Here is a 65,000-nt window from a genome sequence, read left to right as displayed (position 1 = left end):
TCTTCCGCCAGCAAGGCCACCTCATATTCACGTTATTCAAATTAATAAGATTATTCACCAAATGTGAATAAACTTGTGAAAAAAAATAAAACATACTAAATTAGAAAGGCACAGACCTATGTGTACATTTTTCACTGAATGGTTAGTTCCGGTTGACGCTCCTGAAGTAGAATGCCTCATATCTGAAATGTATTATTATTATTATTATTATTATTATTATTATTATTATTAATTGTTTTAACTATTATCATCATTATTATTATTAGTAGTAGTATTATTCACATCAATATGCTGTGACAATGACAGCGAGACGTTGTTGATCATTTTTGTCGTTTGTTTTCACTTGAAAAAAAAACCTTGCCGCCGTTTGAAATTACTTAAGAATGCACTAGGAGCCACAGCAACTGCGGACGGCTACTCCAGTCACACAATCTGTGCTACATTATTTTTTACTTATCCTTAATTGTAGTTTGCAATGAACATTCTATAGAAAGCCTGTCATCATTAGTCTTCTTGGTCTTCTTGAGATAGATCGTGACTATTTCTAGAATTAGCTATTGTTTGCAGCTGACGTCACGCTGGATATGTTTGTTGGCAAGTTAGGACAGATGCGTTTCAGTTGCAAACCAAGAGTAATGTTTATCGTTTAACTATCGTTCCCAACCATCACCGTCACTATCCGGTGGACCAAGGTCACAAAGCCTGCGTCTACAATTTTCACGCCTCCACCAGTTTCCTCTAAGCTTATGCTTGTCATCAAACCACATGTCCCTACTGTGGAACATATCTCTTACTTTCTTCTTAAAGGAGCGGTAAGGCCAGGATTCATCAATCTCGAAAAATCGCAAGTTCAAAAACTTTAGCAGTGTTTGATATAACCAGTCCCACTGAGCGACATAGTGTGCAAAGTACAGGACTGGAATAAAAACATAATCTTTATATATACCCATCTCATTGTAATATATATGTTTGCACTCTCTCTGCGGCCACACGAATCTACACCTATTGCATCTTATATTCAACAAATCATACACATCGTCTTCGTTTATTAGCAAATAATGGCACATTCTAACAAAATGTATACAGTCAAACCTCTTTAATACGGACACCAAAGGGACAGAACCAATTGTCCGCTTTACGGAGGTGTCCGTATTATAGAGGTAGGGAATGTATGATTTTTGGCATTTCTGGGACCAAACGAACTGTCCGTAATAGAGAGGTGTCCGTATTATAGAGGTCTCCGTAAGGAGAGGTTAGACTGTAACTTCAAATGTTGGTTTATATATGTTTTTTCTTCCTAACAAAATAAAAAGGTTCCGTTTCCTCTTCTGGAAAGTTAAAAGGTTTGGACCATCTGGTCCTTAAATCTGGATCTAAAAAATATCGGATCAGTCCAGATTTTTCCGCCTACCGGGCCACTTAGTGGGAGGTTAGTGTGACCCGAATTGACTTACCTAAATGAATTACTTCTCGATTCATATTCGTTACGCGGAAATATTTTCTTTCTGTAACCAAGAAACTATAATGCCCGCAAACCTTCCCACAAAAAGAAAATATTTCTGGAATGGATATAAAATGGAAAAAGCCTTTTTTTGTGATTTGTTATAATATGGTAAAGATTTTTCGCGAGTCAAGTGACGGAAACTGGTCAAAACTGTCCAGTAAACATTTTGGCCATCAGCAGTAAAAAGGCCGTGAAACAGCCACACAATCTGCAGACGGCTACTCCGTCACACAAAATGTCGAGGTTACTTTGAAAGAAAATACTTATCTTTGAAGAAACTTAATTAACTGATATTGTCTGAGACTAAGGAACGGCTTGGAAACTAAAATTTGATAGCATTTTGTTTTGAATAAGGGTATGGGCATGATTTTCAGTTGAACATGCCTACCGAGCGTAAAAATCGCATCCAGTCTGAGGATTAATGAGAGAGGGAAAATTTTATATATTTAGGCATGACAAAATTCAAGGGAACATTGGTACTTAGAAATAACATCTAATAGGCATGGAAAAAATGGGTTCATGCCCTCGCAGCCCAAAATTGACCTTAAAAAAATTGACCCAGCTAAACTTAGGTCCCCTATCTCTCACCGGGTTAATAATTCATTCCCAGTTTTAGCTCCTCTGGTTTGGCATGCCGGGTATGCCGATGGTGAAGCCAGTTGGTTTGGCATGCCCGACATGCCAGGCAAGAAATTGGCATGCCCAGCAAGACTGATTTTGATGTTCGCTTCAGCATCATATCCTGAGAATCACATATAATCGCCAAATATATCTTAGGGAGCTTGAAGTTACAGGTTTCATGCCTGGCAATAAATGCAGATTATAACAAAAAAAGTCATGTTTGTCACAATGTGTGTCACGGGATCGACTGGCAAAACTGAAGACAGAAGCCTGGATTTATAAATAAAAAGCACAACAAAACAACATTATTCATACATAAAATAGAATACTTAACTTGCAATCAAAGATTAATCCTTTTATTTCAAACCGATAGTGACATTTCTGGGTCCACATTTAAATTTGATCGCAGAAAAGCGTCTTAAACAATAAGATAACAAATCTTCTCAGTATAAACTTATCCATGCTTAAGTTTTATCGTGTCGGAATGTTTCCCGGTCAACAGCATTAAAAGACTGGTGAAAATGAAGCTTACCAGGTCGTTCAAGTCAGTACGAGAGTACGACGTTAATACTGCAAAGACGTTCTGATTTGGTGAATTTGGACTGCCTTCTCAGAGAGATTTTGCTTAGTTTTTCAGTGCGCTCCTTGTCGGCTATGCGAATCTCGCAAACTGTTTTACTCCTTGCTGACGATAGTCCTTTGAGCAACGTCATCTGCGTCATCCGAAGATACCCCGAGCACGCACGAAATCGGCCGAATTTCCGCAGAAGTTTTTTCGCGGATGACGAGGAATCTAGTTTGTTGTAGCGTGGCAGTTGTGGCGTCACGATGTCGTCATGTCTCTTCGCACTTGTTTGTTTTTTTTTTTCTGCGGTGCATGGTTGAGATGTTGGTGAATGCTGGTCAAGAAATGGATTCTGCGAGAGACTGTAAGTACAAATTTAGTATTAATTTGGTAAAGAAAAAGCCTGAATATCGAACAAATCCCGTGAATTATCCTTTTGGCATTCAGTTTATCTTGCTGTTGAGCATGCCTAAGAACTCCGGCATAAGTGGTTGTCAACTTGTTCACTTCGGATTGTTTCTGTTTGTATGTCTTGTAATCTTCTTCTGCTGCTAAGAAGACTAGAGAAAACTTCAAAAATAAGAAACCAAAGCTAAAAAAAGTCAGTTCTAATTTTATATCTCGAGTATAATTATTTTTGGCACCTACGGTCATATTTTTCCACTGTACTGGTAAAGTTACTTATTTTTGCTGCATAGTTTGACTGTTGTTTGAAAGACAATCAAACGGATATTACAGTCACTTTTGGAGACAAAATAAAATATCCGTAAATCAAATGCCAAAATCAGATTTGGATTTCGCTTTAAAAAAATGAACATGCTGCGCGTGTCAATGCAAAGTTGTAAACAACTCAATATAAGCAGTCTGTGAATGTGCGTTTAGGTCCACAAAACTAATTTTTCTTTTGGACATCTCATCCAAGCAAAGACTTAAGGCTTACATTGCTTGTCTACGAGTGTACTACGAAATGCTTTGCTTCAGTAAGCCTCTGAGAGGCGATTCTGGTAAATTTATAGGACGCTAAAATGCAAATAATTCTAAGCTTAAACAACCTGGCTGGGTCCGACTTTTGAATTACAAAATGTTCAGGTTTGCCGGCTCTACTTTAAATGAACATGGTTTTTGAAATGATTTTGTAATATTTTAACCCGAAAATTATGATTGGGTTATAAAGCTTTTAAAACGGACGAAAACTAAGCTAATAAACATGTTCAATGTAAAAAACTAAGATTTAGTCGCTTTTTCAACTTTACTTTGTGGGCCGAAAAATTTACCTTTACGCAAAAACAAAAGCAAATAATGAGGCTTTTATTGGACATATTTTCTGAGAATTTTATCTGATCAATTTAATGTCACTAGCATTGTTTTCGTATAGGAATTTTCCTAATTAAATGAGCTTTTAATTTAATAATTTTGATACTCTATAAACTTCTCATTTGATAGCCTCACTTTTTTATACACCGATTGAGAAACAAATTCGCTCTCGTTAAATCCTGTTTTATGACCTATTTATTAGAACTCTAGGTAACATACGAAATGATGTAACCGGACAGGCTTTAACCTTTGGTCCTAATTTATTTTTTCTTCGCAACCCCTAATCAGTTGACGGGCCGTGAAAGAATATCGCCACAAAAAGATGCGAAAAAGTTTTCGCTGAGTTTCCTTTACATATTCCGGCTTTATATGGGTCTACACCCCAATTGCCTGCTTAAAAATGAAACTGTTGTTCAATTAAGTGTCAGTTAAACTCGGTATAATCTTGACTTGCAAATCCAAATGCAAAGGTTTATTTCGTAGTAGAAAAGCGTGTAAACATCATCGAACAGCGCAATGTAAATTGGCTAATGTGAAACCACGTTTCTTTCAGTTTATTTACCATGTATTTATCTCAATTGCACACTCTTGTGAAATTAGCCCCAGACAATTAGTTGCGACCTTTAACAGACTCAACAAGCCAGTATGAAAATATGTTAAGAGAAGCTGAGCTCTACATGTTCTACTTCTTTTTTTCATATTGCCCTTGCATGTGTTAAGATTCCATTTCTTTTTTGTTACAGGTAACTTCCAGACATGACGAGGAGATAATTACTTTTCTAGAGAGCAATCCTTTAATACCGTCAGTTATTACTGACTTACTCTGAATTAAAAACGAAGAACACAGATACTGGTAATGACAAAAAAACATTAATCCCTGGCAAGCCTACAAAACAAGAAAGAGGAACTCAGACTCCTTATCAAAATGTGAAACAAGATAAAAAGAGCTTTTCTAAAGTAGGGAAAATTGCGTTCGAGAGATTTGTAATTACAACGTTATATTCAAGCACATTGCATTGTCAAACATCATAATTTACTGAATAATGAACAGTGATTTTGGGGCTTAGCTCAGTTTTTAATGAACTTTGAAAGATATTCTATAACCTTGTATTTTTAAAAGCTTTCATGGAACATAGATGCATTTTATTATACAATGAAAATAGTCTCTGTCTCTCTTTTTACTGATTTCAGTCAATTCCATTTTATTCGCAAATGGGAATCCTATTGAAGACTCATTAAATGGGGTGAGGAGTTTTTACAATCCCCCAACAGGTCATCTCCACGATGACGCTGTTTTATTACTTCGGCAGAATCCCTCAGGGTTTTACTTTCTTGTGAAAATTAGAGCTTTTGTTATTTAAACTTCGCTGGGACAACCAAATCTATGAAAATGAAAGGAATAGCAATGACGTCATCGTGTAACCGTACGTCAAAAGATAAGCACTGTGATCTGTTTATTTTTTCTTTTTTAGCCAGGCTTAAAATATCTGTAGATTCAAGGAATTATAACCTGTGCGTCGAAACATGCCAGAGACCGATTTTCGCATGCCCGGCATCACCCACATTATGGCACGCCCGGCATTCCAGGGAATTTAGCATGCCGCGCATGTCAGAAAATTTGGCATGCCCGGCATGCCGGGGATTTTGCTGGGTATGAATTACTTATTACTAGAACCTAGGCTTCTCGCGGCCTGGGTGAGAAGGTCACAGAACCTCAAATTATGCTTACAGGGCATGCGAAATTCTGTTGCATGCCAATTTCAATGAAAAACCACTCTGGGGCCACCCCCTCTATTACCAGTGAGCAAATCATTGACTATAGGCATGGGAAAAATCCTTGCATGCTAACCAACATTGAAAACGTAGCAGAAATGTGCTCAATTGCTGAGTCATACCCTAGGGGAGGCTTTAAAATACAGAATTTCCTGACATGGATGAGGGAATTTTCCGTAAACAGCATGTGATCATGCCGGCTAGGACGTATTGCCTCCGTATTGTCCCTTTTTACAGCTAGCTAGGCTCATTTTTAGGTTCCATGGCCTGAAATGACGAAAAATTCATGCCCTAAATGTAAAAAGTCCAAAAACGTCCTCGAAATTTTAGTTTCCAAGCCGTTTAAGGGGAGGAAGGAGAAAAAGTAAAAAAGACCGAGATTTTTATTTATTCATGCTTCATTTACATTGAAATTGCTGACAACTTGAACTGAATCTAAGAAATATCGTATTAGTCCGGACGTTTTCGCAAACCGGGCCACTTCTGGGAGGTTAGTGTGACCCGAATCGACTTACCTAAACGAATTTTTCATATTCAAACTCTTTCACTCCTAGAAGAAGTAATGGGGATTATTTGACACTCTAACATTTAAATCTGTGGACAAAATCCTATGGTACGTGTTACCAATGCACTTGAAAACTCTTTGATAAAACTTTTTACTACTATTGTTCACTTCTAAGGATTTTACAAAGAAATTTGATTTTCGTCTTGAGAAATTTTTCTTTAGCCACCTTTAGGGGTGAGAGGGTTAAGCGTGAATAGTTTGTTCTAACATTTTCAACAGCCACACAAACTGCAGACGGCTACTCCATCATACAAAATGTTGAGGCTTATTTGAAAGAAAATTCTTACTTTTGAACAAACTTAATTAAGTGTTATTGTTTGAGACTGAGCTGAGAGAGAAAACGGAAAAGAAAAAAAGACGGAGATCAGCGTTTCACCTCCACCTTTTTACCATGTAAAAAAAAAGGTTAGCAGCGGTGGTATTTTCAGAGGTTGGCAGCGTTTTTCCTTCCAGCCTGTAACTGGGGCCCTACACTAGCACAGAGCTTTTGGATTTGGACAGACTTTGTATAATAATCTTTATCATGTAAAACCCCCAGTGTGTTTTATTAGGTGGCCCCGTTGTATGTTTATACACTTATTTAGTCATTTCTAGTCATCCCAGTCATTCCTAGTAAAGACAAAGATGGTGTGGCCACATTCTGAAAACCTTGGTCAAAATGAAATTTTGCAATATTTTTTACGGCATTTACAACATCGTCAAACCTTGCAGGCTTAATGAGGTGATAAAGTTGGGAAACAAGATTGGAATCTTTTTTACAAAGTTGCAGCAACAGTCGAGCAAGGTCTCTCATTTTTTGCGTAACAAGGCTGTTTTGTTTTTCTCCATACTTCTCTACTTACAAACCAACTGAGGAAGTTGGCTTGAAGTTCTCGCCTTGACCCAAATACACCAAATACGAAACTACTTTCCCCAAAAGAATCATGTTCTACTATCAAACTTTTTTTCTTCTTCAAACATGTTGTTTATTAGACTGTTCTTAGCAAATACCTGGGAAAAAAATCGGGGTTCACCGTGCTTGTTTCCTCAAAAACTGCTGTGAAAGGTGGACATGGTTTTGAGATCGCAGTCAGGATGGATAATTTGCGCGGCGGGGACTGGGGCGAGAGACAAAATAACGCCCATCGTGTTCGAAGTACGCACTCGAGATCAAGCTTGTTTTCGGTTGTTTTTACGTGTTTGATATCGCCAACACAGAAATTCAAACTTGAAAAGATTACATTAAATACCGAGGAATGAGGTAAGTCAAGATTTGATGAGATTTTGGGGTTATGAATCTTTATTTCGGACCATTTTGTAGCGCCGGCGTTCTGTTTAATTCCAGTTAGCTAGGGTTCGATTTTTTTGCTTTTGCACAATAATGCTTGACAAAGTAACATGAAGAAAAGACTATTGATTCCTATTCTTCGTATGTTCGCTTGTTTGGTTTCTATACACAGCAAAATGTGAATTCAGCAGCAAACTTTGTGTTTACATCAAAGACTGGTCTCCCTCGCGTGGTTCTGGTGATACGGTGGGTCTTATTTGTTCCAGAAATATTCGTCTCTCCACTCTCGGAGTTTGAACAACATATGTACAGTAGCGATCCCAGGCCAGATACTGGCTCGTTAATGCAGTTGGAGAGCCGTAGAGCGGTCCCACAGGCTTCACAGCCCCCATAATCCAAAGCCTCAGCCAGGAAATTTTAATAATTCCACAACTCGACGGCCGCGAAGTGATAAACCACTGCAGACTTCGGGATCACGCACATTTCTTTCATTTCCTTGTTTTTCGATAGCAAGGCAGGAAGCTTTTATCCGATCTGTGGCATTATTATTGCGCATAAAAGCTTTGCGTCTGCAAAAGCGGCCCTTGTTTGTTCTTTTCGCGCTAGTGGGAAGAACCGCCGCCATCTTGGATGTCGCAATGTTATGCGCAGTAGAGGGTGCGCAGTGCAAAACAAGGGAATCACCTTAAATTGTAGGATCAAAATTTAACTTCTCATTTCCTCTAGAAGTGGTGGGCAGAAGTTTTTAAAGTGTCAGTTAAATTGATCTTGTGTGATCACGTCCTTAATTATCGCAACCACTCTGTATTACAAAGTATTTATATTATGAGAAATTTGATGCTGAACACTTCTAGAGCCTAAAGGCTCTAATCTGAAAGGACACAGGACACATAAATAACTCTTACATTGTTACATTACATACACAACATTGTTGGCGCAACAATGTTGGGAGTTGTTGCGTCCGTTTGCACGCAGCCTGAGTGTTTCAGTTAATGAGGAAGAAAGCAAACTATTTATACAACCTTTCAATACTGTTTAGGTTCCGTTTAAGTGAACTGAAAATTGAAAGTGTATTTTATTTTGTTATCCAGGTTTTTGGTTTTAACTTGCGACAGCGTAAATCGTTCCTGAATGCGGTGATGAGGTATGGTCTGCCTTCTCCTGAAGGGTCTCGTCGATCACAATGCGGTGAGATGTATGCCTTACGAGAACTTCTTTTCTAAAAGAAGGCCTTTTCCAGGTCATTTGTTTTTACATACGTGGTAGTAATAATGAAAGGTTAGTAAGTGTGGGCGAGGTCGAAGGTCAAAGCATCTTTGCTCTGACGCTGTAAGCTTTGCGTTCTATGCATTCAAATGGGCCGTTTATTCTCAGTGGAAGTCCAAACGAATGCTGGCTACATACGTGTTGGGCATGCGTAATATCAACCTGGAGATAAGGATTGCGGGGCTCCCCTGGTAGCCCGCAATAGTATTATCATTGTTATACTACTACATGAGATTTTCCGGAATTTGATTGGCTTAGGGCAGTGGTATTTCAGCTTAATTTAAAATGCCTACATGTGAAAATTACAAACCTTTTGCGGGTAGTAGTATAAACAATTAAATGCATGATTTGAAGTGATATTCGGCATAAATACCCCTCGTGATATTTCAAAATTGTCTCAAATTTCACTCGCCCAACGGCTCGTGAAATTTGGTATAACAATCGTGGTAGTTATGCCAAATATCACTACAAATCATGCTATTACCTATACAAACTTGTTTAATAGATTTGACCTTGAAATTTTGAGAGAATTCATTTCCGTCTGACTTCTGTTACTTTATTCCGTTCTAGGTTCGCACGAGACCTCCGGGGGAAATCCGAGAAAGCCTTCCAGTAAGTAATTGATATAGTGGAGTTTACGTGTAAACATTTTCCTCATCATGATGTTTGAGGAAAATTTCCACATAATTCAACAAACTTGTCATTTGAGCGAGGTTTTGGGCCATACCCTATTGGTTTCCTAAGAAGCATTTTGCTGTATTGGAATTGATTAGCTGAAGTAGCGTTTAGGAAGGCTCTCGGAAGATATCTTTTTCCTCGAGAAGTAGCCATGATGATATCTGTCACCCACCTGCATCACTCTGTGCTTTTCCGCATTTCCTCTATTTTCCTCCGTAATGTTGAAACACACTATATGACTACTTGTTGCTAGAACACCTGCCTCCATGCTGGTTATATTTCATCACATATCAAATACAGTACTGCGAACAGAGTTGAAAATAACGACACGTTGTGGAGTATTTTTGATGAAGTTAGAAAAGTTTGATGTTGTGAAAAAACATTTTAACGTAACGAGATGTAAATTGTTTTTGACCTACAGAGCATATGTAGCTATGTTTCTGCGCCACTTGTGTGAGCCTGGGACAGACAACAAGGAAATGTTTAATGATGGAGTACCTCGTGAAAGGCCTACTCTGGGACCTTAACTCGCCGCGAGATTGTGCGAGCTAATGCGAGTTTAGGCGAGTTAAGGCGAGATAAGGAAAAATTGAGCTCACCTATTAGTTGCGAGTTTGTGCGAGTTTGTGCGAGTTAAGGCGAGTTAAGGGAAAATGATCCATCTTATGTTGAGGTTATAAGGCTTAAAACTTATAATATGCTTTAGTAACATACATATCAAGATGCCTTGGAATCTTTGTATGTCTTATATAATTATATATAGTAGGCTCCATGTTGTCCAATTACGAAAAAATTAAACCAAAAATTTCAGATGAGCTCCAAAGTTGAATGAAGCCAAATCTTGTTTAAATTAATAAACTGAAATATTTTCCTAATTGGACAAGCTTAAGTATGGATATGCTAGTGATATGGAGTCCTGTTCTTTATTAATTATGTAGCATTTAGACTCCAAACTAGACCATTTGATGGCTGTATCATAATAATAATCATTGTCATCATCATCATATATCATTTATTAAAGCTATATAATTATTTGGCAGAGTAATAAATTACCAGTAGTGAGGAAAAAAAATGAAAACAAAACAATCATGAATTGATAAAAAAAAATGTAGCTGTAGTATAAGCACAGGTAGGATATTTAATTTAATTTAATTTAATTTATTTTTTTAAATCAATAACACTATGTTTTAATAGGCAGGTGAGCATAATAGGTATCACATGACATGTCATCAATTGTTATCACTAACTCCAGAATTGAAAAAAAAAAAAAGTTTTTGCAGTCTGTGTCAATGTTCTTCAAAGAACTAGTATAAAAATCCGGGGAAGCTGACGAATTACAACTCAACTGAGGAAATTTTTATGCCACAATCAATTTTACTGAAATGAAATGAAATTTCTTTCTCCTTGAAAATTACGACTTATCTTTAAGTCTTCCATTTGATCCATTCTCTCCATGTCACTGATGGTTTCCCTTGGAGTCCAGCTCAATTGTTTGTTTTCACTGCCAGAAATAATTGCCTTTTCGTTTCCTCGGATAATCTATTCTAATTTCTTGCAAATGAAGGCTGATGCCTTTTCGCAAAGACAGCAGTTCCCATATTTTAGAAAATCCCTCCTTAAACTTGGACAATCCTGTGAGAGACACCTTGATTTCTACAAAAGAAAGGAGGATCAAGTTAACTTGATAGTAAACTCTTGATCATTCTTAGCCTAGCAAAATAGCAAAAAAAAAATGACCATATTTTCTGTTTTGGCTTACTTATTTTTTACAAAATGTCAGAAAGTGTTAATAGTTGTGCAGAGGACTATACCTTATTTAACTTGATTAACAAGAAAACACTCTCTACTATCGGCTTTGTCTTCCAAACTCTTAAGAGTTGTCACTGATGAATCTTTCCTGACTTTCCCGCTTCGCATTTTTGCAAAATGATCACCGGCTCAGGCGTTTTGTGCGTGTTTTTATGTCACGTACGCCACATTGAAGCTTCCAACCTAAAACTTGCCAGTGGACTGGGATCAACAAGGCTTTTATAGAGTTAACGTTGCAAGGGTAAAAGGCTTTAGCTTAGCTTACCTGCATGTGATACATTTTGAAACTTCTCGATTTAACATCAAAAGTTTTGCACGAGTTCTCCTTCTTTTCTTCAGAAGTTTTCCCGTCCATCTTGAAAATTACCCAGAAAGCATTTCGAGGACAATAGGCTGAGCGAGAGGGCCCTGGGAAGACACGAGTTACCAGTATCTTCTGGGTAATTTCAAAGATGGCGAACGAAGTTGGCTATCGATGCAAAATATTGTACCTTTAGCAATCCTTTATTCAGTTAAGGGCTAAGTGTAACAAGTCTTCTGAATCATGCATGGGTTATGGTTGCCAGTCTGAATACAATGTAGGCCATACAGGATGTCACGTTGAACCAATGTACAGATCTTCTATTACGAGGTAAATATTTATAAGAATTATTTATAAGAAATATGGACTGCAATCAGTATGTGGACTATTTAAAGGATTCTCGATTATGGCTACATCCTAGCCTTTCATTGATGATTGTCAGCTGGAATCCTCATTAAGCTTCATCAGATTATAAGATGATACGTAAGCTACTACTCTTCATATGTCATAAACAGCTTGGATGCATTATATTTGCAAAGTAATTAAACTTTCCATTACAAGTAAACTTTTTTTGTAAATCATTAGCCAGCTTAAAACTAAAAATTTGATATTCTGGTGTTATGTTTTTGTATTTCACTCTAAATTCGAGATTTCTTATTTAAGCCAAAAATTAGAAACAAATCATAGGAGAATATTTTTTTCTTCAATTGAGAGATTCAAAGCAATCTTGAAATTAGAGTGTTTCTTTATCTTGCGTAGAAGTGTAAGACTAAAACTTAAACTATTTTGTGAAAACGTTTTCGTGGATTCACTGTTAGTGCTTTTAGTTAATGTCACTTACTTTGTGGACCAAAACACAAACAGTGAATGTGGGATTTGTTAGACCCTGTGACCCCATGCCTCTGGAATTTCTGCCATGCTTAGCATTGAAGCCTTTTCATTAGGCAACGAGTTAGTGCATGTTCAGGCTGTTCCTGGTAGTTCCATTGACAGTCCAGTTGTGACTCCAAGGCATGACAATGTTAAGTAAGAAAAAACCTCATCGAATCTTTAGTGGTGAAATACCCTTACCACAGAGGCTATTGGAAATTCCAGAAGGATGGGATTGGTCAATTACATATTTTTTTAAAGGTAAAAACCCTGTTTTCCTTAAAAATCACTATCTGTTAAACTTTTGAAATTTGTGTTCTTTGGCGTCTTCCCTTTATGGAGTAATTGTGAAATTACACTGAGAGTAGTATGAGATATTAAAATTGGTATCCACTTGGCAGTGGCGAGATTGGGCGAGTTTGTGCGAGATAATGCGAGTTTAGGCGAGTTAAGGCGAGATAAGGAAATTTGAACATAATCTCAAGTTGCGAGTTAAGGCGAGTTAAGGTCCCAGAGTAGGCCTTCGTGAAGGACTTCAAAGAACTCAAGTGCTGACCCGGTATCATGAGCCTCATAAGAAAGAAGGTGGGCGGGTTTACCATAAGAAATCGTGAAAACCAAGTCTAAATGTGTTAGTATTAACGCTTTAAACCCTAAGATCAAAATTTGAATTCTCATTTGTTGCCGCTATTCATTTCCTACAGAAGAAGTGGGGAGAAGTTGGTAAAGTATGAAGCAAATTCATTTTGTGTGTTCATGTCCGTAATTCTCATGACCACTCTGTTTAAAAAACGCATTGATATTACAGGGAGAAATTTGATGCTGATCACTCTTAGGGCTTAAAGGGTTAAGCTTCTGGAGTTATTAGGGCTTAAAGGGTTAAGCTTCTGGAGTTAATTCTAAAAGTGGCGTGAAAGCCGGCAAGAAGTATTTTCTTTTGGCACTGTTCATTTTACTAAACAGGGTTCTTTCAACGTTATGAGGTGGTGAAACCAAAGGCTGAACTCCGAGGTGGAGTGGGGTGGGGAGGGGGCGAGGAGGCACTTCCTGGATAGGCTAATGGGTATGTGTGAGTAGCCTGCGGACCGCAGACGTATTTCCGGTCGTCGCCTCTCTCTCTCCGTTATTTTTCGGAGGGAGAGAAGCGACGATCGGAAATACGTCTGCCGTTCGCAGGTTAATGTGTGAGGGGCCTAAAACGACTAGCTAGTGACGATGATTGTCGTGGGTATTGGCCTTACGTTCAGGTTGAAGAGTTTGCTCATATAAATGGATGGGAAGCTTGTCCTGATGAAGAACCTTCAACAGAAAAACCTTCAAGTAAAACCTCCTCACGTGTCTCCACACCAGTAACAGAGATTGTCGACAGCAAAAAGGTTGAACAGGAGCCAGTTAAAAAGGAAGAAAAAGAGGCAACACCTGAGAAGAAGGAAGACGAACAACAGAAATCTGAACCAATGAAAACTGACAAAGACGAAGGAGGTACGGATCAATTGACTGACAGGCTATTTTCTCGGTGGGAGTACTCCTTATAATGGCCTGATTTAGCAACAGAAAGGGAACGTCAGTTGAGGACGGCGCGCGCAGATCGAACAACTGGCTTGACCAATGACAGAGCGGCAAATTGGGCACTGGAAGTCGAGATTAGTCCTTTCTGCGAGCTTTCCCGTCGTCAAATGACTTTCCCGCTCTGTTGCCTAATCAGCCTAATGGCCTATACAAGCAGGCTCCACCCGAAAGGGATACCTTTTTCAGGCTTCAGTTATAAGAAAGGGTAGGGATTTTACTTGTTGAAGTATATGAAAGGTTAGGGAAATTTTTCATTTCGGTCTGTGAAAGAAGTTGCGGTATTTACCGTAATGTGATCATGTTGTAAAACTTCCAACATGTTTTTAACTGAAAGGGAGTAATTGAAGTTCATTCGGTGTTTAGTTTGAATCTAACTTGTTCTTTTACAGCTGGCATCATTTGTGTCGAGTAACGTATCGCCTCCATGTTTCTCAGTGACTTACCGTTAATTATTAACTGAGAAAGACCTAAGATTATTAGACACTATATTAACATTAATAAAGGGATTTTTCTCTCTTCATTGAAGAAACGATTATCTTTCGCAAAATAGTATAGTGCAACAGCATTTTTGACGGAAATATTCTTTCCATGGGGTACCCAACCAAGTAGGAAAAAGACGGAAGTTCCGGGGGCAGGAATGTCAAGCACTCCAGGGTGGATGGGCGTTCTAAAGCAAAAACTACACTATCAACGCCAATACACTACATCCACTGGTTGGCTAATCGGTTATGCAAAATATTTTAATGAATGAGTTAATGGTATGAGAACGTGTAATTTTATAGAACCCCTCGTGTCCCGTTTGCAGCTAAAGAGAAGGCTAATGAGGAAGATAATGATAGTGCTAAACAGGAAAAAGGTGAGGAAGCTAAACCTGCTGTAGATAGTGAAGAAAACAAGAAGGAAGTCAGCGATGGACACAAAGAGGATGACAGCATCAAAGGTGAGTTAGGAGAAGTTATTAGGGAGTTTGGTCATGTTTTTGAGCGAAGCACGTCAACCGGAGTGGTCTTTTTTTGCAGTTTTCGACAATGATTTTGCCAAAATTTTTAGACAAATAGTCTCTATGATAGTAAAGACACTTAGAAATACAAATTTCGCAGCATCAAGTTGCTTTAAAATGAAAAAGACTTCACTTCCGGTTAACGTGCGTCGCTCAAAAACGCCTTTGTTTAAGCTCTCTATTGTCCCTTATAAGTACGTTGGAAGAATCTTCCTTACTGCTTCTCTACTATCAGGCCGGATTCACGAAGCCATCAGTTAAGATATTTTCATCGCTCTAAGCCCTTTGCAGCGGGTCATTCACGTGGTACAAAACCGCCATGCTGTAGATCAAGGCCAGATGCACTGGAACAAGACAACAATTGACAATGGTCCCAGTGCGTCCCTTTTGTACCACGTGACTGACCAGCTACAAAGGACTTGATGATCATTGTTGTGGATCTAGCGTTAATACAAATCTTAACTCATAAGGTCTTTCTGAATGCAGACCCAAGTGCTTAACTTTGTCCTCCAGATTAGTGACCCTAGTCATTCGGTGATTGTACCCATCCATGGACGACTTGTGGACGTAAAATTCTATTCCACGAATATGCTGCAAAACTAATCAATCCGGAAAATGTCCCCCTTCCTCACGAAATTCTTACTTTGGCACAGGACCGCAAAGGTCGACTGTTGGCACCACTGGGAACCCCCATCCACAACATCAAGAAACCCCGTATTTTGTTTTAACTTTTACTTACTGTTAGCAGATCCAAAGACTGATACAGACACCAAAATGGATGTTGATTTTCCTAGTGAAAAAGAGGATCCTGAGAATACATACTCTTGGGCTAGTTTATATCCATGTATAATTATACTGATATAATTATATTTTTTAATATTTTAATCAGTTTATAATGATTAGTCCGTTTTAAACTATTTTTAATGTATGTTCTTAGGTTTTTTTAGTGGTTTTTTTTTCAGAAAATATTTTCTTAAAAAATTTTCCCAAAATTACGATGTCTTAAGGTTTTTCTTAATATTTGTATATACATAATTCACTTTTTATCCTGTTTTGTATTTTTTAGTTTGTCGAGCGTTTTTAACATGAGCCTCTGGCTCGGAAGATTGTGTAAACACTTCCCACGTCATCGACATTAAATAAATTAAAAAAAAAAAAAAAAAGGTCAATGAAGGCAAAGAAAATAACGACAATAAATCTGACGAAACAGAGCCAATGGATGTTCAAGAAACTGGAGAAAAGTCTTGTGAAGATGGCAAGGATGGTGAACAAAAGAAGCCAATGTTTGAAGCGGAGGAGAAAGAGGATGATAAAACTGTTGACACAGCTGATAAGAAAAATGATAATTCAGGAAAAGGAGAAGAAAAAGAGGAAAAGGACACGACTAAGGAAACAGAGAGTTGTGAGAGTGAAAGTGTAGAGCAAGGTGACGTGGTTGATAAAAAGGAAAATGAAGGAAAAAAGGAAGTTGAGTCAGTTGAAAATTCTTCTGATGAGGCTGACGGTAAGAGGGATTCTGATCAAACAGAAAAAGCACCAGAAGAGAAAAGCGGAGAGAGCGAGAAAAAAGAAGAAGAGTTAGAAACCGATAAAACTAATGATAAACCTTCAGAGAAAATAGAATCTGATCTAAAGGAGGGCAAACCGACTGGAGATGCCTTAGAATCAGATAAAAAGGCAACTGACAATACAGCAGAAAAGACCGAATCGCCTGCAAAAACAGAGCAGGCCCCTATTAAAACTGATCCGGTAGCAGTCCCTAAACAGGAGAAATCTACTGAGAAATCGGCTGGACTGAGTAAGCCTGCAAGTGCAGCTAATGAACAGCAGCGGTTCATGTTTAGCATTGCCGATGGTGGATTTACTGAATTGCATACTCTGTGGGAAGTGGAAGAGAAAAGGAAATGCGATGATATCTGGTGGAGATGCCATGATTACTGGCTTCTAGCTGGAGTTGTCATGTATCCTGAACACAGTTATTGAAGTAGTTACTGTATTATTCCCTTTATTCCTTCCCATCCCATTTTGTGGTCTATGTTATGTATTGGGTATCCAGATTTAAAATTTTTGTCGAGGGTAACTAAATGGCATTTCATCATTGATATCAAAGCGTTTGTCCGCTACTTGCTGTTCGAGGTGTTTTCACGTATACAGCAAACGGCAAACGTCAGATTCAAGTTAAGCATTTCTCAAAATAGAAAATGAGCAGATAAAAACAGCTCAAAGATAGTTCTTATGGATGAAAAATTGCGCGAAACACTAATTTATGTGTAGAAATAATTAGCAGTAAACCAAAAGTAAAGGGGAAACTTGGTCACATGGTACAAATTCGCGTAAACGTGATGCTTTTAACCTCTCTACTTATGGATCTCTGTGGAGGGGGTGGAAGGATAGAAGAGAGGCACTTCTTAGAAATTTTCATTCCGCGGTATTTTAAGTATCCTGTACCCGTTCCTTCCCCTTGACTTGAAGTGTGTGATCGGTCAGGGTTTAAAAAAATCAGCTCTTTCCCTTGCCAAACCCTGGACCCGAAATAGCCGGGCCCCAGTTGTTCAAACGTTGGACAGCGCTATCCACCGGATGAATCAATATTTAGCGGAAAAGTATTAGGGGAGCCAAATGCGTCAGCCAGTGGATAGAGATTTATCCAGCTGAGTGGATGGCACTATCCATCTTTTGAACAACTGGCGTCTGATTGAAGGGTATGCGCTATTTGGACTTTTTGTTTTGTAATTTCTTGTTTGTTTACCCTCAAAGCACTAGTAGGAGTTCTTAAGAACTCGTTAAAACGTTTCCGTGCGTTCCAAATCGAATTACAACTTGGAAGTGTTGGTTTTTAAGGAGAGGAGAAAACCGGAGCACCCGGAGAAAAACCTCTCGGAGCAATGGAGAGAACCAACAACGAACTCAACCCACATATGACGTTGACGCCAGGATTCAAACCTGGGCCACATTAGTGGCACTCGAGTGCTCTAACCACTGCGCGTGCGCCAGCGTTGTTCCTCAGTTGACAATACCCGGTCGTCACTTGTTTCCATCCGCCAAACTGACATTTTCCTCTCAGTGGCTCTCACAAGACGTTTCACTTTTCTTACATGAAATTTCTCTGTCTCTTGAAATTTCTGTTCAAAAAAGTGTAAGTCTCTTCAATTTTAAGGGAAAAAAAACATTCAAGATGGCACGAGTAGGATTCGATCTCGGAACATCGGCTCTGCAGTGCATCACTTTAATCCCTACACCACCAAGGACTTGATGACAATGAATGGTTTGTTTTGAATATATATAGCAACAACCCTAACCCTAACCCTAACTCTAATCCTTACTTTGTGTACGAATCATTAATCTGTCAACGTCAGTTTGGCGGATGGAAATGAGTGTTGACCACAATACCCTACGTTCGATATAAACTCCAATGCTTTCTGGTTTGGTTTTCTTTGTGGTCAGGTCTCCTTTGGGAATTACCAGACAATAAAATCGTAAACATTTTGCAGTTTTTTTTTTCCGAAAGCGTCTTAGTCATATTAGAATTCTGATATATCGAACGTTGGCTTTTCAATAGAAGGTGCAGTTTATAGAGTAGAGCGAAAAACAAAAAATTGCTGAAAAAAATCCAACGGAGACAAAGTCATTTTATCTAAAACTACAACCATCCGAACTGCGACTTAAAATTTTAATTGTTTTATAATAGAATGTTGTATAAAATTTCTCTACTTTTGTGAGATTGCGAAAATTGGTGAGAATAGGGTATTTTGTTTCTCCTTGACATTATCTCTCTTTCAGTCACGGTTATGGCAGGTGGCAGGATATCGCTAATGATCGCAAGTTTGTTTTGGTCAATGATCCGTTCAAAAATGGTAAGAGTTATCAAAACTCGCGTGCCTTTAATAATAAGTGGTAAGGTGCAGGGCTGTCATTAAGAGCCGGGAACCGGGGACTCCCCCCGGCTGTTGTGAACGCGGTCCCCGGCTAGTCGCGTAGGTAAATAGGAGAAAAACAGAACCAAAAGAAATCCCTAGCTGTTTGATTCCTTGCCTACTACTTATTGTATTTATCCTGCAACTTGAAATCTTAGTGACATCCCTGAAGGTGTACTAGTAATAGTTAAGGAATGGACTTGCAGCAAGTCGACTGCGTGAGTGCCGAAGGCGTGAGCGAAGCAAGCGAACGAGAGCGGCGAAGTTGCGAGACTAGCCACGTAAGTTTAGAAACAAGTCGACTGCGCGAGGGGACGCGCGAGCATCGTACGTTGAGAAAGTCTAAGGTAATTTCAATTTAGACCACGCTAACATTACCACTCAAACGGGAACTTATCAACCTAGTTCACACTTCTTTTGCATATCTTATACCTTGGTTTGTTTCTATTTCAGTCTCTCTGAAATACAAGAACCGCTTTATTGCGCGACGCTTTAAGGTTTGTTCTGCTGATATTGTTCCCAGTTTTGTGTTTAGACATCAAATAGGTTTTCATCTTAAGTTTCTTTGGGTTTCAGGGATAAATGGCCAATGACTGTGTGATATTAAGTATCTGTACCTTATTAACAAAGATTGCTTTGACAATTGGTCATAGGCAATTAAGTATTGATCACTCAGGCATACGAAACTCACTGCAACGATTTACTTGAGGTACCGCCAAACAATAGCTTCCTAATGCCTAATGCCCAAAGCAACCTTTCTTGAGTCAGCGATATCCCCAAATTCTCAGTCTTAAGTCTGAGTTTTAAAACATCAAATTTAGCCCCCTTCCAGTGGCATTGCTTCATTGTTTCCCCCTGTACATCTTTTTTATGCTAATTCAAGCACTGTGGTATAGTTATAATTGAAACTAGAAATTCAGTTAAGAAATTAGAAACCTGAATTAAGCTCTTAGACTGGTTCGACAGAGGAAGACAGTGCGTACACTAAGTAACACTGTCACAGTTCACAACAACTTTATTGACGTTATTGTAGCGCACTAGTGTGCTTTTCTTGTGTTGGCATAGTTCACGCCTTGTGTTGGTTTGAGCATCTCGCAATTGATCTCCGTGAATGGCACCCTTGTGAATTATCTGCTGTTTTGTTTTAAGTTGTTAGAACAAGCGCTTGTAATAGAAGAACAGCTGAGACGAGCCGATACCATGAAACTCAGGCAAGATGCCAACCACCCTGCCATGGCTTTAAATGCAAGGTAAATATCAAATCAATCTGCAGGAACGGTGTTTTGGCGCCTTTTTTGAGAACTGAGATACGATGTGCAGTCATTTTTTGTCTTTGTTCGGTAGATTTGCGGAACTGGAGTGCTTAGCGGAAAGTCACCAGCATCTGTCCAAGGAGTCGTTAGCAGGAAACAAACCTGCCAATGCTGTACTTCATAAAGGTAATCTTTCACACAGAACGTTTAGTAGCTTATGGCTTCAATAGCCGGTGAATAGGCTGTCTATAAGGGGAAGGTGAAAAAAATGGGGACCATTAGAGGTACTTCTTGCTAAACACGTTAAAGCGTTTGTACCTATTCATCACAATTAAAGTAGCGTCGTTCGAACTATAAGCCTGTGAATATTGTCGCCTTTCATCGCTCCCCTCTTTTGGACGTTTTGTGAGAAAAACTAAAAAATGTTACGCCTGGTTTTAAACCTTTCTTGTGAAAATGAATTTTATCTGCCTTTCGCTCGTGGTGATAAAAACGTTATTGAACATAGTGACCCTGTTGTATGATTAAAAGACAAAAAATCGCTATATCACCAGTCCTCAATTGTTCAAAAGCTGTATAGGGACCTATGGCGCTATCGACAGGATAAATCGCTAACCAGTAGATACGTATTAGGGAAACCGATTGTGATATCCTCTGGACAGTGATTTATCCAGTGGATAAGTTGCCATCTTCTTAACTTCTAGGATGTAACAGACGCACATTTATCGTTCTTGTTTATGTTTGCAGTACTTAATCAGCTGGAGGAGTTGCTATCAGACATGAAGTCGGACGTCAACCGTCTTCCTTTGACAGTAGTCCGAATGCCTTCCGTCACTGCTCGGCTTAACATGTCGGAGAGAGGAATCCTCAGCCGTCTAACGAAACGTTGCGAGGGACCACCACCCAATGTCATCATACCTGGAAACACCATCCAGCCCCCTCCCGTTCCAGGAATGGGTTCAGTTGCTATCCAGCCAAAGGTCCAGTCCTTAGTGTTGGGCGGTGGCACTATCATGCCCCCTGTACAAATCAGAGCTGGACCCCTTCACTACACTACAAGCTCTGTGTACCGCGCTCCACCCGTGACAGGCAGCAATGCAACCATCACAGTCCAGCCACCTCCACCAACTACTCTATTGCTTTCGGCCTCCACTGCCACGTCAAGTCAGGCCAAGCCCTGGTTCGTGCAGAATATACCTAAACCAGGCTCTCCTATGATCAGTTATCACGTGAACTCACCCACCCCCACACAGTACGTCACTACTCTTCCTACCAAGCCCGCTGTGACTGCGGCATCCGCTGTACCACAAACAGCGTCGGCTGCTGCCAGCTCTGGAGGCGTTCTTACTCCGGTCATCAATAGCGTTTACAGTTTGATCACTGGCCAAACCGGAACCGAGTCTCCCCGCAGCGGTACACCCCCCGTTATCCAAGGCGGAATTGGTAAAATTTTGAGCAAGTCTACCACAGCTCTGGTGGAAAATCAGATCACTTCCATAATACGTAGCAAGGCTTCAGCAATGGGTCTTATTAAGCCAGATACCTCGTCTGGCCACAGTTCCCCCTCGGAAACGCAAGCAGCTTCGCCAGGACAAGGTCAAACTACTCCCCAGGCCCCTCAGGAGGAACCCAGCCAGTCACATACTGTGAAAACTGGGGATACCACTAAGGACAAAGATCCTGATGTGATTTGTTTGGACTAATTTAAATGCTGTCCTAAGAAAACCGAAACTCTTGCTTGACTGGTTCTAGTTATAGTTCCTGTTAAAAACGTGCTGCATGACACGTGACTATCGTAGAACCGAACATTTTTAGGCACCTTTAAAGTGCGCTGTAAAGGCTTATTACTGTCCCGTCAACCAAGTCAAAATTATCCAAATAATCGGTCATTTGTACATTTATAAAATATTTTATTGCTGTTGGTTTGAATATTCGATGTGAACTAAGTCTTTTTGTCTTTTCGTCTGTGGGAGAGAGGGGCTGGGATGAAATTGTAAAGTTGATGTAACTTATGTGGAGTTCAGCTAATATATGAGCAACAAATAAACACCCACTTTTTAGAAAAGAAATGTCTTTGCTCTCGAGTTCTCTCATTTGCCAAGAGCAAGTGTATCCGTAATTTTTTTGTTGAATCAGAAATTTCGTTCAAAAAAGCGGAATACTGTTTCTGTCTTAGTTCATACACATTCTATTTTATTACTGTTTTTCGCGTTGTGAACGTCTCGATAAACCCTGAACAGAAAGATGTAATTTTTTTTTTCATAGTATGACAATACATAACTCAAAGTTAACTATTTTTTGTGTCTCAAGGGAATTGGCGTCTGTCCCCATCCAGTCCTCTTGGAAAACTGTGCAATCACCGCTGATTTTTTGCAATCTGGCAGGAGTTAAACTACTATGGCAGCCAAAACGTCTTTTTTAAGAGCGAGTCTCTTGTAAGAACGGACCAGTGATTTTAGATCAAAAAAATTAATCTCTTTAATATTCTAAGATTTTATTTTTCGGTGATTACAAAATGCATTTCGACGAACAACCAATGAGCCGCAAAATTAAACAAAATGGCCATGAAGTGAGCCTAGGTTGCACAGATAAAGCCTTAAAAAAATCTAGTTTAAGGTAAGCCGAGTTTATTTCTACATCTATGCCTATATTTAATATTTTGACAGCTATACAAAGTGATTCACTCGTTCGTAACAAGTACAGTATCAAAACATGCATTAAATTTAATATGCAGCGAGCTTGGGTTAATAGTGCCAGTTGGATTATACAAGAAAAACGGCGTTCGGCCTAAACTTCTACGGAGGCTGTCACATGCAGCCCGCTTAACAAGTAAGTTAACATTTTGCTCATTTAACTCTAATCTAAATATTGCCATAAACAAATAAATGAAGGTGTTAAATTGTATCATATTTGTAACCCTCTTAACCGTCTGTTTTCTGACTCGACCCCAGTTGCCACTAAGACCCTGTTTACATGGAGTGGGGGACCCCGGTCTAGTGGGGTAAGTTTCTTTTGTTTTGTGTCCTCCAGAGCGTGAAAACAAAAGAAACTTACCCCACTAGACCGGGGTCCCCCACTCCATGTAAACAGGCCCTTAGTCTCCTATGGAGCGTTTTCACACGACGTCACGGCGGCCATACAATGAAATGGTGGCCATGTTGGTGGTCCAAACAAATCCTGTGGGAGTTGAACTCTTTTCTTATGTAAACACTTTCTTTTGTTCCGTCGTTGTCGCTTGAAGGGAAGCAACCATCCCATGGTCCTCTTCGTACCCGATGCCGTAATAGTCTCCCGCAACCGTTCCTTGGCCCCTTCCAAATAATAAGAGACGACTGGGGACGAGTAAGGTCTGTTTGGTCGACTCGTGTTAAGGCACCCCAGGGCCACGCCCATTGAGCTAAAACACGCTCCGTTCTACTTCAACTTTCAACTTTCAACTTTATTTAAATTTGAAAATATAGCAAAAGATACATTGGGACTGGCCTGCAGTTAGCGAGGCTATTCGAGGCAGGCCAGGCTTCATAATTTACAACAAACTAGACAAATACAAAGAAATTAGGCGTTATATAAGTATATACATTTTACATTAAATAGATACGTTCTACTTAAATGCAAGGACAATAATTAAAGTGAAATTTTAAAAATAAAATAAAATTAAAATAAAGGACAATAGAATTACTTTTTCATTTTCACGATGATCGTATCCACATCAATATAGGAGTCTTCAGTTTCAAGGAAATCGAGTAGCATTTCTTTTAGTGATCTTTTAAAAGCTTTTTTCGGTCTTTCTTTAAGAATTTGAGGTATCCCATTCCAAATTTTGACCCCAACACGCGAAAAAGCATTTCGTTTGACATTGAGTCGAGATTCTTTAGTATAAAAATGTTCAGAGGTTGAGGCACGTGTGTTGTAAGTATGAACACTAGAAATTCGAGAGAAGAGTTTCGAAATATTAACCGGAGCAGTGTTTTTATTTACATCATACATAAGACTACAAACGGATTCATAATATAGAGACTGTAAAGGTAGAATTTTTGCATTGACAAAAAAAGGTATTGCGTGGTCGTTTGAAATTTGATAATAATGAAATTGGCCTATAATTAGAAGTGTCGGTCTCGTCGTCAGCTTTGAAGATAGGTATAATTTTAGATATTTTAAGTTTTTGGGGGTAAGCCCCAAGAGAGACAGATGTATTGAGAATATCTGAAAGAACTGGAGATATGACTTCGCTTGAGTATTTAAGAAGTTGAGTAGGACAGGAGTATAAGCCATGCGATTTGCTGTTTGGTATAGATAAAATTTGAAATTGAATTTCGGATGGAGTTACAGGTCTGAAGAAAAACGAAACTTCTGGCGAACCGGAATTTCTTAGGTAGTCTATGAAGGGACGCTCTGCCGGTGGTAGTTTGCTTGCTAAGATGTTGCCAACATTTGAAAAATGTTTATTTAAGATATTAGGTATACGCGAGGAATCATTAGTAAGTTTATTGTTGTTATCTGGGTCTTTTAATTTACTAACAGATTTACCCTTTCTTTTGCAGCGATTTAATAATTCATTTATGCCTTGCCATGTTTTTTTCATATTACTTAAATTGTTTTTAAAAAAGGCGCAGTAATAGTGTTTCTTACTCAGACGTATAAGGCTGCAAATTTTATTTCGATAATATTTATACTTTTCCTGATCGCCAATTTGGTACAGTCTGTTTTTTTCTTTGATTGACTTTCTTCTACCTTTTGTAATCCAAGGCTTAGAAAATTGTTTAATCCGACGTCGAGAAAGGGTTTTAATCGGTGCATGTTTATTTATAATTTTATTAAAATTTCTATAGAAAGTTGAAAATAGCTCGTCTACATTATTTGCGTGCGTTTTAATGATGCAACTCCAGTCGATCGTAGCAAGGTCGCTGTTAAGATTATCGGGATTGAAATGCGAAAGATCGCGTTTTTTAATTTGCTTCCGTTTAATCTTATCTCTTGTTGATGTCAAAATACAAAACTGCGAAAAATGATCGCTGACATCAGTAATAAGATTACCGCTGATTAGCACCTGCTCAGGATTGTTTACAAAAATGTTATCGATTAAGTTTGCAGAATTTTTGTGAACACGTGTTGGTTTGTCAATAGTTGGAAGGAGATAACAACTTTGAAGAGCCAGTAAGAAGTCGCGACTGTTCTCCAAAGTGGCGCCCACCCTCCGTCGGTAAATCTTGCAAATAAGCAGTCTATCCCTAACAAACGCTTGGCCCTCCTACTACCCCTCACTTTGCCATATGTTAAGGATTTCCATCCTTTGTTAATTCAATCGTCTCAGTATCTTTTCAGGAAGTGTCGATTGTGTGGGCGCGCAATCTTAATGAGCGCGCGCTCACAAGTTAAAATAAACAAAATAACTGAAGTTAAATAGCCATGTTGCGCAGTTTACCACCCACGTTCAAACCTGTTAACAACCTGATTTGTTGCAAGACAGGTTTGATGTGGGTGGCAAAAGGCGCAACGTCGGTATTCAACTTGTTGTACAGCAATGTTGCAAGACAAGTTGCACGTTTTTTGTTGCCCGTTTTTACGCACCTTTACTTATTTAATTGACGTGTGCATTTAGTTCGTTATTGGACGCATTGCATTTGCTTTGGGTTGTTTTCCTACTCATACACATTGTTGGTAATTGTGCTCAAAATTGTGGGTGGCTCCTCCTAAAATGTTCTACAATGATTGGTATGCAGGATTTAATGGAGACGAACCCAATTGTGGAATTGCACACATTTTGGCATTTTACTAAAGAACAGTTACGACTTATAGATATTTCAAGTAACAACAATTTGCCGTCTGCCCTCTTAGAATTTTCTTCCTCCCGTTTAGTTAATAACACATATAACCCTTAAAGCCCCAATATTCAAATTCAAATTCTCTGTACCGATCTCAATACGTTTTCTTAAAAAATTAGTTGTGATAATTTGATACAAGATCGACGCATTTTCCATCTAGTGGTCATGGAGTTAATTCTCACGATCATTTCTTTCCATTCTGTTTTGATATTGTTAGAAGAAACTTGATGTTGATCTCTTTTGGGACTTAAAGGGTGGAATCTTACAGATTTTGAGAGATGTTCAGGATTACAAGAAGTTGAGTTGAACGCGGTTTATTTGCTTCCTTACAGCTCGTAGAACTCTACTAGTTGAGTCTTCAGATGAGATGCTTAAGTGAATCAAGTTTAGCTTACAAAGCGGTTGTATTTATACTGAACAATAAAGTTAATTAGTTTTTAGCAAGAAAATATAGTATTCACATGCAGAAAGTAGGTGTTAAGGCAAAGCCGATTTACACGGCACGATTTTTGCTTACGACTATCGTGCGCGACTAGCATATACGTTATGACTTCACGACAGATCGTGTTGTGTTAATGCACACGACATTTGTACGACACATGTGGATGTCATAAGTGAAAATTGCGCACGTGTGGATGGTCAAAAATGATGACGTATACTAGTCGCGCACGATATTCGAAAGCAAAAATCGTACCGTCTAAATCGGCCTTTAGGAGGTGGTAGACCTGATACAACAAAAGAAACCAAAATTTAGTTGAATTCAGCTGCGCGTGGAAAAAATTAGAAATATCTCTATAACCAAATTCCTATACAAGAAACTAAAACAATGGTTTGAAAGAAACCTAATTTTCCTAAGATTCTGTCGAAACAAAGTCTAGTTTGAAAATATCTCGATAACCAAATTCCTATACAAGAAACTAAAACAATGGTTTGAAAGAAACCTAATTTTCCTAAGATTCTGTTGAAACCAAGTCTAGTTTAAAAATTAGGAAAGTAAGTGAAATTTAGCTGAAAATGGCCCAACTGAGAACAAAGAACTCAAAAGGTGTTGGGTCACGTGGCACTAAGCTACATTTAATGAGGTATGCAAGGCTGATTATTATTTCAGTTTGGAAGCAGAAGTGAGAACTAATTTCAGTTTTAGCTAGTTTTAAGCAAACGAACTTCGTTTAGCAAATTTCCTCTTTTTCCTTTCCACAGCTGAAAACACCTACTAAGCAAAGTAATTATTTCTATCTAACGAACTCGTTTTTGTGTTTTAATTTTTGAAACAAGCTTCAAGAGGTGTTTCTTAAAGTTAATTAAAACTTAACTATCAAGGTCAGCGTACAAGCCAAATTTGAGCAAATATTAAACCAAACCGGCCGTTCAACTACTGTTTTTATAATAACTTGAAACACAAACACCAAAAATGAATAAAAGGTCGGTGCAAAACTCCATGTCTAGGAATTCCGATCTTTTGGCTGCAGTGCTTGCAGCGGGAAGTGGACAAAAGCATGCCATATTAGAGGCACGTATGTTGTGATCTTGACAAAGAGTAATGGTATCATGTAAATACATTTCTTAACCGACCTGAAAAGTACGACTAAGGAGGTTTATATATGTGGATTATATAGGCTATTCCAACACCAAGAATATATATATATGGCTAAAATATGATATGTGAGAGGAGAACCGACAAGAAAGTTTGATCGTTTGTTAGTTTGTTTTGCGGTATAAATTCATAGCTAATTTCGCAACAAAAGGTACGATGTTTTTAACCGCAGAATCTGGCTTCTAGCAGGATCTAGCAGTAACTTTCTTTCTCCCTTGTCAGTACTTTCCTCAATAGTAAATACAGCGAGCGCAATATTATTTTAAACAAGCAAAGCCGAAATAAAAGATAAATACTGAATTAAATGTAAGTTGAGCTACGATGAAAAGGCGACAGCAAAAGGCCTCCGAACGTATGTCCCCTTGGACTTCACGGTGTCACGTAACTTGCTCATATTCAATCTGTTGTTTTAAAATTGATAAGCTCGGTTTGCTTTGACTATTGCCTTGAAGTAGCTAATGGTTTTATGAGTAAATATGTTTGTATTTTTTTGTGGTTTTCATTTGTAAATTTTTGTATTTTGTTTTTTAAACCCCTCAAATTTTAACTTGAGTAAATATGGCCAATAAATTAGCAGCTTAGTACTAATAATAACTGGGGTAAAGAATAAAATTCCTGATAAATAGTTGATGGAATTGACGATAGCCTCAAAGCAATCTAAAACATGACAAAAACACGAGCAAAGCGGCTTATATTGATTTGAATCTACATTAGGACCCCGGTTTAACTCGAAATTGGATGACTCGAACTAAGTCCCATTTCCCTAGGATTTGATCCTACTTTTCAGCCACGTTTACTCGGATAACTCGAATTCCCCGCTAACTCCAGAACTAAATTTCGTTTCCCTTGATCCGAATTTCCTTCGTTAACTCGAATTCTGGTTCATAGAACTCACCATGAATGCCATCCTATTAGCTTTTCCTTGTCTTGTAAACTGAGGAACAACCCCTAAAACTAACACTACAGCGATTTGTTTTTTACTGCTTCTTAATAAGGGCAACGAACACGTCATGTATTTGACACTCGTTTCCCGGTATTCATCATGAGAACGCATAATCGTGTTAAAATTTCTGATGAGATAAGTTAAATGTGCCCTCTGCTATATACTATTAAAAGTGCTGAAATATCAATAAACTATCACTATTACCATGGGAATTGAAGATACAATCGACCCTGATGACTCGAACGCCCGCTAACTCGAACTGTTTTTAACCTCGGGAGATCAGGCCCGATTTTAGCAGTTCTCATACAACCTCTCCTACGTAGTCGCGCTAAAATTCGTTTCGCCTTACCCGCCGGAATGTTATTTAGAAAGAGAAACGAAAATAGAGCCGGGCCTCAGGTTAACTGTTTTTAGTCTCCCTTCTCAAGAGTTCGAGGTACCGAGGTTCTACTGTACAGGTGAATCCTTGTTGACATTTTTTGCCTCATTAGCATAGGCTCATCGGATGAAGCTAATAACATTTCTGAATATTGAAACACCATAACAATTTCAATTATCTCTGAAAATTTGAACCCGATATACCAGATAATTTCAAAGAAACTCTCTTTAAAAAAGCCCAAAATTAACAAAGAATGTATGAGCTCATCAAGTAATTTTGCAGTTTTTAACTGCTGCTATTTTCTTTCTTACTGATTGCAAGGAGCTGAAACTTGCACAAACTCTTTAAATTTACTGCGCTATTTTAATTTTTGAACCTAATTGGTATATACGGCTGCATCTTCTTTCATCTTCTATGGGTTAACTTGATGTTAATGAGCTAAAATGTAAACATGACGACACAATGAATCCACCTTTTCAGTCCCCACACAAAAAACCTTTCACTAAACTATACGTTTAGTCTTCGACATAAAAAGTGCGAAAAATGGCTTAATTAACTGAAGGTGTTTACAAAGACGTTTCGTATGTTATTTTTGGAACTTCATGAACTGAAATTTTGGTAAAGATGGATTCTTTCCCGCTTACTCGAGTCTTGGTTTGTTTTTCGCTCTTGTTTCCAGGTGTTTCCTCACGATCAGAATTCTTTTCACCCGTCAGGGGTTGATCCTCTCCCAAACTAAAGTTCATAGCACCAGTATCTTGGAACGAGGATGAAATTGACGGCATGTTCACTTTTCCTGTTTGCAGTTGGTTCTTAAAAACATTCCTTCCAGCAAATCCACGTACTTCTCCTTGCAGGTCATTCAGAGGCAGCAGCAAGGCCAGACAGCAAGAGAAAGACCATTTGGGATTCTTGAGCCATTCTTTTATAAAGCGATAGATGTATAAAATATACTGAACTGCAAAGAAACAATAGTCATAGTTACGTATATTTAGGACTGTCTGAAGTCACCTCTCTCTTTCAAGAACACCTTTTTAAAACGTACGCGTTGACTTGACGTTTTATTAGGCGGAGTCCTCTATTGTACTGTCTTAACACTTCTCCATGAATATGTTAGCTCTAATGTCAAGTCTTGTTGATAACTTACTCTGACTGACTTACGTAGCAGTACTCACATACATACGCAATTACCTACTTACTTACTAACATACTTTTAATTAATACTTATAACAATTACAGTTAGAATGGCAGTTGAAGCTTAACCGATTTACATCGTGAACTACATTTTGGCCGAAAACCAAAAGCAAGCACGGAGCTGTTGTGGCATCGCCCTACTTGTGATTGGGGAGCTTAAGCAACGACGACTAGTCGTCGACGACGGCAGTGACAACGTCGCTAAAAAATTGATTTGCGTCCTTTCAACGTCCTTTTTTTGACGTTGTTGTTTTCGTCGTCTTGGTCGCTTAGACTTCCTGTTCACGTTCCAATTTGAATTGTAAATATCATCCCCGAAGAACAATTCATGATATGCAAATGAGTTTATATAATAGGAAATACTGGTACATTTTGTCCTATTCACTTCACTTTGCTGACACGAAGGGCGATTGGCGACTCAGTGAGTAAGTCGGGTTCCAGATTACCTTCATTTAATTCAGTCTATCTTGGGCTTGTCCCAGGTAAGATTGATTCCCCATACCTTACTATAATTAGTAACAATACCCAGGGTTGAATATTATACTATTGAAGGGTAAATTAATAACCGAAGTAGTTTTAGACTTAACTTACCCACGAGAAGACCGATTACCAAAGAATTTGCTCCAAACACCAGTACCTTGAACATGACGTTATCCACATATGGATCGATTGAGGCTGGAATGTTCTCGCTGTTTATCTTACTCACAGCTCCTATTCCCAAGTTTACAAAGGTCACAGCAAGAGATATCAGCATTAGTCTGTTCTCGAATGGATCCACAATGGGGCTGACATAGGCAAAAAACATTCCATAGAGTCCTGACATGACGCAAGCCAGTCCGACATATGCCCTGCTTTCACCACCAACCAGGATCAGACCTGACGTGAGGACCACCTTCCGTACTGTGTCTACCAGTTCCCAGTACCACGAGCGCGGATGGTAGTTTTCGAAAAGGAATCGCAAGCCTGTGGTGACTTCACTGCTTTTCACTTTGATATCAGGATTTTGGAGCTCGTCTTCCATTTCATTCTGACTTGTAACGGTCAATCGCGCTTTCCAGAGAGCTACAAGTGATGCTGTGGGAAGAAGTAGTATGTAAGCGACTGCAACGTAGGCAACGATGACTGATCGACTGTAGTTTGTACTCTCACAGTCGATACTGTAGTCAGTTTTAAGAAACTTTTGACAGTGGGTTTTCGTTTTGTCCGAACAAAGCAGACGGCAAGTTGGGGGAAGCACGCTAGCTGTTTTGGAGCAGGTACTGAGATATGTCACGTACAGGAAGAAAAACAGGTTTCTCAAGATCAGCTCTTTCGTTTGAGAAGATTTCCTTAACTTTTCTTCTTTGGAGGAAGCACTCCGTTCGAGGAGAAGCTTTCGTAAGTAATAAATGAGAATCGCAACGATGATGGCTGTGGCATTCATTGCAAGGATTGCAAACAAGCTCTTAAAAGCATTGACCTTTAATTCAGGGAAGATGCAGTGAAGAGGGGCAATCTGAAATACATTAAGCTGTATCATCTCCGAATATTTTCCAATGACAGAAAGAGAATCTGGCCATTTGACGTACGAAAATGTCTGTAACAGTCCATCAGTGACTTGGTAAAAGCCAATGACAATTTTCAGCCTTCCAAGTATCATATCCACTATGGATCTTCCTTTTTTCTCATTCTCTTGCTTCTTTTTACTTGACCATAGGATAACTAAAATAATGACCAGGATAACTGCCATCACGATAGACAGTTGTCCGATCATCCATTTCTTCGTTGGGCACTTTTTGCACGTTTGAAACTGTTTATAGTAGCCATCACTACAAATTTCACACAGCGGTCCTTGATAGACGTCAGCGCAAGAAGAATTGAAACCGCCATAGCAAGCCTCTGGTTGTGGACATTTGTGCGGCGTAGGAACAGTGTATGGGAACTCGATGAGGGAAGCGTTAGTTGAAGAAGAATTCCTTGAATCCAAGAGATTACGTGTAAATGATTCATAAAATTGTTTGTGGGTCTGATTCTCCCATTTCCACCAGTAACCCTTCTTCAGCATAACATGATCATCCACACATTGTAATCCTTCTTCACTGCATTGTGTGCAGCCTTCAAAAAGATGGGTACGATGAAATCCTTTCAGACAGCTGCAAGCTCTAAACCCAGCAAATGTGGAAGTATCTGTACCTACAAAAAGCAAAAGTCTGTTAGTTGAATTATATGTATTGAAATCACGAAAATACATTTTTTCCATTTTTAAAAAACACATAAATAAAGTTTGAAAGCTTGCAGGTTTTGGCAGTTGAAGGCTTCATTGTCAAATGTGTTTAAATACAACAAAGCTACTTCATAAGAAAGTTTCACCGCCTTGAATTACAAGGACAGCATAGCCATGCCGAACAAACAAACAAAACATAGGCAAAACCCTGAGGATATGGGTAAATAAATTCTCAGTTCAAAACCGACGTCAAGCTTTTCTATCTAGCCTGAGAAAACAGCCTACATTTGGCGACGCTACCACTGGTTTCCCCGCCAGGTGAAGTCTGAGAAACGAGCGCAGAAATTCCATAGTGATGACGAGTCACTACCCAGATCTGGGTAGAGACTCTGATTGGTTGAATCAAATTTCCCACGGGGCAAGACCAATCAGAAGCACTACCCAGAGCTGGGTAGTGACGCATCATCAGTATGGAGTTTCTGTGCTCGTTCCTCAGACGTCATTTGGCGGGGAAACCAGTGGTAGCGTCGCCAAATGTCGGCTGCTTTCTCAGGCTATTTTCTATCTTACCCGACAATAGTCCTTATGCATGTCTACTTCAGACGAGTAAATTTAACCACCAAAGCTCGTTTTGAAATTTTAAAAGTTATAGAATTTTGCATAAATGAATTCCAATGGGAGTAGAGTTGAAAAGAATACTCAAGCTCATTAAGTGAAAATGAGAAGTTTGCTTAGAAACGAGGCTTGGTGGTGAAATTTGCTCGTCTGACGTAATCAAGCTTAAGTGCTATTGCAAAAGCAGAGAATCTCGTTCAGTCTTCACCTTTATTTTCTGACCAGTTTTATCTGAACTTCACAGACGTCATCAGATACTTTGAACAAGCTAACAGGGATAACGCAGTTTCTGTACACTTTTCACATTCCATCTTCTAACTAGGTCGTGAGTTCGATTCTCACCTGGAGCTCGAAAAATTTTTCTGAGCTTTCTGGTGTTTGATTCTCCTTCTTCTTTAATTATAAATTACAATCAAACCAGGTCAAGCGTACCACCATAGATTCTAATGATGAACTCATTATATACAACTTATTAACCGAGAGTGAGGTCATTATGGGTAAATCCCCGTAATGACCGAACGGACGAAGTTAACAAGTGGCCATTTAGCGCTCTAAATATATAACACCGCAAGTAATTAAGCCTGCGATCAATGAAGACCAATAACTCGTCAGTGCATAGCTTAAAAAAAAAACAAATCACCTCAATGGGTTGTAAGCTTGAGCCCGCGATACAGACATGTCACACTGGTCAACGGATACCTTTTTTTAACAGGTAGGTACGTGGTGTAAGCATCATATAGTGGTTCCCCGTTAGTTAATATATGGCATAACTTTACATAGCCCTACATAGCCATACACAGCCCTACATAGCCATACATACCCATACATAGCCCTACATAGCCATACATAGCCCTACATACCCATACATAGCCCTACATAGCCCTACATAGCCATACATAGCCCTACACAGCCCTACATAGCCCTACACAGCCCTACATAGCCCTACATAGCCCTACATAGCCCTACATAGCCATACATAGCCCTACATAGCCCTACACAGCCCTACATAGCCCTACACAGCCCTACATAGCCCTACACAGCCCTACATAGCCATACATAGCCCTACATAGCCCTACACAGCCCTACATAGCCCTACACAGCCCTACATAGCCCTACACAGCCCTACATAGCCCTACATAGCCCTACACAGCCCTACATAGCCCTACATAGCCATACATACCCATACATAGCCCTACATAGCCCTAAATACCCATACATAGCCCTACATAACCATACATAGCCCTACATAGCCCTACACAGCCCTACATAGCCATACATAGCCCTACATAGCCATACATAGCTATACATAGCCCTACACAGCCCTACATAGCCATACATAGCCCTACATAGCCATACATAGCCCTACATAGCCATACACAGCCCTACACAGTTTTAAGAAAATACGTTTTATGCGATTTTTCGTTTGGTGCACGCTTTTAGGTAAACACCCTTTATTGTGACAGTTTCAGTAGCGAATATAACGTGGACAAGAAAAGCATTTGTCTTCTTTAAAGAATCCACTAAGGAAGAGATTTGGAGGTCCAAATATCTCCTAAACCGCTGCGAAAGTTGGACTTCGTTTAAATAACAGAGCCAATGTGTCCAAGTTTCCAGGGTCGTGTATGATAATAAAAGATTGCACTTGGCTGTTTGGCTGTAAATGAGTTGATGAGTACAGCTGTTTAGGTCTGCACAGACAATAGGTATGTTAAAGTGCCAAAACTTCCACCAAATCAGTTATAAAATATAAATTTAATACGTCCCAAGCTTAACTAGCTCCTGAACAGGTAAATTCTGTTTGTGGTTTCAGAACTGTACAACCGCAGGTCTTTGTATTTTCCTTATGCAATCGTTATCACTTGTACTATGACATAAGAGAACATATAATGTTACACGTTTGGAAAAAGAACTATTAGATTAAAAAAAAGTTTAAAAAAAAAGCAATTTCAAAAACGAGTCGTAAGGTACTTGTCAGAGTTAAATAATAGCCCATGATCCCAATAAAATATATTTTTTTTGGAATCTGAGGGTTTCTTGTCATTTTTCTAACTTTGGTGTTCTTGGTGTCCAAGCCTCGCAATGTAGTCTCTTATGATAACGCAGGGCTATTTAGAACTATGTAGCCCTATGCCCGATTATGCAGGGCTATGTGGGATTGCGTAGATTTCTGTACGGCTATGTAGTGCTATTTTAGGGCTATGTATAGCTATGTAGGGTTGCGTAGTATTATGTAGGGTTGTGTAGAGCTATGTATGGTTATGTAGGGTTGTGAAGGGATTATAGGGCTATTTGAAAAATGCAACTAGCTATGTATGGCTGTGTATGGCTATGTATGGCTGTGTATGGCTATGTAGGGCTATGTATGGCTATGTATGGCTATTTAGGGCTATGTATGGCTATGTATGGCTATGTAGGGCTATGTAGGGCTATGTAGGGCTATGTAGGGATATGTATGGCTATGTAGGGCTATGTATGGCTATGTAGGGCTATGTATGGCTATGTATGGCTATGTAGGGCTATGTAGGGCTATTTAGGGCTATGTATGGCTATGTAGGGCTATGTATGGCTATGTAGGGCTATGTATGGCTATGTATGGCTATGTAGGGCTGTGTAGGGCTATGTAGGGCTATGTATGGCTATGTATGGCTATGTATGGCTATGTAGGGCTATGTATGGCTATGTATGGCTATGTATGGCTATGTATGGCTGTGTATGGCTATGTATGGCTATGTAGGGCTATGTATGGCTATGTATGGCTATGTAGGGCTATGTAGGGCTATGTATGGCTGTGTATGGCTATGTATGGCTATGTATGGCTATGTAGGGCTATGTATGGCTATGTATGGCTATGTATAGCTATGTATGGCAATGTATGGCTATGTAGGGCTGTGTAGGGCTATGTAGGGCTATGTATAGCTATGTATGGCTATGTATGGCTATGTAGGGCTATGTATAGCTATGTATGGCTATGTAGGGCTATGTATGGCTATGTATGGCTATGTATAGCTATGTATGGCTATGTATGGCTATGTAGGGCTATGTAGGGCTATGTATGGCTATGTATGGCTATGTATGGCTATGTAGGGCTGTGTATGGCTATGTAGGGCTATGTAGAGCTATGTAGGGCTATGTATGGCTAGTAGGGCTATGTATGGCTATGTATGGCTATGTATGGCTGTGTAGGGCTATGTAGGGCTGTGTAGGGCTATGTAGGGCTATGTATAGCTATGTATGGCTATGTAGGGCTATGTAAAGCTATGTATGACTATGTAGGGCTATGTAGGGCTATGTAGGGCTATGTATGGCTATGTATGGCTACGTAGGGCTATGTATGGCTGTGTAGGGCTATGTATGGCTATGTAGGGCTATGTATGGCTATGTATGGCTATGTAGGGCTATGTAGGGCTGTGTAGGGCTATGTATGGCTATGTAGGGCTATGTATGGCTATGTAGGGCTATGTATGGCTATGTAGGGCTATGTAGGGCTATGTATGGCTGTGTAGGGCTATGTAGGGCTGTGTAGGGCTATGCAGGGCTATGTATAGCTATGTATGGCTATGTATGGCTATGTAGGGCTATGTTTTGCTATGTAGGGCTATGTATGGCTATGCAGGGCTATGCAGGGCTATGCAGGGCTATGTAGGGCTGTGTAGGGCTATGTATGGCTATGTATGGCTGTGTAGGGCTACGTATGGCTATGTAGGATTATGAACACTGCTTCTAGTAACTAACGGGGAACCACTATATGATGCTTACACCACGTACCTACCTTTTAACAGCTCTCAATTGACCATAACATGGATTTTCACTATCGAGTTAAACACAGATTGTATATGCCTTGGACACCTAGCGAATAATGCCGGCCATTACAAGAAACTTTTGCCAGCTTAGCAGCCAATCAGACCACTTGTACTTTTGTAGCCATATAATAGTTGACATTTTGAAATCTTGTGGTGATTCTTATCATTCTTACTAGCATCCGATGAGCAGTAAAATCAGCAGATGGTTAAAATTATTTTGTTTTCTTCTTGAGTTCGAGATAGAATTTTATTCAAAAGCCATCGAAGACGATTTCTCTTAATTTGATAGAATGCTGAGAATCTGCAGCGCGAAATTCACTGCCCATTAAGCATGCAAGAATGTGGTCAATGTTTGACTAAGTTTGACTATAAAATATGCTTACCTTGTGGACAAGCAACGCAGTCACGGGCTCTTTTACCAGGCGCCTTAGTGTATGGCACAAAAGTTCCAATTGGACATCTGAGGCAGTTGTCATTGACAAAGGCTATGGTATCCGAATAGAAGCCTCCTATAAGAAAGTGTAATCAGAGTGAAAGTGTCCTTGAAATAAATTTAAATTTGTAGTCCCAAAATATGACTAAAATGGACCTACAGAGCCGACAAAAAGTAGTTAGTTTAGGGTAAAATTGTTAGGTTACAAAATCCTTGGCTTTTGGTCCGACGTTCCTTTTTAAATTCCATGACCTACAAATAACGTAGAATTCCCGTAATATGATTGGTTTCTGTGGATGGACTTTACTCTATTGCATGGCATAAGGAAAAAAAGCTAGCATCTGGTCGTATTAAGAGTCCAATAAATGTGGCTGGCTGGATACTGGGAAAGTTAGTACCAGTTTTTGCGTTTTTATGAACCGGGACAAAAGAGAGTTTGAGCATCACGTATACGGCAAACGGCAAACGTCAGATTCAAGTTGAGAATTTCTCAAAATAGAAAATGAGCAGATAAAAACAGCTCAAAAAAATTCTTATGGATCAAAAAAAAAAAAAATGCATGAAACTACTAATTTGTGTTGAAATAATGAAAAGTAAACGACAATTAAAGTTGAAGTACTGGACCCAACGTTGTTCACCTTGTACACCAATGACCTACCAAGTGCTGTTACCTCTGGCTCTGTCTTTATGTAAGCGGATGACACCACCTTTCATTGCATAGGGGACACTGTTGATAACACTGTCACTTCTTTAAATAAAGCTTTATCGGAACTGAATAGTTGGTCCTTAGAGAACTCTTTAACTCCTCACTCGGCAAAGTGCGAAGCTATGCTATTAATGAGAAAACCGCAAATTGGGCCTCTAAATTCTGTGTCTGTTGGAGAGGATCGGATCGAGTGGGTGAAACACACTCGTCTTTTGGGCATAATACTATCGATGACAGGCTTTCCTGGTCACACTACCTTACAGATGTAAAAAAGAATTTTGTTCACAAACTGAACCTCCTGAAAAGGAGTTCGTTTTCGCGCAGAAAAGCAATATTGGACTTGTACACCAAGATAATATTACCGTCATTTCTGTATGGACTTGGTTGTTTTGGGGCGGCTGCCCTAATGCGGACCTTCTACATTCCCTGGAAGTACTTCACTGTAGGGTAGCCGGAATAATAGTAGTTTAAGATACGGAGACTACGGACCACGAACTACGGCTCGACGAGCGTTGTCGTTTGTTTGTAGCACTGGGTTGAGTCGTGCAAATATAGAACGTTAAGATTGCACTACAGACGGTAGACTACGAGAGAACAGGCGGAGAGGGAAACAACACGCAAACATTTTCTTGTTTTCATCACAGTTCACAAAAATGCAAGTCAGTTTTGCATGTGATCTCTTTAGAACAATAAACAAGTTCTTCCATACGTGAAGGAAGCAATTACGTACAAGTCGATTCGCGTACAAGTTGATTCGAGCTCGGGTGAAATTGATAAACAAAGTTTTGGTTGCACAGGTTTTATTTTTTTCGCCCATGAATACTTATGTAAAATATTAAAGAAATAGACAGAAATAGTAAGAGCTCATTTATTAGATTTAGAAGATGGACTTCTCCGACTACTGATCTGATGTAGTTTGAAGTATTGAAATGCCGAGTTTCGATTGTCTCGAAGATGTTTACATCATTTTCATTCGGCAAATGCGATACAAAAACTCGCATAAACAAAGGTCACACAAGTAGAAAGACACGCTAATCAGTTCGAACAAACATTGAAACTTTTCAACTGCGAAGAGAAAGTAAATTACCTGCATGATTTCTCTTCTCCTCGGCCAACAATCTGAATTCTGCGTATAAACAGCTAAGCTCCTTTAAATATGAGCTTAGCTAGATAAAAATGTAGTCACAACGGTGGATTAAAAGCGTAAATCTGAGCAGAAATTAGGCACAACTTACATAATTCGCTTCCCCCTCACTTAAAGCAGGTGAATTGAAAACTTTCTTACGAAAAGACGAGATTCTTGAATCACCGAGACGGCAAAATACGAGCAAAATGTTATCCGTAGTCCTGACTACGCGAAACAGCTCAACAACTCACCGTAGCCGCAGGACTACGCGGAAAAAGTAAACAGTCACGTGGTTTTGATCATGCGCAGTAGCATGTTTAACCGTAGTCGTAGTCCGTAGTCGCCGTATCTTAAACTCCCTAATATACAACTTGCCCCGCGATGTGCCTACTGACGAAGTATACCGACATTCGAATTGAGCCATCTTGCTGACATTCTTCTCGGGCAATTCAGAGGCAAGTAGACCCTTTAACTGATAAATCCAGCTCACAATGTATCACGGATTTTACAAAGAGAAAACTATTAACTAAATAGTTTTATAGTAGCAATACAATAGAAATAAAATAATTTAACTCGGTGACGTTTTTGAAAATGTTGAAAAATCTTACAGCAGGTGTTTCATCAATTTTAAAATTATTAGCGCTTAATTGGCACTCGAATTCCACTACTGCTGTTTGTGATTTGAATTAATCATCACCCATAGGACAAGTACAAGTTTAAATAATAATCATGAAACACAATATATATTTTACCTGCAGGACATTCGACGCATTCAAGACGACTTGCATTTACAAAAGTACCAAGTGGACATGGTCGTAACTTGTAGTCTTTAAGAGTTGTATCCGCAAAACCAGCTCCCTTAAATGAATCAACTAGTGCTTGGTCGAAGGCCGAATATTTCCAAAGGTCAAGGGAAGTAGAGTTATCTTGGCCTAAGCCGCTAAATTGAAAGATATAAATGTTTCAGTAAAAAACTTTTATAAAATGTAAGAAATTGACATTAAGGTCGTTCAAAAGATCGGTACATCTTAGTTATCGAACGTGTTTTGTATTATTTGATGGTTTTTAGTAATTGCACTTTTAAGAGCCAATGTCTGTAATTTTCGAAAATCGGTTGACAGTCGTGAGTTTTTGAATTTCTTCATATTTTGCCCACATAATCTGTATAGTAGACTTATTTCAAAAATCGCATTAACACTTGTAACGGCTTTTTATTTTTTCCTGAATCGGGCAAAGTTTGAAAAACGCTAAATCGGCGCTCTTTCGAGTATGAAATTGGCCAAAATTAAGCATTTTCTTCGCGCTCGTACACGGTTTACTGAAATCTTCCGTCGTTTAACCACGGCCTAAACCCCGTGTGTGATTTGAGTCTTGTCATGCAACTGTACAGACAAGGATAAATCATCGCACGAGTTTACAAGAAAAAATAAAATGACAATTAACACTGTTTATTTTTATATTTTATATTCCCCAAAACATGCCGAACTAAACTTGATTTTAGGATATACAATCCGAAACTCAAATAGAGAAAGAAAACAAATAGAGTAAGCCGAGTCTGCAAACTTTTCACTCTAGTTTTCTTTTATTTGCACTTAGCCTTCCGAGCCTTTGCTTGTAATAATAACCTAATCTTAACCCCGCTTGGCGTATAGACTTCTCTGTCGATCACCTCAGTATTAATTGAGGGATTTAGGTACACACGTACGCCATGTGCAACATGAAGGTAGAGCAGGGAAATGGAAACGAGTAAAACTGTTTAAAGAAAAATTGGCCAATGCTCCGCAAAAGAACATTCCTGAAAAACCACAAATCGACAATGGACAATGGACACATTTGATGTTTAAATTACTGAAAGTAGTATTGCTTTGCTCCTCTGCAGCAAGGGTATCTTCTGGCTAGACCTCAACCTGCTGTTGACGATCTGATCCCCCGCCCCTTAAAGGCCCGTCTACACATTATGGCGTTAGACCAGAATGCACGTACATGCTAGCTCCCGCCTAAAAAAAGGAATAGTCACCTGGCTCTCTCCGCCACCACCCCCCAGCACTCTTTCTCAGGCTAGAAAATAAACCAATTCACTGACAAGACTGACAAGTTCTTTTTCATAACGTCAAAATCCGTCGCCTAAATGAAAAAATGCTTTAAAATGCCTCAGCCATTTTACTTATCATCTTTTAACCAATTACGTTGCGCGGAAAAGAGATAAAAGGCTGAAAATAGCCTTTCATATCGATTTAAAATTTCAGATGGAGAATGCCCTTTTCCCTAAGTCTGCACCTGCAGTGAACTGTGTGCTAAAACTCCTTCGTGGTGGTATCCCTCAGGCAACAACGACCGCCTAGCAGCGAGGAGAGAAGTCTGTGGCCATTTTCGAAAAGAAAAAGAAGTGTAAAGGCTGCACCTTCGTCGCTCAGAAAACGCCTGCGTATATCATTTTCTTCAGGCCGCTCAGAGTCATCAATTAATGTGCCCTTACGGACCCCTTCTGGAACGGTACAACGTGATTTGTGCTCCGCCACCCGGAACCAAACATTTAGCGGTGGTGAGGAAAAACTTTTATTTTCATGCGCCAATTTTGTGGATCAAACAAAGTCTGCTAGCTCTAAATGCAGCGATAAAGACATGAATTTTTGTATGTGTAGGGTTGATCCTGATGGAGCCAACCAACCCACCCATCTCCTCCTGCCCTAAACTTAAACAAGCTAAGTAGACTTTTCATGACATTAGCATAGTTACCTGAGACCTCTTGTAAAGTTCACTAAAATAATAGCAAGCACCTTCGTAGCCTATTCACAGACCCTCTACTTTTTCTTTAGAGATCGTCGATCTATTTTCTCTTTGGAGATCGTCGATCTATTTTCTCTTTGGAGATCGTCGATTTCGCCTATGAAAATAAAAACCGTAGGGGATTTATTGACCATTAGCGCAAGGGGATCTCTCTCGCGCGCTCGCTTCGCTCGCGGGCTCGTCCATTTTCGAAACGAAAAAGGATTGTAAAAGCTGCACCTTCGTCGCTCAGAAAACGTCTGGGCAAATCATTTTCTTCAGGCCATACAAAGTCATCAATCAATGTGCCTTTATGGACCTCTCTATGAGCAGCCAGTAGCCTGATCTAGAACGGTACCACGTGATTTGTTGCACCGCCACCCGGAACCAAACATTTAGCAATGGTGAGGACAAACTCTTATTTTGTGGATCAAACAAAGGTCACCTAACGTAAATGCAGAAAACCTTACTTTTATCATTAGCATGGTAGGGTCGATGTTTGGTTATTGCTCTACATACTCACGTGACTAGCAATTCAGGAGCATACCAAGTGACTCACGACATCTTTTCTATGATCGCAATACATTCAGCATTACTGGGGTCACAGGCGCCACAAACCAAGTTTGAATATGTGCGAGATGCAAAACGAACATACATCAAAGATTTGCACCGTAAGACATTTATACCAGGAATCTCTTTTCCGGCGTGTTACGCGTCACGCACTTCCGGAATGTCATCTTCCCTCGTGTTGACAGATTGAAAACATACACAAACTTAACTTTGATTCTGTCTTGATGCAGAATTTACTTTTCGGTACTGTGACCCCGTCTAGCATTTAAGTTCAGGTAAGTAAATAACTTTTCCGATTTTAAGGTTTCAATACAATTAAAACTATAGCCAGCGAGTATTTCGACAATATTCCCCTCTACTGACTGTGATTTGAACTGCGTATTCGTGTCTCTTCATAATGGTTTATCGCAAAAATCAGTTGAAAGGAATCATGTTAAACCAAACAGAAGCGCCGAAATATAATCTGAAACCGTTACAACTCTGACTAGGGTTTAAATGTCGAAGTAACTTATGTTTGAAAGGATTAATATTCCAAGCGTCGAAACTTGCTCTTTGCAAGCGCTTTCCTGGTGTCAAAATACCCTTCAGGTTTTGGTCTCTCGACAGTGCGCATTTGGAATGCCGCCAGAAATATTTTAACACAAACAACAGCAAAGGATATGCTTCAATACAGTTCTTGTTTCATATTGAAATTCCATGTACCAACTGGGTTTTTACGATGGTGAAGTTAGGTCAAATTTGCCATTTTTTAAAAGTGCTGAAACCGTGTTTCTTCTTGCGACCGGTACAGTCTCATTTAAACGGTTTATTTAAAGTTAATTGCTGAATTATATAGTAAAAATGTGTGTCTGTTTTGTGACTTGATTTCATCGAGAGACATTGTTCCGTTATTGTGTACGAGCGCGAAGAAAATGCTCAATTTTCGCTAATTTCATACTCGAAAGAGCGCCGATTTAGAGTTTTTCAAACTTTGCCTGATTCCTGAAAAAATAAAAAGCTGTTACAAGTTTTAAGGTGATTTTTAAAATTAGTGTACTATAGAGATTATTTGGGCAAAAGATGAAGAAATTCAAACATTCACGACTGTCAACCGATTCTCGAAAATTACAGACATTGGTTCTTAATTAGTTAATTATACATCTAGCCGGATTTTTGATAACGTTATCGCCAAATGGACCTTTTTTGTCTAACAATTTATTCGGCCAAAAAGTAGATATTATTTAAACTAAGAGTGCAACCATTGCTTCATTTTCTTCTCCTGCTTTCCTTCTCCTCGCTCTTTCTTTTTCTTCTTTTCTTTTCCTTCGTTACTGCGATTTTAATTTGGAGCTTCCCGGGCTTAAAAAAACCTGCCTTTTGACGCTTTTTCACTCAAATGACTGCAAATTTTGTTAGGTTGGTTTTAAAAAAATCGGTTAGACATATTCTTATAATTATATGAAATAAAGAAAGAAGATGTATCTAGATTGAGTTCACAAGTTTAAAACCGAGGTTGCTAAACTTAGCCGGCAATCTCTGGAATTCTCAGGTTTTTGCAAGTAATATCTACGTAATACCAAAGGAAATAGAAGTCATCAAAATCTGCAAAACTGCTAAAGAGGGAAGCAAATGTGTTAACGAGCTTTTAAATGAAGCTATTGTGTATAATATATTGGGCTCAAATGCTCAAAGATAACTAATATAGTCGAACCATCATTTGCGACCTGCTCTCGTAAGCGAAAATCTCCCACTCTGTGAAACGTTGCATGGACCTCTGTCGGTCAATACGGCCGCTGTTACGCCGCAAAATGCAATAATCGCCGCAAAATGTAATATTAACGCGAAATGTAATAAGAATCGCCGCAAAATGTAATAACATTGACGCAAAATGTAATAAAATTTTCAACGCAAAATGTAATAATCTTTCAACGCAAATTGTAATAACTTTTCTAACGCATAATGTAATAACGCAAAATGTAATAATTTCGGAAATAACGACGTGCATGCTATTTCAAAATCGGTATTGTGGCTCAGTACTCAGTAGCTGATCCAGATCTTCATGTGAATTATTATTATTATTATTATCAATATTGATATTAATAATAGTCATAATATTTATTTTCTTCTTCTTTTTCTTTTTATTATTATTATTAATGAAATAACGGTTGAAACGTCGTGTTACTTCCGTGCTGAGCTAGTCTCCCTCGCAGCCGTGCTTTCTCTCGTCACGCAACACTCTTCCCCAACAAAGGAGAAGGAGCGTTGTGTGACGAGACAAAAATGGCTGCAAGAGCTTGCTGTACTGTACCACAACTGTAGCAACTGAGAGACTTGGTTTAATTTCAGGTGTTGAATTTAATTCAGTCAAATGAAATAGATGTTGTCGAAAACAAGTAATAGAATCAACTTTCAAAGCATAATTCAAATGAATTTAAAATATAAGATATCTGTCACACTTTTTTTCATGAGAACCAGACAACTTTGGCTGTAGCTTACTTTTCCTAAGTTCTCACTTAATAGAGGCTGAATTGTTCTAAATGCTGTTTTTCAGGTCCAAGTTTCTTTTATGTTGAAGTTTCCAAGTTTTGCAAAGTCAAATCAGTTTGCCTAGAACAGATAGCGCAAAACTTTTTTAGTTAGCCCAGTAACGCATTTTTGATTGGAGTAGAGCTAAGCTGATGCACAAAAACATTGAATTTGCCTGGCAAGGCAGTTGTGATTAGAAGACAGGCCATCCTCTTTTTTTTCTCCGTTTAGCGTCGTCCGACCGGCCCAAATTTTTGGCATTTTCAAAAACAAAGTAACGACGTAGTTAAACCATTTTTCACTTGAAATAATTCTTTTAATCTGAAAAATGAGCATAGTAACAGCATAGAGAAAACAGGAACAAAGACATAAACATTTTTTTACAGTATATTGTGTGTTTTGTTAATCCAAATATCTGAATGTTAACTTTTAACGTCGTCCTGGGGTACCAGGGCCTCCTATTCCGAGACTTCTTATGATTTTGTTTTTTAGGGTTTTTTTTTTTCAATCCGACCGACCGACTCAATATCAGGAAACGCATTCGACGCTAAACGAAACCTTGAATTTGCTCAGCAACGCAATCGCCATTGGCTTACAGTTGACGGCACCAAATCTTGAACTGGGAGATCCATAAAAAGTGCGTAATTTCGTCTTTTTAGGGTCGACCATTTTTGACCACTTGAGGGGGGAGGGTGTATGGGTAATTGGTTTGGGTTAGAATTTTTGGATAATTATGGGAAACTGTGCACATTCCCCTCCCCTAAGCCAACATTAACACTTATTTCTCACTTAGGACGAAATGTTGGCTTAGGGGACGGCTAGGTGGGCACTGTATTGGGACCTGTATTACGTTCAAATCAGCGGAAACAAACGTCCCATTCGGTTCCCTAAAGATGATTATATATACATCTCCTCATTTCAACTGTTTCATTTTAATATTAGCAATAATAATAATAATAATAATAATAATAATAATAATAAATAGTAATAGTAATATTAATATTATTAATAATATTAATATTAATATTAATATCAATACTAATAATAGCTTATAATTTAATTGAAGATCTGAATTCGCTACTACCGATGACTGAGCAACAATACCGATTTTGAAATAACATGCACGTCATTATTCGGAAATTATTACATTTTGCGTTATTACATCATGCGTTAGAAAAGTTATTAAAATTTGCGTTGAAAGATTATTACACTCTGCGTTGAAAATTTTATTACATTTTGCGTCAATGTTATTACATTTTGCGTTAGTATTACATTCTGCGGCGATTCTTGTTACATTTTGCGTTAATATTACATTTTGCGGCGATTATTTCATTTTGCGGCGTAACAGCCGCACATTCGCATCAGGTGTTAAGACGTGTATTTTCCAAAGAGTTCCGGACATTTACTTTCCTTAAGATTTCTATAGCATCGTACATTCAGTAAGCAAGCCATCGTTTCGAAATCCCTTCTTGAGCTTTCTAAAGGTGTTACTCTTTACGTGATTTTCGTTTCCCTACTAAGTTAATATAAATGGAACTGAGTGAAGTGCGATTTGGTCTAAAATCATACACGTGATCTGAATAACAAGAACTTGAATCAAATGGGAGAACACTCGTCGTACCTTAGAAGTTGCCTGCAAGAAAATTTCCTTCCAAAAAGTAGATGTGTCCACCCCTCTTTTCGGAAGCCACCACTTTTGATTCGATTCTCGTTAGCGACCTCCACTATAGCTTGGCTTTTTGGGTGTCCGCTTAGGAGAGGTTCGACTTCTATTACAACGCTCTTTCAACATCAAGACAGATGATATTTACAATAGCTTGATCAGAGAATGACCAGTATTTGAAAATGAGGCAGAAAAGAGACAAAAATACATATTCACCTATATCTCAGTGAGTGAGTTGAGAAAATGAGTTTGGCAAAATTTAACTTCATCTCCTCAGTATAGTTTACATCGGGTTGATGTATGAAGCTAAAGTAACTCAGTGAATGAAGGTCAAAGACAATGCAACCGCATATTAGAATATTGTATTACGGTATTAAAGAAAGTTACGAACAGATAAATAGTGCAGCGCTCTCGTTCACATGAATCCAAAACTTTCATCGTACCAATTTTACTATCACTCATGGTTCTACAACAGAAAACGAAAAATGGATAGTTAAGTCTTTGTTATTGATATCAAAGCCCGATTCCCTACGAGCGAAGCAACTCATAGCAATGACACCAATAATTGAGTTTAACGCCTGCGTCGCAAGTGGAGGTTGGGTGCCCATGGGCCAGGGGGCTGCAACCGCAATACACCCCAAGGCAGAAGAACACCCACAGGCCTACCAACCCGCAACCCAGCCACGAGCCCCCCCGCGCCCAGCCCCCCACTATAGCACCCGTCACACTGAGGCCAGATGCCCAGTGGAAGTAAAATGAACCAACCCCTGAAAGAATAAATAACTAAATAAATAAATAAGAAAGAAAGCGGAGGGAGGGAGGGGAACCAAGAGAAACGCTACGCAACTGGAACGCCACGCCACACCAAGAAAGCTTCGAGTACAACGCAAACACAACATAGGCACGTGGCCTCCGCATGTGCCAAAGCGACATACCGCTGGACAGGAAATTGCCCCCATGCTCACGAACAATGGTAAACGCTACAAACGCAAACATAGTCACGCACAACGCTACGGACGACCAATGCGCTACCAAAGAATGCCCAAAACACCCGGGACCATAGCTCCTAGTCGTTAACTACATTAAATATGATTTAATAGTATTTAAAACAGAATACTTCATGAAAAGTGTACTCTTACGGTGTTGCACAATTGCAAGCTGTTAACGTATCCTAAATTGAACGAGTGTGATTCCTTATAAAATGACAGCGAGTGCATATGTTTATCATTTATATATTTTGTGGGGCTATTGCTAAGGAAGATGCAGAACTCCCTCTGTTATGTATTTGGCCAATTTCTACAACAGTTCTGATAATATACCAATCGTACTTACATGACAGAAGTTAGGTTAAGAAAATCGTGAAAAGATAAGACTCGGAGGCTCACTGCTTTTAACTGAGTGCGAATCATGAAGCTGCAAAGAAGGAAAAGTTAACTGAAAAGTTTTTATTACCTTTTACGTTTGTTGGTATCATCTCCTGTATTACCACTACTATTTGTCCCATAATTATTACTTAATGTTAATTCTTTTCAAGTTCTTTCAAGCTGTCACACCTACCCACATTTCAGCACTACTTGTACCTTGAACTATCAATCAGCTTAAAGGAGCTGTGTCACGAAAGTCAGCCAAAGTAGGAAATTACAAAATGCCCGTTAAATTAAGAGAAACAAAAATAACCGCTTAAAACTTTAAAAGAAGGTTAAAATAACATAACAGAAATAACAGATGCCACGGATGGGCAAAACTGAAGAAGATTGAAACGGATTGAAATTAGGGTTTTTTGAAAACTGACCAGCTTAACAGTTTTTCAAAGTTGATCCCTGCTGCTTGTAACTTCAAAAATAATGCACAGGAGACATATTTGTTTGTCTCAGATCTCTGATTTTGTCATTTAAATCTAATTTCTTCGTTTACTTTAAGTTCCATAGCGCTTGAGGGCGAGTAATTGGCAAAATTAAACAAAATGAACTGGACTGCCGTGACACAGCCCTTTTAATGGTAAAAACAATTTACAGTTGCCACGTGTCAATACCACCTTTTATGGCACACCTTCTTTCAAATTTTTAGCACCAAAACAATAAAATAGTTTAGACTTTAGATGATGATCTTATCTTCATCTTTATTCAAAATTTGCATTTCTGCAGTTCACATTATCTTCATGTCTCATTCCTTTCACGAGTTAAGATAAACTCAATAAATTGCCTGCTCCCAATTTGTGGGTCTTCATAGCTCAAATGGTAGAGCACTGCAGCGCTAAGTTACATTACAATGATCACTATGGCGATCATATCTTCAATGAAGTTTGTATTTCTGCAGCTCGCATCATCTTTATGTCTCATTCCTTTAACGCCTTAAGATACATTTATTCCATTTTCACTGCATTAGTTGAAACAATGGTATCACACATAGAACATATACTTATATATATATATATATATATATACGTCTGTGACGTAATAAGTTAATAAAAACACTTTGCTATGCCTGAAGAGCCGCAACAGCGGTGAAACGCGTAGCGCAAAAGCAAAGAAGACTTTCGTTTTTCATTATTTTTAGTATCTTCATTCGACACAGAATTTTACTTTCTATATATATATATACATATATATATATAAAGAAGAAAAAGAAAAAAAAAAAAAGAAAAAGAAAACTTAGCTAAATTACACAAAAGAAAAAAAAATTATTGCAGTGGGGAAGGACTAGAAGGGAACATACGAACCATTCGAGCAAGATGAACTCAACAAACTGGTCTGCTCCCAACGTGTGGATCTTCATAACTCAATGGTAGAGCACTGCAGCGCTAACGCAGAGGCCATGGGTTCGAGTCCCGTTGAATTCCCTCAGAATTTTTTCGGGTTTATTTGCAATTGCTCAAGTTGCAATCACCATTGCAATGATCATATCTTCATTCAAAATTTGTATTTTGGCAGTTCACATCATCTTCATGATCTTAGAACTACCGATAACATAGCTCACTTTACCAACAATGTTCGTTTGTCTGAACTTTGTGTGCTATAGCTTGATTACTTATTCTTACTTTTTTATTAGCATGTATATACATATGATATTTTTTATAATTTAACATTATTCTGTGTAATTAGAGGTATCTCTAGGAGGTACTAGCGCTTATGTGCTACTCTTCTACCCGATTTCAAATAAAGCTTTACTGCTACTACTGTTACTAACTACTGCTACTTCGGGGCAAGTTATGAGCCATTCATAAACAATACAAATCGTCTTATACTTACATTAAGACCGTCCTAAGTGGTTTATCTGGGATACTGAAAGCCCGATGCCCAATAGTCTTGATAGGATTATCTGAAAGCACTCTAAAGGTATGAATTGCGTGAGTGTAACCTCCACAAATTACATGGCCTTTTGCCGCCACGTAATCTTAGTACTGTAACCTTAAGGAGAAAGCGCGCTTTTAACCTGCCTCCTTGTAGAACAAATAGACTAATGAATAGTTTTATCATGCATAACGCGGCTATTTTCTAATGGTTTTATCGTAAATTCGCGGCTTTTTTCTTAAATTTCATGACGTAGTATTTTGTTCCTTTGTTTTATTTATTTACTGTTATTTATTTATAATAGTTAGTCTTAGTATTCAACGTATTGTACAGTCCGTAATCCAGCCCTTGGGCTGCAATGGATTTTCAATAAAGCTATCTATCTATCCGTATTTTAGTATATAAAAAGCTGCTAGTCGAAACGTCAGTAATCAAGTGACCAATCAAGTGTCCTTGAAATACATTGTAAGACGAGAAACTTTCCCTGAGTTTGTGAGCCACTTGGACACGTCCAATTTTTCTCTCTCTTGGACTAGTTCGTAAGATCTTGAACATAAATTAGAGGAAGGGATCTTCGATTCAGCTAGGACCTAATAGTCCGATACGAAGTGAATATCCATATCCCGCTCCCTCGAACATTTTTGCAGACATGTAACGTTTTAATCATTTCTCTAAGGGTATTTCAGAAATAGATGTTTGCAGGATTGATTGCTGGCTGTGGCTGTACGAATACATTCTTTATTTTCACTAAAAGCCACTTGTCATCTACGTCTGAAGTTGAAAAGAAACCCTTCTAAAAATCTGTGATAATACAATTCAGCTACAAAACTAAAAGTAGACTTTTTTTTTTTTCATTTTGCCTGTTAAACGAAGTACCAGCTTAAACTAAGGGGGTGTTTACATGAGTTCACTCCGGTTCCCTCTCATGGCTCTATATTTTTTTACATGACACCACCACAAAATGTCATGACGGCGCGGTTTAATAGGCGCGAGTCACTCTGGTTGTTGATTGTACCGGGGCGAGAATTTCACTCCGGTACGAAATCTCGCAACGGTATCATGGAAACGCGAAACGACTACCCGTTTCGGTGTGAAATCGGTCTGCCGGTAGACTGGAACGGGTAGCGCCTGCGTAATGTTTGCGATTTTGAATCACACGTGTATTTTATCAACATGAACTGTACATTCAAATAACGAGATATGAAATGACCCTGTCATCATGTAAACGCGATACGAAATCAAAACGTCATCCCGGTATGAAACTCGCGCCGGTGCGAAATGGTTTTTATCAAGAGAGGATAAAGGGCACAGAGAAGGCATCTCCCATACACACCCTATTCCATAGGTAATTCGTCTCGAGTTATTTTTAGAATCGGGATAAAGTCACCTCGCGCGCTGCGTGGATGTTTCGTGGAAGTTTCGCATGACTAAACGCCGTGCAAAACATGTCGGGCGAAAGGCAATGAAAGCGTAAAGGGATCGAGAGCATTCCTGAATATTGAAACGAAATGAGTTGGCGCTCACCTAGGAAAAGGGAATCGCTGGACTCTTTTGACAATCCGTGAAATCAGTTTCACTCGAATTCGAAGTTGTCGTAACCTCATCTCTTTAATAAAATGAGAAATTTGGCCGGTCTACTGAAATCGGTCGTTTGTACAACAAAGCAAGAAGGGCGCCAAGTGTTATTTTTGTTGAATAATAAAAGACTAATAATAGAATAAATATCAAACCAGAAACTGCTCTCTTCAAACTGTAAATTATAAATGATCCTGAGAGAATATTCAGTGTGTTAAGGATTTCCCTGCTGTACTGTTAGCTCCATACAAGAGAGGAGGAGCGATTATTTTTTAATTCCCGTTTCGCTGACACAGCTTTAGCAGAAATCTCTCTGTAGTCGTTTTCGTTGACAAAACGAACAGCAATATCGCTCTCCGCGTCTTCGGCCATTTTGTTCTGCGGAAATTCGTGAAGGACGCGTGGCTCTGAGCGTGGGTCATCCACGCGGAACACATTCGCGCCATGTGATTGGTTGTTGTCTAATCCCCCTTGGGATCTGTGGTCTTAAAAATAACTCGAGACGAATTACTTATGGAATAGGGTGTGTATGGGGGATGCCTTCTCTGTTCGCCTTATCCTCTCTTGTTTTTATATAACAAAGTTACTTAGTCACAAAATGAGTGGCACCATGGTGCAGTGGTCTGGGAGTTAACTTTTCGAGCAGATGAAGTAGATTCGACTGCTGGAGTGTTTTCTTTTCCTTTGCTGTATTTTTTGTTAAGTTTTAGTTTTTTGATCCAGTTTTCCCCTTTGGCTTGTTTCCCTTTAATCTTACTGCTCATCCTTTAAAGCGTTGCGAGGTTTTTAGGATACCGTATTTTCAGTAACCTTGGTTTCTTATGTGGTTTATTTGTGGGCTTTTACTCTGTTTAATTGGCTTTTTGAGTAATTGATTGTGTGGTAGTTTTGATTGCTCTTTAAGTGCTAATTGCTTATAAATTTTTGCTTTTTGCTCAATCCTTTGAGGTTGCTGCTGTTGCTACAGTTGTTTTGCTGTTGTCATATTGTGGCGTTGCGCTTGCAGACATTTTGAAAACTGTTTGGTAGTTCGTTTAAAAAAAAACAGCTTGCTGCATTTAATTATTAAAATTTGTCTCTGGTAATATAAAGTTTGGTGGACGAAGCGAACTTTAAAGGGACTGATTGGAGATCCATTAGCTCTGAAGAGCTAAATTATACATACTTAAAGCCTAGTTTATCCTTTGATGAACTTCCTATTGCTGTGTCTGAACTCCTCAATCTCGCCGTGCACCGGCCCTTAAAAGTGTGACCGGTCGATATGAATGCTCTGAAAATTTGCCCGCCGATAGAAAGGAAACTTTCAAATTCATTAAACCACTGGACGTTTCATCCAAACAAAGTACAGGTTTTCTATGACACAGGTTTCCTATGACAATAGGGATCTCAAATCGGGATCGCGACAATAGGGACCGCCAAATCTAAGAAATTGGAACAATACATCCGTGAGATATTCGAACGTTTTACCCATCACTTCGACCAACTCTTTGTTCGCCATTTTGAAAATCACTGACACGAGACGTGATGTCATACTGGTAAACATGATCATCATCAACATAACTTTATTGTGAGAATTAACTTAATTAAAGCTAATCTAGGCGGCACAGAGGAACAACTGAGGGTTAGTGTTTAACTTTTTTAAATATATATTATTGCATAGATATATTTAAATTAATATTATTACATAAAGACAAAATTAAGGAAACGATAACGTTAGAGGTTCGAGAGAAAAATCAGTTGAAACTTAAAAGACCTAATCATAATTATACAGCCAGTCCAACTTTTTGTATGATGATAGGTGCTGATATGTAATCATTTTCTTCCCGGAGTAGTCAATCGATAAAAATCGGCATCGATAAAAATCGATAGCAATCAAGTGATTTTTATCGATTGATAACAGAAATCGGTGAAAATCGATAAACTTAATTGCTGTGTCAAATCGATGTTATCGATTTTTCATGATTTTAACGATATATAATGGTAAGTCCGACATTGTTGTCTTTTTTGGCATAAGTACAGCTGAGAAAAAACATCCACGAGTAACAACTGATCAAAAAAACGAGAAAATAAGAAATGTGGAAACCATTACAGACACAAGATTCTCTCTAAAACCGTGACCCTTTTGTACATAATAACAGAAACGGCTCGGTTTTATAATTACATTCGCAGTTCTCGCAGGCAAGTACCACGAGAAATACAATCTTAGATAAAAGATTTCGCCGCCTGAATTTCAGACATACTCTAGAGTCAAAGGGATGCCTGAAATTCAGACTAAAAGATTTCTCTCGATAGCTTTTAACCGTTTTCCGTTATCAATCGCTAAAATGGCTTGATCGCTAACGATCTTTATCGATTTCGTTTTTTATCTATTTTCTACTCCGGGAAGTAACTACACGCGGACCTGAGGTTATTTTGAAAGGGCGGCAGACCTAAATCGTGAAAAACTGGGAAAAATAAAAAACCTGGCCAATATCGGCCATCCGAAGAAGACTTTAAAGCGGGTTTTTTTAAAAAAGATAAGGTTTTTTCAGACTTTTTTTAAAAAAGTGATAATAAATTGTTTGATCCTTCGACTCTCAATTGCAACTCAATTGTCAACAAATTCACTGTTTGCATGAAATCAGTAAACGAAAAAGGTGTGTCATCGATTTCTACCGATTGATCGATACAATCGATATCAATCAAATCAGATTTACCGATTTTTATCGATTTATCTATTAATAAATCGATACCGATTTTTATCGATTGACTACTCCTGGTTTCTTTTACCAAAATATCTAGGAGAAGTCGTCGAATTTCTGTTTTAAATTCCTTCTTGTGTAGATTTCGCAAGCTACACGGTATCTCATTCCACAGTTTTACGCCAAATCTGGAAGACGATCGAACGCTTATGTTTCTCTAACCTAGTGCTTTGTACGTAAAAATTCCTTCTCAGTATTTTTAAAATTCGTCATGTTTCGTTCGAAATATTTATGGTAGTACTTACACCATTATCACAGACATATGATGATTACCTGTGCTCAGTGTGCCTTAATTATTCATAATGGATTTTCCTTCTCTATAATACAATACGAGGTAACTACTTTCTTTACTCTGCCTTGGTCCGGTCATCATAACATATTTTCAGTAAAGCGGACTATACTTACAATATATCAAGCTGTCTCTGGGCTTCGAATGCTTCATCACTGATTGACTGAAGGTGATTCTTATTGAGCAATCTATAATTCAGCAAAGAAGAATGCAATGTCATGATGGTATTTAATGGTTTATCTACGAGGGCGCGCTGTCGAAGCCACAGTGTGGACGAGTGGTTAAAGGAGTCTTAGAGCCCTTGGCTTGGATTCGGAGGCCCCGAGTTCAAAACTCGCTGTGACCGCTAGGTGGATTTGTTCTCGGTGGTTCTGGGTTCAAATCCTAGGCCACACTTGTAAATAGCCAGCTAGTTTGCCTCCAGCCATTTGGGACTCTTAAAACTGTTAAGTTTGATTTAGATTATTTGTTTCAGGCATTTGCTCAGCCCCACTAGCATTAGTGCTATAAATACTACCGAGGGTAAATAGAGTTAATGTAAATAAGGCATTTAAAACAATTTTCTGTTAGCACGAACGTGTTTTGAACGAGCTATTTAGCTCAGTAGACGTTAGATAGATAGATAGATAGATAGATAAATAGATAGATAGATGGATGGGTGGATGGATGGATAGATAGATATATTGACAGATACTTTTTTTTAATGAGGGTTTCACTTGATATCCACAGATAATATAAGCGTAGCCCTCAAAAAAAAAAATTAAACATTAATTAGCATACGGTTATCGCGGAAGACATGTGCTTCGTCTCTCTGCCACTATTCTAGATCTTCCTAAGTCAACTTATAACTGGAACGGAAATTAAATTCAGGGGTTATGTAAGGTTCAGCCTTGCCTTTAGAAGTGATGCTCTGGCTGTGAATACGAATGGTTCCAGTGAAGAAAGCTACGGGGCTAGATGGCGTATCCGCGTGTCTTTTAAAGTATGCAGGTATGTCTATTTCCCCATCTCTCACGATCGTGTTTGATCACAGTGTTAAAGCCTGCAAGTCACCAGTCCAGTGGAAATTGCTAGCGTCAGTGCGGCGTTCAAAAAAGGACGAGAGGAAGACAGAACATGTTACAGACCACTATCTATGCTCAGCATAGCAAGACAGTAGCGTCACAAGTAATATCACTAATCACGTGGTCACGCAAAATTTACTTGATGACAGGCAACAGGCTTATAGGGAGGGAAAGTCAACAGAACAGCTTGTAAAACACCTCACAGAGAGGTGGAGAGAAGCAATAAAAATGAAGCTTTTCGTGGGAATACTGTTTGTCGATCTCGCTAAAGCTTTCGACACAGTGTCCCATAATATATTACTACAAAAGCTGAACGACCTTGGAATCAGAGGAGATATCTGGCTGTGGTTAAAGAACTACCGTCACAGAAAGAAGACAATTCGTCAGAATCAACCGATGCGACTCCGATACACACATTATAACTCACGGAGTGCCGCAAAGGTCGGTCCTCAGACCCACGTTCTCTCGTTCTTTACAAACGACCTCCTAAAATCACTACTACTATTTCAATCTTGATTGGACATTAACAAAACCGTTCTCCCTAGTCCAAGCGTTAGGTAAGCGTCTGATCTATTCGTTTTCAAATGCCCCGTATTCGACTCTGTTTCAATGCCAGGGCACATTAGACATTTTGTTTTAAGGTCACAAACCCAAATATATTGAATATGTTCTATTTTATCTTATTTTACTTTATTTTTTAAACTACTCCTATTGAATTTGATTGTTATTGCATTTGTAAATTATTAGAATATGGTTTAGATAGCTTTTAGTGTGCAGGCGAAGAACCACTCTGTGGATTCTGTATTAAAGTCATTATTATTATTATTATTATTATTATTATTATTATTATTATTATTATTATTACGTATTATTATTGTATTATTACGTGCATTACGTGTGTTCTCAATAAATAATCCTTCCGTGTCTACACAATTTCCCTCTGGCCTCTAGGCAAAGAGTTCGACCTTTCTTTGTTTCTTGCGGTTTGTTTTGTTCTTTGTAGTTGTTCTTTTTGCTTTTGCTTTAAAAGGAACTTCATTTCTCCTTGGCAGTTCGTACACCGTTTCTTGTCTGTACTCAATTGCGAGTAGTAGTTTAGTGTAATTTTTTCTGGAATTATCTGCTTCACTTTCGTAAACGACGACTTAAACGTTAGGGTGCAGTTTCGCCTCTTGTAAATACTGTCTTCGCTTTATGTGGTCTAACTGATGAACATCTGCGAGATGGTTAGCTAATCTGACAAGGTACCTCGCCCCGCCAATGAAATCGGACAGTCTCTGCAAACAGTCTTGTAAACCATGTTGACAGTTCGATGGCTGAACACAAATGACATCTATTTCGCAAATATTCAGGTTATATAGAGTGTTAGAAAGGCCAAAACCAGTCCAAAATAGCCTAAATCAGGCCACAATAGCCCAAACGGGACAAAAGGAGACAAATGGACCATTTTTAGTCATGTGTCTTTTTTTTTTCTCATACATACGCGCGGGTGTCACGTGTCGGTAGTCATCCAACAGTTTATTTATTACAGATTCACTCCACTGCATAACAAGCAAATAATGAAATGAAATAAGCTAACACTACTTTAACAAACAAACAAAAAAAGAAAAAAAAAAGTTGTGGAGAAGAAGACAAGGTACCTCGCCCCGCCAATATTGGAATCATCCATCATCTTTATTAAGTGTAATCACAAATAACAGTGCCTGATTGAAAAGTTTTGATCTGGCTTTAGTAATTGGTATTGCAAATTTCAGATTTGTTATTTATTACATAAGTTTACTATTATAACTGTTATTAATGATCATGTAGCAAAAACCAACCAATAAGAGGAATGCAAAGAACAATGTGAAAGCTAGGAAGAACGCTATAAAAGTCTTAAACAACAACAACTCCATCCAGATTAGAAAAAAAGCGGTCAAGAAACGGTTCACTGATGGCAGCCTCTCTAGCTTTATGCAATTTGGTAATGATTTTAAGAGAGAAAGAGGAGGTACTGGAAAACACGCGGCATCAACTCTGTCAGAAAGAAAACGAATGTGACGAATCAAAAGATCAATGTTTAGCTTTTGGACTAGACAACGATAGCCTTCGTTATATAATGCTCTGTTAAGATTGTCGTCTTTACTTGGATAGCAAGAGACCAGGAGACACCGTGGAAGGGTACAGTTGTCCCAGTTGTATAGGTGTGGCGGGGCCGTCTGGAGCATTTCCCAAAGATACATAGACTGAAGAGAACGTATTACGAAACTAGGCCCGATAGTCTTTTTCGTTTCTTTTGTCCTGGTTTTGGCCGTTTTGATCTTTTTTTTGGCCCTTTTTACCTTTGTCTGGCCTTCATTTGGCCATTTTAGCCTTGCTTTGGCCCCCTGATCCTCTAAATAACTTGTCGGATAAAAAAAAAAACAGTAAAAATGAGGAGGTGGTGATGGAAATGTGGTGTTGGTGGTGGTGGGGGGATATAGCTTTACTACGAAGCTGGGTTGAAATAGGAGTTGAGTGTGGGTCGATGTGCGGTCGATGTAGAGTCCAAGGGGGTCGATGTGGGGTCGATGTAGGGTCCATGTGGGGTCGATGTAAGATCGATTAGTATTTACAAAGTAGAACGCTTAGTAACCCCGCCTTCACCAACGCGACGCGTTACTTTCTGTTTAGTTTAGTTTCCTATCAGGACGCGTGCAGTTCAAACCTAAAATGTTGATCAGTAACCACAATTAAAACTTTCTTCAGCAAGGTGCTGGAAATTATGAAGACAGCGAAGAAAGCGAATTCTCTAGCTAAGGAACGGAGTCTTCCCACGAAGAAACAGAGCACTTAGAGCCGTGGTCATGCATTTTTGATGAAGCCGAGAAACGCCATGAGACCCAGCTCAACGCTTTGATCAATCAACACTAAGAAAACGGAGATTCAGAAAACGTGGCTCGTATTAAAGCCGTGAACGCTGTTCTTCCTGTTTACAGAAAAGAGCTGAGAAAAGTACTCTTAGAGAATCTACAGTGGATGCGTGCAATGAAAAAAGACCCCACCCTCAAAAAAGTGGTGGAAACCCAAATTAAAGAGCTTAAAGATTCAGAAGGATTTGATTGGCTGGAATCGACAGAATTGCTATCAATAAGCGAAAATTCTTACTCATTCGATTGTACGAAAAGCAGCCCATTCCACAAGATGAAGACTAGACCTACTATGAATGTTATAGATTTTTTTTCCTGGACCTTTGTATTGTTGCGTTTCAATAAAAACTGTAAACAACCACACTTTGACACAACCAGTGATCTGCGTGCATCTTGTACAATAGCTTTAGACTGATAAGACGGTAACCTTCTTTGTTTTCAATCTCTTCACGTTCTTCGGGGGTGATGACATAAAGTTGAAAAGGTACGTGTTTGCCTTCAATGTGTCTTTCATACAAAGGCTTTAACACTCGGTAACTTCCTGGATGATGCCCGTCCTCCCTTGCGTAGTTGTAATACGGCTGACGCAGCACATCGTCTTTATCTAAATTAAGTGTAGGATCTGGATCATCTGAAGAGTCTTCTTTCATTTTTTGGACATAAAACTTATACGATTCCCACACTTCGCGCATCCATTCTCTGTATCTAAGCCCATGAAAGATGTTAGGACTTCCTAGACTGTTAAAACCGTTGTCACTCATTAAAAACTGTTGGTCATCTTCGCGTGTATGACGCTTGTGTTGAATAGATGCTTTTTGTTTAGCTTCTTGGTGTTGTTTCTCAACATCTCCTTTACCTCTTCATAAGGATGGAATCTTGCGACCTGTGGCTGAGGTGAATACGATAGCTGCTCCTTGATACCATGCGATATTGCCTGGTCTATCCACATGAAAAAGTTACACTCCTTTTTGTAGCATGTCAGAAACATACGATTCTTGCTCCAAGGCTGTTTACTTTTTCTCAATGCTAGCTTGTTAGAACAATCAAATACCAACAAAGCTGCACGTTTTTTCACACCAGAGTGTGAATGACGCGCGATCCACTCTATGTCCTCTTTCCATTCTGAAGCAGGGGCAAAAATAAAGCACATTTTCTCAGGGCAGTATAAATAGCACAATCCTTTCCCTTTTTCTACCAATTCCAACGTTGAGCGGCAATGAAACGGGCAGAACTGACCAGGTAAGGAACTCGCTTTATCTTCTGTCAGCAGAGGTGTAGCGCTCGATTCGACTTGCACGTTTGGAGCGATGTTTTAAAAAATATTGGTGATAGTAATACTTTTTTCCGAGCAAACTGAACTTACAAGAATGAAATTCTGAAAGGCGAGCGCGCTTTCATTTTGAAGACATAATAGACACTACATGATCCAATCGGGGTTAAAAGAGACCGGGAAAGATTGGGCAAGCCTATTGTACCTATTGTATCAGGGAGACACTCATTAATAAACCTATACCGAATTAGTATGCAGGAAGGCACACGGAAGGCACTACACTAGTATGCAGGAAGGCATTAAATTAGAATGCAGGAAGACACTTATACATATTAATAAAATGAAGGCATACGGAAGGCAGGGAAAGGCACCAACGGGACTTAATTCTGACCCTCTATGACTACTAGCCAGGATTTTATTGCTTTCTACTTCCTGTCATTCCGACAGCCAATCAGATCGTCTGGCATTGTTCTAAGGACTAATCAGCGTTGCGGCCAAAATCTGGCCGCAGCAGCACTGCCGCGAGAGACTGTATTAGGCTCAATTTGAGCGCGACCACGTGAGAGAGAATGTATGGAAGCTGCTAAAATTGGGCATGATCTTAGGTTACGTGAACCAAGAGCGAAGATCCTATCAAGGTTGATGCAGACCTGTGTCTTCACTCCACCGTCAAAAAGCTTTCTTCGCTTGTCTGCGTTGTCAATATGCTCTCCATACAGTAAGCAAATCGATTTCTTTGATTTGGGGATGAAAGATAATCTAGAAAACGACTTGGTAGGAGTAGAACCTGCCGCCTCCATTCGTCGACTGACCGTAGTGTGTTTATTGCGCTTAAAGACAACGGCACGTGTCTGATATTTGACGCCAATCCCAACACAGCATATGTCAGTCATTTTTTCCCGGGTTAACTTTTTTTAAATATGATTCAAATCCATTTAGGCGGAACAAGTCGACCGCGAGACTTCGTTGCTCGCTCGGTTCCTTCCTCGTTGAAGCGCGCTTCGCTCGTTTTTTTTCGCTCGCTTTTTCTCGCTCGCTTCACTCACTAAGAACTTAAGAGAGGCCGAATTGTAGCAAGTCTAGAATTAGCCCTGAAATTAAAGATACCTTTTCTTGAAAACTGTTTCATGATTATTTTGAGTTCTTTTTAGCGACCTCGATGCATTCGTTTAGTTAGCTCGAATCGCGGCACTACTTTTTGTTTAAAAACCAGATTGTTTAGGTAGAGAAAAGCAACATCGTACTATCGAATCTGCTTTGTTTCAGCTCATTATATTTTAGTCGGGTTGTTTCATGGCTTTATTGTGAAGAATCTACACAAATTTTCTTTTGGTCATTTCAGTTTAAATTTTTTTGTTGCCTTGAATGTTTAGAAAGAATTTCCAAAAAACTAGTCTACATTGAGTGATCGTATTGATTTCGATTGGCTTTGATTTCCTTCGGTAAGCGGGCGAAGTCGGACACCCTTCTATTATCATGATCGATTACTAAACCCAATAGCACCGATCGTTCGATAGTTTGATTACCGAAATGTTTGGAGTAGTTACTCCGGGTAAGATAAATGACTAATTCCTTTTCAAATGACAAAGGTAAAATAACTTACATGAAGTGAAGATCTCTATTGTTGAAAAATACGCCACGTGTAATGTTCTTGATTCTGTTTGACGACAAATCGCTGTGAAATGAAACATTTCTGGTTACAACAGACTCTCTAACGTGTTACCCTGTAATTTTCAGGGAGTTATAATAACTCCTCTAGTGGGGTTAATTTAACTCCTTACAGTGGAGTTATTTTTCGTGGAGTTACTTTAACTCCAAAAAGGAGTTTAAAGAATTCTTTTTCAGGAGTAAAAGCGACCCCAGATATTGAGGAGTTAAAATAACCCCAAAAAAGGGGTTATCCTGTACCTAAAATTTTTACTCCACTTTCAGAGTTAAATTAACTCCAAAAAGAGTAAAAACAACCCATGTAAGGAGTACAAGTAACCCCATTTCGGAGTAATTTTAACTCTATACCGGGAGCAAAAAGAACTCTTTTTCAGGAGTAAAAATGACCCCAAATTCGGAGTTAAATTAGGAGTTAAAATAACCCCAAAAAGGGGTTATCCTGTACTTAAAATTTTTACTCCATTTTTGGAGTTATAATAACTCCCTAAAAATTACGGTGTATAAACGATATACAGTTCAGTATTTTTACATTTTAATAAAACGTAAAGTAATTTACCTAATTATAAAAATGGAAAAACAGCCGAAAGGACAAAAATAGGGGAAAAGTTCCCTGACTTCCCTATAGTTATAGTGAATAAGGCTCAGGTCAAACGTCGAACTTTTCATGTACTGAACCTAATCCTTCGATTAAGTTCATGGAAGACCCAGGAATTTAAAGTTCGAATGGCCCACATGGGAATTTCGACAAGGGAGTGACTTCGTTTCAAACGTTGAACTTTTCTTTCATGTGCCGAACCTAATGCATAAATTACTATAACTTATTTTCACTGGTAAACATTGTAGACCATGTAAATCGTGAAATGAATTGAGTCCGATTGAATCAATCGTCGAACTGTTATCATTTGGGTCGACCTTAATATATAGCTATTCAGTTCAGTACATGAAAAGTTCGACGTTTGAACTGGGCCTAATACGAAGACTTTTAATACGGACTGCTGTACGGACAGGAGAACGCGGTCACGTGACTGTCAAAATAGTATATAGATTAAGCCACGGCCAAAAGCAAAGCTCTCGTGACCGAATTGCCATGAGTAAGAAGCAAAGTGGCGACGATAAGTTTTAAAGTCCTTTGTTTACGAGTAGCTCTATGAAACTCTTGCATTTGTGGGATATTTTTTTTCTTTCTATCGCAATTTGCTTTAATCAATTTTTTCTACTTGAAGTCGGTTTTACGTAAAAACCGAGAGACCATCATAAGCCTCATTATTGTCTGTCATTCTACCTTTGTTTTCCTGGCAAGTGATTGAAAGATAGAACCTCGAAGCTCCTACGAAAACCCGAAAAAATTATTTAATAAGTAAACCTGTTTGACAAGTTTTCATTTCCAACCAATAAGCAACGTTATGAGCAACAACGTTGCATAAAGCAAAAACTGGACTTGCAAAGGAGTCACGTTAGTGTGTAACGCATTCTCGTCATGTAGAGGAGCCCACATACCCCTCGAGTTGAATAATAAATCTCTTATAGGACGCTTTAGTGAGTACTGTCGTGGGATATCTTATCTCGTCTTTTGTATTTTGACTCGCCCTACGGGCTAGCCCAAAACAAAACCCTGACTCGTAGAAATATCCCACGATACCACCTACTAAACCCTTCATGTCACTTTGATACCATCAGATCCTTGCTATTAAGAATGAAGCGTTTGCTCTAGCCTTAGTTACTCTTAACCATTAAACATAAAAAAATAATGCACCTTACATTAATTTTAAAGCGGATAGGTTGGCGAATATTCCTTCAGGCAAGTCTTGAATCAAGTTGCTTCTAAGATATCTGTTTGAAAAGGATGTAAATATTTTCAGGTTAATTATGATAATATTTTGATAATATTTTGTTCTAATTATTTAACTGAGGGAGCCCATTCCTTATAAGCCAGTGGCTTCTTTTGGGCTTCCTCGCCATGAGAGTTTAAATAATTAGATTTTTTTTGCTTTGTACAACTTATGGCAAACAAAACAATAAACGATAAACAAGGTTAAAGTATTAAGCCGTTGCCTATAATTGCGTTCGAGGTACGAGAACGCAGCCCCTAATTTCTGTTGGGTGTTCTGTGCATTATTGGGGGACCTGTGCAATTAATAAGGGGGGGCTTTTTTGTGATTGCATTTGTGTGGACACACATTTGCCTCGTTCTGAGGCTCTTGCTCACGTTTTGCCTCACTTTGACGTTCTAACTCACGTGGTGATTCGTGTGTCCTCGGCGTTCATCTTTCAAACGTTTGCTGTGGTCTGCTATTCTTCGTAAAGCGTTCATCTTTTAAAAGTGCGCTGAATCTTCGCAAAGCGTACATATTTAAGAGTTTGCTGAAGGTCTACTATCGATCTGTGTTTAATGAATCTTCCAAAGCGTTCATCTTTCAAAAGTTTGCTGAAAGTTTACCCCCTGAGTAAAATTTGCTTTGGATTATGCCTTCATATTTTTCTTTGGAAAATGCGTGCGACTCCTGGTGCATGCATCTAACAGGGTTGTTTAGCTCGGCGTCCGTTGTGCCACAGAGCAAATCTACTGAGTTGTGTAGCTAGGCGGCCGTAGTGCAACAAAGTAAATCTCCCGAGATGTGAAGCTCGGCGGCCGTTATTCTACAAAGTAAATCTCCCGAGATGTGAAGCTCGGCGGCGCCATTTCATCATGACTTGTGATATTAGCGACCTTTAGCAATGAAGACGAGAACGAGGACGAGGACTGGTATGACCGATTGGGGCCTAGAACGAGAACGTCGTCCACGGCGGTATTTCGGCGGGAAACAAAAACATTTAGCAAACCGGTTACGGTACGTGGACGAGTCTCTTCCCACAGTGAAAGTCACCAGGGAAAATGTCTTTCAAAGAATTTCGTGACCTCCTTGTACTTCTCTACGGCGATGAGATTATTTCCGATGAAGAGTTTTTGCTACTTTACGATAGTTTCATCTCAAAGAATCCAGATTTTCCCCATGAAAACTATCAACGGTTTGATTTGGATTCTATGAACTCCGCGGAGTGCAAAGCAGAGTTTCGTGTCGAGAAACACGATCTCCCTCGCCTTGTTGCAGCCCTCCAACTACCACCGGTGTTTAAATGCGAGCAGAGGAGTATTTGCGACGACATGGAAGGCCTATGCATACTCCTCAAACGAGTTGCCCACCCATGCAGACTCAGTGATCTGATTCCGCGATTTGGCCGACCGGTTTCTGTTTTAAGCCTGATCTCAAATGATGTCATCGACTATATTTATGACGTTCATGAGCACCGTATAACACAATGGAATCGAGATCTTCTGAATCCTGGGGCTTTGCAGCGTTATGCAGAAGCTATATCGGGAAAAGGAGGCCCCCTTGACAACTGTTTCGGTTTTGTAGATGGAACAGTCCGACCCATCTCAAGACCAAATGAACGTCAGAGAATTGTGTACAATGGCCACAAGAGGGTCCATGCATTAAAATTCCAATCCTTGTCCCTACCAAATGGACTTATTGGCAACCTATTTGGACCAGTTGGTGAGTTTGTAATAAATTAAAACGTTAGTGTTTTAAACTTAAATAACCTCCTCCCCCCCGAAAAAAATTCTCTTCTCATGTTTGATTTTAATTT

The 65,000-nt window shown here is 39.0% G+C and overlaps 4 protein-coding genes across 4 annotated transcripts; 3 read left to right on the top strand and 1 right to left on the bottom strand.

Moving 5' to 3' along the window:
- Positions 1-13,056: 13,056 nt before the first annotated feature.
- Positions 13,057-16,206, top strand: LOC140947594 (uncharacterized). Its single transcript, XM_073396746.1, has 4 exons — positions 13,057-13,118; positions 13,781-14,015; positions 14,908-15,042; positions 16,169-16,206. Exons 1-4 carry the CDS (start codon positions 13,098-13,100, stop codon positions 16,189-16,191), a joined length of 414 nt encoding a protein of 137 aa, XP_073252847.1. The 5' UTR covers positions 13,057-13,097; the 3' UTR covers positions 16,192-16,206.
- A 3,260-nt stretch (positions 16,207-19,466) lies between these two features.
- Positions 19,467-22,328, top strand: LOC140947586 (uncharacterized). The gene is made up of 4 exons (XM_073396736.1): positions 19,467-19,513; positions 20,166-20,266; positions 20,361-20,455; positions 21,017-22,328. The coding sequence occupies exons 2-4, from the start codon at positions 20,217-20,219 to the stop codon at positions 21,970-21,972; spliced, it is 1,101 nt and encodes a 366-aa protein (XP_073252837.1). The 5' UTR covers positions 19,467-19,513; positions 20,166-20,216; the 3' UTR covers positions 21,973-22,328.
- Positions 22,329-29,573: 7,245 nt separating this feature from the next.
- Positions 29,574-59,196, bottom strand: LOC140927146 (uncharacterized). The gene is made up of 5 exons (XM_073376800.1): positions 58,835-59,196; positions 39,837-40,024; positions 37,203-37,328; positions 30,793-32,373; positions 29,574-29,965 (listed from the first exon to the last, which is right to left on the bottom strand). The coding sequence occupies exons 1-5, from the start codon at positions 59,194-59,196 to the stop codon at positions 29,574-29,576; spliced, it is 2,649 nt and encodes an 882-aa protein (XP_073232901.1).
- A 4,947-nt stretch (positions 59,197-64,143) lies between these two features.
- LOC140927135 (uncharacterized) lies at positions 64,144-64,926 on the top strand. Its single transcript, XM_073376791.1, has one exon. The coding sequence runs from the start codon at positions 64,246-64,248 to the stop codon at positions 64,924-64,926; it is 681 nt and encodes a 226-aa protein (XP_073232892.1). The 5' UTR covers positions 64,144-64,245.
- The last annotated feature ends 74 nt before the right edge of the window (positions 64,927-65,000 follow it).

This window comes from Porites lutea, chromosome 1 (assembly GCF_958299795.1).
Source record: "Porites lutea chromosome 1, jaPorLute2.1, whole genome shotgun sequence".
Taxonomy (NCBI): Eukaryota; Metazoa; Cnidaria; class Anthozoa; order Scleractinia; family Poritidae; genus Porites; species Porites lutea.
Note: the sequence above shows the minus strand (reverse complement) of the source record. Positions and strands in the feature narration are given on the sequence as shown.

What these genes read in the sequence shown, in the direction of transcription:
- LOC140947594 (XM_073396746.1), top strand. Translation starts at nt 13,098, where the DNA reads ATGAGCCTCATAAGAAAGAAG. An exon ending in AACTGACAAAGACGAAGGAG is followed by an intron (nt 14,016 to 14,907) that starts GTACGGATCAAT and finishes TCCCGTTTGCAG; the next exon opens with CTAAAGAGAAGGCTAATGAG. An exon ending in AGAGGATGACAGCATCAAAG is followed by an intron (nt 15,043 to 16,168) that starts GTGAGTTAGGAG and finishes TGTATTTTTTAG; the next exon opens with TTTGTCGAGCGTTTTTAACA.
- LOC140947586 (XM_073396736.1), top strand. Translation starts at nt 20,217, where the DNA reads ATGAAACTCAGGCAAGATGCCAACCACCCTGCCATGGCTTTAAATGCA. An exon ending in GCCATGGCTTTAAATGCAAG is followed by an intron (nt 20,267 to 20,360) that starts GTAAATATCAAA and finishes TTTGTTCGGTAG; the next exon opens with ATTTGCGGAACTGGAGTGCT. An exon ending in CAATGCTGTACTTCATAAAG is followed by an intron (nt 20,456 to 21,016) that starts GTAATCTTTCAC and finishes TTATGTTTGCAG; the next exon opens with TACTTAATCAGCTGGAGGAG.
- LOC140927146 (XM_073376800.1), bottom strand. Translation starts at nt 59,196, where the DNA reads ATGAGTGACAACGGTTTTAACAGTCTAGGAAGTCCTAACATCTTTCAT. An exon ending in CTTATCAGTCTAAAGCTATT is followed by an intron (nt 40,025 to 58,834) that starts GTACAAGATGCA and finishes CTTTCAATTTAG; the next exon opens with CGGCTTAGGCCAAGATAACT. An exon ending in GGTAATCGGTCTTCTCGTGG is followed by an intron (nt 29,966 to 30,792) that starts GTAAGTTAAGTC and finishes GTTTCTTTGCAG; the next exon opens with TTCAGTATATTTTATACATC.
- LOC140927135 (XM_073376791.1), top strand. Translation starts at nt 64,246, where the DNA reads ATGTCTTTCAAAGAATTTCGTGACCTCCTTGTACTTCTCTACGGCGAT.